Here is a 54,893-nt window from a genome sequence, read left to right on the forward strand (position 1 = left end):
TAAGAATTATATAACGCGGGCCACTATTGATAATTTCGCGCCAAACTCCACGAGTGAATATTCACGCCTTTTCTTTGGACTGATCTATTAAATAGGTGTGATAGCTTCAATGAAATTAAATAAATAAAACGTTCTTATTGCCTTTATTTTATTTCGACGTTAAGAAGGTATATTTAACACATTGTACACATTACATATCGTATCTAGCCCAGTTAAACTAAAGCAGTGAAACGAAAATTAAGTTTTAAGATTGACACGTAATTTCAACGTACTACTACGTGAAAGTCCAAGTAGTTTTTAAATTCCATGTATCCTTATGTCAGAATGGTTTAATCAAACGCTCAGCTGCCTCCATCAACCCCTACTCGCGAAATGGCGGAGTTGACAGAGACAGCCGCCATCTTGGGCCCGCTTCAGATTTTCAAATATTAATATCTAGAGTTCAGATAACCCAATATTCAAACAACTTATATAGTAAACATCAATAGAAGGGTCTCTATTAACAAACTTAAAATTAATTGAAAATATTGAAAAAACAAAAAAGTTAGAAAATACACTTTTTTCAATTCGCATCTCCTAACGACAGGAAGTATTGACGACGAACGAAAGGTCGCGTCCTGGTTAGTATCTATCATGATCTATAATCCCTGAAAGTTTCAAATTGATATCTTTTACCGTTCTTGAGATTAACCGAAGACAAAATGTCATTTTAAAATCAGGAAATGTCCTCTAACTTGGCACCAGAAAGGAATTTTCAAAAAATCGCTCAGATAGATCAAGATCATTTAACAACACATCTTTTCTAAAAATTTCATGTAATTCCATCCAGTAGTCTTCGAGAAATCGCGTGCACAAAATTTGGAAAAAAAATAATAAAAAGAATAATAATAATAATAATAATAATAAGAAACAGTAGAATCACTATAAGGTCTTCCGTGAAGACGGAAGACCTTAAAAAGAAACAATACGAACACTATAAGTCTTCCGTTGTGAACGGAAGACTTAATAAAAAGAAACAATACAAACACTAATATGTTGACGGTGCGACCGTTATGGCGAGCGCAGATGTTTATTTTGTTAGAATTTAGATCGGACTCGTACGTCAAACTGCACGTGACATTTCATGCGTCTAGACTCTGACGTCACATGACGTCGAATGTAAGTTACATTTCGCCAAAGAATCCTGAAGAGTGCTGAAAATAAATGAAGAACGTTTCGTTTGCTATTTATCTTCAATATTTATCCATTAAGTCAGGACATGTTTGCTTTTAGTTGGACTTTTGCTATTCTCACGAGAACGTAGCTTTAACGTAGCTTTGAAAATTAAGTGTTGCATTATGGGTCCAATTTCGGCATCAAAAAATTTCATCGAATGAATGTGCAGATAGTCCGAATTTTCTCTTCGCACAGGCGTTGCTTTAAGAGCTCGCAGTTACGAGCGTCGCTTCGCGACGCTCGCTGCGCTCGCTATAAGTCTTCCGTTGTGAACGGAAGACTTAATAATAATAAGAAACAGAGTAAAAACAATATGTTTCCCAACTTCGTTTGGGGAACATAATAAGAATGCGAGGGATTTCGATCCCGATTTACAAAAATATCAGCACGGTAAACTTTTTCAATTAGTTCATGGGTACATTAAAACTGATTGTTTTCTGTGATATATTCATTTATATCCTGCTTGATGACAGAGGAATACTTGAAATTTAAATGTAACCCCCCACCCCCCTTTCTGAGTTTAATGACTTCATATTATTTATTATGCCTTACAAATATTATTGGGGGTTTTAATAAGACAGGTAAAATGATATTTAATAAGACTGAAAATGATTCATCAGTAAAAGTTTTGATTAAAAGTTTTGTTTGGAGGGGGATAAGGGGAGGGGGGGAGGGTTATAAATCGGACTCAGTTCTGACTGAATAATATAACAGGCATTCTTACAATTCGCTTAAAACGTTTTAAACACCTGTTCCGAAATTATTATTGTTTTAGTATTCAGAAGACTACTCTACTCTTTTCTCATGATCACTTGAAAGGCTTTCTACATTTTGATTTATAAGTCCGTGTAAATACTTACACAGGTAGTTTTATATATGTTTGCATATTCAATACATGTTGACAATAATGTCGGATAAGTATAATCGCTCGTGGATTTTTTTTTTCAGAATCCCCACCTCCTATAGCAGCCGATGACAAATATTTATCCCAAATTCCAAATATGTGTCTTTATTTCGTTTTCGCCTATTCTTATTAGGATCAAAATATTTAAGTTGGTAGTAACACTTTCTGTTTTTTTTTATTTCTCGCAAAATTTCTTTGCTTGGTAGAGAATGTAGCTATTTAAAAATAAAAAATCTTCCTTGTGTCTTTACTTTTCTGACAATTGAATGTGATATACCTATGATTCTCGCAATAAACAAAAAGAATCTAATGGGTTAATTTACAATACAATACAGACAGGTATTTCCTATGAGTAAAGGATATACTAAACGTGTTAAATGTATTGGTTCATGAAAAGTAATTTTAGTCATTTTCCACAGGAATGAATTTTAATACATCAAAATGAGCAAAAACAAAAAACAAAACAAAAATAAAACAAAGAACACGAACTACCTGCAAGCCCCTACCCGGGAAACACTGGTCTTTCATAAGTTGGCCCATGACACCACCCTCCCCCATAAATAGGTATTTCCTTTTCTGAAAATGTTGCAGTGACGTAGCATCGTTTTTGAAAGTGAGGGGGGGGGGGGGGGCAAAGATGAAAAAAAATAACTTACCTGAAAAAAGTTGACAAGCAAAAAACAAAATATTAATGAAATTAAACAACATAAAGGGGGGGGATTGCCCAAACTCGAAAGTCATGTTTCAGGGGTGAAGGGTGGTGTAGAGGCCAACTTCTTTAGTATCATTTTTTAAATACTAGTATATATATACTACATGTAATTTACCTTTAATTTACTGTAACCAAAAGTGAAGGGGGAGAGAGGCAACCGGCCTATCAAAGAACATTTCCAATAGTAAAATTTACTTTTGGAAAAAATCCCCCCTCCCCTGTTGCTACGTGCCTAATTCTACATGTAATTCCTTGTATGTCCCAATATACGCCATACCGTTTCTATAGTACAAAATGAATATATATTTAATGATATGAAGTGGTGGGATTTTATCATACATAAACGTGTATTAATATGTGGTAACTAAAGATGGTGCAAATATCAAAAATAGATGCTAGTTTTTCTACATGAAGTTCATGATCACAAATTAAGAAATTCAATTGTGATTGTCTATGCAATCGGAAATTACGGACTTACCTGGATTTAGGTGTGAAATACATTTACATGTATCTGTGTATATAAAAGACGTACTGTTTACGGATATCACTAATTTTATAGCTTAATTGCAGCACACTCAGATTTTTTTCACAGGGAAAAACAAAACAGCAAATGTGTCCAAACACTTATTTCATTGCTGACAACTTTCGAAGACATAAACTTTGAGAATTCTCAAAAAAATTCTCAACTCAAGTCTTGAGAATTACTCAGCTAAGAATTTTCTTAAATCGGCCGTCATAAAACGATTTGAGACTATTCTCAGCTGAGTAATTCTCAAGAATTGAGTTGAGAATTTTCTCAAGATTTTTTTCTCGCGAGACTGTTTTCGCGGATTTTTTTCGCTGATTGAAGCGGCCCAGAGGAGCTCTTTTTTGTCAAAAGGTAAGAAACAACTTTGGTTACATGTAAATAAATAAATAAATTACGTATATGTAAATAATATGTTTTACGGTGTGACCGTTGGGGCGAGCGCAGTTGAACCATCTAAAACACTTGAGATCGTCAAGCCGCACGAGATATCTCGACTAGTTGTGACGTCATACGACGTCACAAAGCTCGTCGGAGCTTACGGAGACAGCCGAGCGTCTGTTTGAAACTATAGAACTAGTGCAATTTTTGTCGAAAAACATTGCAGAGTTATTTCTTGTTTCTTTGAAAGATTTCTACAAGCTGAAAGTCTGATATATGCTTTACGTTATTATTTATTTATTTATTCGGAAATATTCGCGCAAAGGACATTGGGTAGTGCAGGAATTCTGGGAATGTTGCCCAGAGAAATTTGGCTGACGTATGTACAGATTTCAATCCGAATTTCCTCTGTTCTTACACGTTAGTCTATTGAGCTCGCTTCGCGAGCGTCGCTTCGCGACGCTCGCTGCGCTCGCTTTTAATTGTCGTCTGCTCTATTATATTGATATCAATGGAAGAAAGAAAAGGGAAACGATCACAAAACTGGAGTAGTGGGGAAGAGGTGGCCCTAATAGAGGGCGTCAAACAACGTGCGGACACGTTGTTTGGGCCTTTTAAAGGAAGTGGGGCGAGGGGGAAACAGAAGGAATTACGGGAGAGGGAGTGGCAATGCATTGCCGACGCTCTGAACTCGTAAGAATGATTATAAGCTGTCGCAAATTTCTATCAAGCATTAATGCTGTATTGCATATGTATTTTTATACCTGTAGTGAAATTGTGTATGTAAATGTATTCCCTGTGACCTTTCACCCTGACCTCATAGCCATCCACCCGTGCTGGCCAGCATGCTTCCCTTCGTCAGTCCGGTCCAGTCCTCAAACCAGTCACCACGTGTGTGTGTTACCTGTTCTTTGACTTGTTTGTTGTACTTGTACCGTATTCACCATGTAGAATTTGTTCATTGGTCGTCACCTTAGTTGTATACTTACTTTAAGGTAGGCGACATTCTTACATAGTAAAATATGTTTATATTTTACTACATTGGCGTCGCCGGTAATTCGGTGCGGGGTGTATTGAATTTATGAATTACATGTTTTTATTTACAAAATTCACGTGTGAATTGTCTTTCACTCGTGAGTAAAAACACTCACGTGGAATGTTTTGCATTAAGTCAATGACATTTTAGGAAACTGTTGCTTACAGGCGTTATAATTAACGTTATTTACAAAGTTCCAAAAATTTGACTAATTTGGCATTTTTTCACCCGTGAGTAGCATTTGAACACGTGGTGATATCACGGTCCAATTATTTTGATAGTTTTGTTTTCATTAGTATTTAGTATAATATTTATCGTACAGCGTTTTTTTGTAAACGTTAGTGCGAAAATTTGAATATTTTCATTACTATTTAGCTTACAATATCGTATAGGCGTTTTTCGTAAACGTCAGTACGAAAATTTTTGATATTTTCTTTGTCTTGTGCAAATTGCATTATTTTTCTTCTTAGTTCATTCAATTTCGGCCACTTGTGCCACAACGATTGATTTTCATTCTGAAATTGTTTGTATAATTTACCCTTTTGCACGAGACAAATAGTTTTTTTTTTCTATTGAAAAGTTATTGTCACTCGTGTTGACAATTTTCGAGGAGTGCCGTTTTCTTCTCGACTCGTAATTTAATTTGGATATAGAATATTTATATATTGTTGCTTTTTCTCTCTAAGTTCCTTAAAAAATATTTTGAGGGAAAGTAGAGAGATATAGTGTTTTTGTTAGTTTTATGTATATGTAGTTTCACAGAGCTAGTTCACTCAAACCGGTTTACCTGTTTTAGCTATATATAGATCAAGGCGCACGTGCTCGCTTTGAACAACAGTGAACTGATTTTGTCGAGTTACGTTTTTGCATATTAGCTCTGTGCAACAATAGTGAATATCTTTGCAAAAATATAATCAATTCATATAACGTCATTAAATGATTATATTCTTTGATTAATTATTTTATCAGGTATTTATTTTATTAACATCAGTGCTTACTGCTACCGCCGTCTGCCATCGAGCGTTTACATTAACGTTGTAAGAGTCAGTGCGTTAATTTATTAAGCAAGTTAATTTACAGATTAAGTAATTAATTAAGAGATAGACAACGGGATTAATATTTTGGACCAATACAGAATTATCAAATAAAAACAAAGATAAAGGAAACACTATTTTACTGCCGATATACAGATAGAAAGAAAAGGATAGACAGAAAAGAGAAACGTCTAACTAAATCACCAGAAACTTTAGTGTTGAATTAAATTGGCTTAAATACAATTATTTATTGTGTCAAAGTAACGTTTAATTCAACAATAAGCTACCATAAAGATAGAAAACAACATCTTATCAAGATAGACAGAAGAAGATAGAGAGAAAAGATAGAGACAGTAAAGTAAAATTATCTGGACTATATCGATGAATTAAACCGGCATTATAAGTTACGTTTAATTCAGATCACGGCGATTACACGGATCTTGTTGCGAATTGGTAACATTAGTGTGTAACATTTTCACCGGCGGTTTCGTTTACCGTGAGATGGAAATAGCGTATAACGTACAGTAATAAATATACACACATTCTCCGACTGTTTCAGTAGTATCAAATGGCGTGATTATTTCCGTAACTTTGAACTACTGAAAGTAACAAGATGAATCCAGCTATGACACCTTGTACAGCACCTCCTGGATACTATGGTGGACCATACCTGCCATCTTTCAATTCATACGGGTATCCAACTCCTTGTGTACCAGTCCCTGGGAGCTATCCAGTACCATTTCCTGGATACGGTGGACCATTACCACAACCATTCTTTGGACCACCACAGCCGTATCTCAGCATACCATATGCTTATGGCCCATATCCTGTAATGTTTCCACCTGGATACATGGTACCTCAACAGCAATGCATGTATGGAGGACCACCAATGCCACCACCGTTGGCACACTCACAGGATGGGGTAGCTGTACAATGCCCTGCTATGTCAATGTCAACCAATGAAATTCCCAACACCCAGGACCAGGAACTATCAAATGATCCTTCACCATTGAAACCTACAGATGCCAGCAACTTTGAATCTGTCCTACCTGCAGCAGTATATCATCATCATCAGCCAACAATTTCTGCAGCAATACACCAGCAGCAGCAGCAGCAGCAGATACCCACAGTTACCTGCAAAAGTCCACCGGGTTTTCCACAAATACGGAGTGGTGATGTATCACCTGCTAGTATTCAGTGGAATACCATGGTGTCAAATGGTGATCTCCAAGTTCCTGGAATTCCAAACACAGACATACAGGACAAAGATGATTCTGAGACAGATGGCAGTGAGTCTGAGTTATGGCTACAGAGTAGTGAGTATTCAACTGCTAGTTGCCAAACAACTCCAGACACTAATAATACATCTGATTGCCAACAGCAAACCCTGGACTTGACTGCAGATACACAGCCTCATAGGAGTGATGCTTTGCCTGAGCATAGCAATGGCAAAGTTGTGAATGCTCAGACAATCGACAATTTACAGGAGTCCTCCTACCAAGAGCTGGTTACAGAACATGAGGAAACAGCAACCTCTTCACTACTGGATCCACAACAGAAGAAAATTAGTGAAGCGCTGAATGCTGATTCCACACTGTCTGTAACAGCATCAGCTGTGTATGTTACAACAACCACAACTGAAAGTGACAGTACAGGTGGCCCAACCAGGTTTACTTGGAGTGCTGCCGACAAGGACCCTAATCCCACATACAGAGAGTACCGGTACCTTGTTTGTGTACTCCACTTTGTAGACCATGGGCTGGGCATTCCATCTGGGCTGCCACTAGAGAACAAGTGCTGGGTTGTGCCATGGCCCATCACATTGACTTAGATCATTTGCTTAAATAAACCTGAAATGCTTATACCCAGTGTTTATCGAGTTATATACCATAATTCTACTATACTTAGTGTGTTGGTTTTGATATAAGTAAATTAGAAATATTGAGTGTTAGTTAAGATTTATATCAAATAAGTGTAGTAATCTAATCATTTAGTACATGTACTCTAGTGCTTAGTATTAAATCAGTAGACTGTATTGTTAATAACATTAGTTTTATTGCAGTCTAACCTTATTCAACTCTAATATATTCAAGCTATTAACATTTAAACAAGAACTGGTAGTTAACTCTCAACTGGAAGTAGTTGGTAGTTGACTAACTTACTTATAGTATTTTAGTTCTTATATTTTGATATTTATTATCAGTTTAGATTTCTATAAGTGAATCATTATACTTAGCTTACTAATATTACCAACATAAGTGATTAATATTATAACTATAACTTGCAGCACTGTTTAGTTATTATTTAGCGGAATTACTTATAGACTTGCCTACACAATTATAGTACATGTACTTTAGTAATTTGTGTACAATAGTCAATACACCAGTATAGCTAATTATATATGCACAAACTACATTAGATAAGTTCTAGTATTCCTACATTAATAATAAGAACAGTTAGACCTATATTACTACTTCTCTTATTTTAAAATAAAAGGGAGGGGAAATAGTGTAAGTGTAGTTTGTAGATGTAAAAATAGTGTAGAATTTAGAGTATTGATCTCCATAAGTTACATTTATTTATCAATCTTAAGTCCAAGATGGTGAAGAGAGAACTATCGCTTATGCTAATTTAACCCTGTCATCTAAACAACGATGCTACTGCATAATTATAGTAAGGAACTTCTTGGCAGTAATAGTCTTTTTCGTAACTTCTTTCGATGCTGGGAAGATGCTTTGCCATATGTACGCCAGCTAGCTCGTTGGACAGAAATATAACATGACTGTACACAGGGATGGCATACCAATACAGACGCATCATCTAGGATAGACGTAGCTTGTCCCTTTTACAGGTCAAACTTCAACATTGAAGATTTGACTTGTGGTGGAATACACTACTGGTGCTGTGTCCTAGATGATGTAGTTCCTCTCACTGTTCCATGGAGATCTGATCTGGGTGAAGCATATTCAGGCAATATATAAGTCGTAATTATGCAATGATCTACTCTGTTGCATGTCCTTCATCCAGTTCCTAAGAATTTCCAAGAATAACCAAACAAGGACTGGTGTAATCGTGCAACATATATATGCTTTCCGTCAGATACCCGGCTGACCATTCTCAGTGACGGTATTGGGCAGGATTGCTTTATGTAAATAACCTTATGCTTTCCGAATATATACTTGGCTGACCTTTCTCAGTGACGGTATTGGGCGGATTGCGTTACATAGTTGGTATATAGTTATTTGTTGTACATTTTCCGTATCATACCCGGCTAACTAATTTTGGAAAGTGACGGTACTGATGCGGAATATGTTTTGTAAATACGTTTAATAATAATATTTCATAGCTTATCCTATCTTTAGTCGACAATTAAGGATACATACCTTCTTCAGTTAATTTAGTTATCAGGATAGTTAGTAAGAAAATATACAGTTTACTTAGTTTAGGTTAGGCTTAAGTTAGTTACTTAGTATAAGTTTTAAAGTACAGTATTAGGCATTGACATATTTAAGGTGACGGACATACATAAAAATATAATCATATTAAGTTAATTAGCAGTAATATACATTGCAGCAGTTTAGTTAATTATCTGATTGTTGTAAAGTTCTAACATATATTACTGCACTCTTGCACAATTTAATTAGGTAAATCAGTTGTATACACGGTTAAGTTATATGCTGGTACAACTGATCCCACTAGACTAAAACCATATGTCATAAAACCATTCAGTTACAGGACTCTCATGGAAGTAGGTCAGTGTTAGGTCATAGGTAAGTTATATTCCTTTTGGCTATATTGAGTGTTAAAACATAGGAAATGTATATAAACGTACAACATGGAATGCGTATGGCTAAACATGATCATTTGATCCAATGTGGAAGTTATATGCGGATTATCATAATTCGTATATCAACATACTACATATATTCAATCTTGCCACATAAAAACATGTTTATCCTGCAGAACTAAGGTGCTGGATGTAATTCCGTCCAAGTTCATGTGGATACATGAATTAGTTAATACGTTTTCCATGCCATATAAGAAAATACTTATATATTTCTGGTTTACATTCCTCTGATTTAATTACAGTAATTGTCCCTAGCTTTATTAAATAAAACGGGGAGGAATGTAGTGAAATTGTGTATGTAAATGTATTCCCTGTGACCTTTCACCCTGACCTCATAGCCATCCACCCGTGCTGGCCAGCATGCTTCCCTTCGTCAGTCCGGTCCAGTCCTCAAACCAGTCACCACGTGTGTGTGTTACCTGTTCTTTGACTTGTTTGTTGTACTTGTACCGTATTCACCATGTAGAATTTGTTCATTGGTCGTCACCTTAGTTGTATACTTACTTTAAGGTAGGCGACATTCTTACATAGTAAAATATGTTTATATTTTACTACATACCTTGGGTTTTTTAAAATCTATTTTTGGAACAATATTAAACAAAAACACGTTCAGATTCTGTCTGAATTCACAGTTGATAAAAAAAATCCATGTAGGCCTAGTTCTGGAAAAAATATTTAATTTTACGAATCAATGGTGAGAACTCATTACATTGGAAGCTTTTTCTCCTTAATTGTGTCTTTTTTCAAAATGTACAGATGTGTGTGACAGATTGAAGTATAACGTTAGGCCTATATAAATGTGAGGGAGAAAACAACATTGGAACCATTAATTGGTGATTTTTACCAAAAATTAAGTATTCATGAAAAAACTTTGAAGTACTACTAATTGGCAAAATGATATATGCTCAGAAAAGAAAGCCTCCCATACGGAAAAAAAGGGCAAACAAACTACTATAACAAACTACTAACAAACCACTATGGTTTGAAAGTAGTTAAATAGTATAGCAAATCACATGCAAATGAGCTAACAAACTATACTCTAACAAACTACTATCAAACCACACTTAACAAACTACTATCAAACCACTCTAACAAACTACTATCAAACCACTCTAACAAACTACTATCAAACCACTCTTAACAAACTACTATCAAACCACTCTAACAAACTACTATCAAACCACTCTAACAAACTACTAACAAATCACTGGGAACAAATCCATCACCAAAACACTGTAGATTTGAATTTTCCTTTACAAATCCACAAGTCTTAATTGAAAACACCTAAAACAATCACATTTTGAAATATTCAACAAGTCTTGTTTCAGGGTATTTAAATTCCAGGTTTCACAAGTTTAGCCAATGCAAGTGCAACATCCAACATGTTTCCTTTTGTTTAGGAGATGCAATTCCAAGTCAATGTCCATGTACTTATCACATATTCTCTTTCATGCTGTGTACATCTTCATAGTATTTTTCACCAAAAAATGTTCTTCAAGCTGATGATCGCCATTTAAATATTTCCCTGCTTCCTCCAGCATGGAAAAAGCTGCAATTTTTCCTTGTTTCTAACCTCATCGCAACTTTGAAAGACATCTTTATTGTCTTATTTTCAAGTATACTTCCCATAACCCAATGCATAACTGATCTAAACTAGGATAGAAATTATAGGTCAATCTGAAAATGAATAAAAACCCAAAGCTAGTAAAAAGCATATGCATCCACATTCACAGAAGGTTGATTACTTCATGACATGCATTAAATACCTCTTCTGTATCCAGATCCATCTTTAAATAATGTTAATTGCTGCTTTTTCCAGTCAGGGATCATATAGAATGATACTATAACAATTTGAATGTCCCTTCACCAGTTCCTTTGTTTCTGACCTGCTTGGTGGTTTGAAAATTGGCGCAAATAGCTATAACACCGGATGTAAAGAGATAAGCTGTTCTTGGAAACTTCAACAATTCTAGATAATTCAACCCTAAAGACATCTGTAAAGTAATTTCCCATGTGGTTAGATGCAAATGCTTTACTAATAAAACACTGTTGCAAGATACCAAGTCTAACAAACTATAAAGAAATCACAATCACCAGAAATGAAAGACTAACAAACCACTGCAGCTATTTTTAGAAAAAGTGGTTTGTTAGTGGTTCATTAAATGCTATACTATCAATCTACTTTAACAAACCACAAAAGTATAGTTTGTTGGTAGTTTGTTGATGGTTTGATAGTAGTTTGTTAAAAATCTTTTCCGTTTGGGAGCTGCCCCCTTGTCTTACACTACATATATATGTTAGACTTAATTAATTGCCACTGTTCAGTTTTTTTTCATCACCCTTTATTTTAAATATATATATAAATACATTTTTCACCACATGCAGCATTAATCAGAAATTTTAAATGAAAATAATTTAAACATATGGAAGTAAACCATAATAGCTTGCATTCATTTTACTTAATTTTTCATTATTATGTTCCCCAAACGGAGTTTGGGAACATATTGTTTTTACTCGGTTTCTTATTAAGGTCTTCCGTTTCCAACGGAAGACCTTTCTGTTATTCTTAGGTTTCTTTTCCACAGTTTTTTTCTTTTTTTTCTTACCGATTTTGTGCACGCGAGTTCTCGGAAACGGCTCGCTCGATTTTCATGAAACTTTCAGGGCTGATGGAACATTTGAAAATCTAGAAATAATTTTTTTTGTTTTGATGACGTCACTTCCGGTTCCGAGATTTTTGCATTTTAGTGAATTTTAGAGGGTTAGTTTGTTCGCGGGTTTTCTCAAAAACGGCTTAAGATAGAAACTTGAGATTTTCAGTGATAATAGAGCAATAAATGTAGTTGTGCGGAACGTATTTCATATTCACTGAAATTGATGTGTACGGAAGCTTGTTATGGCCAAAAAATAGTCCTATCGCGAATTTCAAAAATTTTGACACCTTTTCAACGATAACGTTTTACCTAGAAATATTTTGTTAAAACATGTAGAACAAAAGAAGTGTAGAATTTAAAGATCTTTCAAATGATATCTCAAAAAAGGGCTGGCCCCTAAATTTAAGGGCCTGGAAGGGCCAAAAGCTTTCCCTTCATATCTCAAAAAGTAATGAGAATTTGTAATACGTCAAAGAAGCAAAGTTGTTCAAAATTTCAAGCTTAATCTACTGAAGTCGTCAAAATACGTCCAATGTCGTCACTTCCGGCCAAACCGGAAGTAGTCGAAAAACACGTATTTTTGACGTTCTTGACAAGTTTTTGGGTAAATTATGACTCTGGGATCTTAAAAATTAATTTTCCGTCCGTCGTCGTTACTTCGGTCAAACCGGAAGTAGTAAAAATAACTTATTTTTGCATTAATTAACTTAGCTTTAGAGGATTCAAAGCATTTTTGGGTGTTAATTCTCATTTTTGTTAAAAATGAAAGCTACTTCCGGTAAAACAGGACGGAAGACCTACTCGTTGCTTTGCAACGAGCTTTGCTCTAGTTATTATTATTATTATTCTTTTTTTTCTTCTTTGTTCTCCGGTACTTTTTTGTCCGCGAGTGTTCTCAGAAACTGTTCACCCAACTAAGTTAAAACCTTTTTAGGGTTAATAGGTGTGTAGTGTAGGTGTGCGGAACGAAGGTCATTTTGCGCGCATTCGCATGCACGTGCGTGCGCGTGAAGTGAGTGAATTGACTGATATACTTAATATGGCCATAACATTTACATTTTTTGATGAAATGCTTTGAAACTCAATATATAAGGATATATTAATAGTGTTAATAATATGACACTGTCAAATAAGCACGAACTCACGCGCATGCACGTGCGCCTTGCTCTGATTGCCTGAAACAAAAATCTCAATTTCTCTTTTGTTTTTAGACGAAATGCTTTGAAATTTTAAACGTTGTCATGAATTAAGACATCCTACGATATAGTAAGGAAAAAATTATATGAAATCACGCGCATGCAGGTGCGCTGCAATCTGATTGGCTGAAACTTTAAATGGCTATATCTCCTTTGTTTTTTGACGAAATGCTTTGGAATTTAAAACATAGTCTTGCATTTGGATATCCTGCAATATGATATACAAAAAATTTCAACAAATCACGTGCATGCACGTGTGCTGCAACCCGATTGGCTGAAACTTTAAATGGCTATATCTCGTTTGTTTTTTGACGAAATGCTTTGAAATTTAAAAAATATTCATGCATTGGGATATCCTACAATATGATTTAGAAAAAAATCATGAAATCACGTGCATGCACGTGTGCTGCAATCTGATTGGCCGAAACTTGAAATGGCTATAATTCCCTTGGTTTTCAACCAAACAGGATGGGATTTAGAATATAGATAGATATAAGGGCCTCCTACAAGAAGGTATGGTCATCATGCACGTGCACGCACGTGCGTGCATTTGGAACGAGTGAAATTAAAAATACACTTGAATGAGTGATTTTAAATACTTTTGGACTAAATGGTTTAATATATAGTATATTTAAATATATAGAAAATTGTAGACAAGGTGATATGATCATTGCGCACGTGCATTCACATGCGCACGCCTGCAATGTTCAAATTTGAATATAATTGGAATCCCTCTGGGAAAACGTTTTTAAAGGCAAAAATGCACAGATGTTCTCTAAATGGAATATGGCACCAAAAGGGAGTTGGGGAGCGTTTGGGGAACATCTGTAACGGTTCCCGTTACAATTAGCACTAGTTTTATATGTTTTCATTTACATGCACTTTTTGTGCTTTAACTTGATAGCCTGGAGTGGATGAATGTCTAGTTCATAGGAAGTTAATTATTAAAAATATAAAAATACTGCATACCACTGCATACATGTAAATTATTAAAAAAAGCTAGTTCATAGGAAGTTAATTATTAAAAATATAAAAATACTGCATACCACTGCATACATGTAGTTCTTCTTCTTTTTTTTCATAGGAAGTTAATTATTTAAAAAAGCTAGTTCATAGGAAGTTAATTATTAAATATATAAAAATACTGCATACCACTGCATACATGTAGTTCTTCTTCTTTTTTTTAGACAATTTGATAGCAAGAGAAGGGATACACAAGGGGTGAAGAAGTATTACAACATCAAATCAAGAAGTAAGAATTTCATAATAAATACATATATAGTGACTTTTAATTCTGTGTATTGACACTGGTAAATATATTTAAATGTTTTGAATTCTGAAAATTATTCAGAGAAATATTTTTGTTTACATTTTTTAAAAAATTTATTTTGTTAATTTTCTATGATTCAGTTTTATCGGGTAAACTTGATGAAAATTAGTACAATACTGGAGTAAGGTTTCAATAATGAAAAAAAAAGAATGTGAAAGATAAGTTAGTCTACAGTGAGTTTTATGCACAATGATTTCTTAGGAAAGAAAATATGACTAAGTTAAGTTTCATGCCTGCCAGAGCCTCGTATTCACAGATACTGGCCTATATCTACAATGAAAACCAACAAACATACAGATGTTGTTTTTTTTATTAAACAGGCAAAGAGAAATTAGATGGAATGAAGAGACCCAAAACTGGTGGAGGTCCACCACCCCCACCATTTACTCCTGGAGAGGAGACATTTCTTCAGCTCTCTATTGGTGAACCACATTTGGAAGGCCTGGAGGGAGGGATAGACACAGATGGTAAGAAAAAAAAATTAGCATTGAATCATTATTTTTGCAAGATATATTAAATTACTATAGTCTCATAACTACAACGATGTGTGTGCAAACAAATTGAAGAACACACATTAGCTTTTACTTTGACCCATTTCACACACAGGGAAACCTAAAAAACAAATTCATTTATTATTGAATGTATAGTATTATAAGTACTACAGTGGAGTCTCATTTATCCAGATGCTTTGGTTCCTAGTCCATTTGTCTGGATATGTGAAGCATCCGGATTCCTGAATCACCAGGTAAACAGGACAAAATAACATTTAAAAATTCTGTCCTGATGAAAATTGTCTGGATACTGAAGCATCCGGATATATGGTGTTCGGATATCTGAAGGTCAACTGTATATTCAACTGTTTACTTTAATTGCCAAAGCTTTAGCTTTGGACACTCATTATAAGGATTGATGCCCTATAAGATTTTTAATTTGTTTGTTTCTTCAATTATGGCAAGTTTTTTTTTTTTAATCAGGAATTTTGTTTTCCAGCTCCAACAACCAGTTCCATCACAGTCCAACTCCCTGAAAATCCCAATAAGGAAAATGTGGAAAGAAATGCACAAGGTATTGATTTGTCCTTAATAACGCAAATTATAATACATGTATATGGAGTGTAAAATTAGGACAAAAAAATTATTTTACTAGACAATGCAAAATGATGTTGATTATTTGTTCAGTGTCTGTTTATTTTTGAAATTCCTCATTATTAATGAAAAGAAAAAAAATTGATTAACAAAATCCTCGTATAAAGTTCAAGATAAATTAAAAATTCTAAAAATAAAAGAACTTTTGAGACACATTTGATGAATAATTTGCAGATTTAGATTCTTTGTTTAACACCCAAACAAGGCAAGAAGCTGGCACATCATCTGTTAGCCACAATAGAAAAGAAAAGAAAGGTTTGTTTGCAAAATGTAGCCCTTCTCTCTCTCTCTTTTACAGTTTAATCCTGATCTTAACAAGACTGTAAACATGAGTACCGGTAGACAATACATACTATTTAATGAATATCAGACTTCTGGTTTTCACATATCAAGCTTAAGGCATTTCCACCATCACAATTTTAATGGTTAAAAGTAAGAAAAATGGGTTTATTTCCCAACAATATAGTTTAATTAACAAATAATAGCAAAAGAAATCATAGGTTGCCATATTTTTTAAAGATAGAAACCCAAAACAAATAGAAGTAGATTTCAGTATAAAAAAATCGAGCCAGACATCTTACATTTTAATTACTTTATAAATAATTTTGAATTGTGAATGTAAGGAAACTATTTTACATTAGAAGTACAATAAAGTAGTTACTGAAGAGAAAGATAGATGAAAGGAGTTATTGCCCTTTAAATTTTTTTTAAATATTGAAAAATTGATTGAATAAAAAACATGTATTCATTTTTTTTAACCGAACAATAATTTTCATTATACATCTATTGAAAACTATTCTCCTAAAAAAAAAAGATGTTTTTTTTCTACTGGGCATGATTTGAAATAATAACATTTTTAGCTAAACCTCTGACATCACACAAGGATGTAAATACATTAAATTGTGCAAATTCAAGTTAGCTTAGATCTTAATTTAACAAGGCCAAACAATGTGAATTATGTGAGTATTGTGGCTCATAGGGCTATTATATCCTAAAAACCTTTGAAAACATGTTGTATAATTCATTCATGAAAAATTAAGTTAATAAAATTAAATACATGAACGTTTCCTCTGACTTGGCTTTATTGTTTACTTCTCTGGATAATCTCGATTAAACTAGGGACATTTATTAATCTAAAGTTTGCATTATTATTTCTTTCAAAAAAATCCCTGTGTAATCGCTGCCCTCTTCAACACTCCATCATTGCGGACTTGTCCTGGTTCCATGATATGCTGCTGGATGCAGGCGGCAACATTAATGTTTGTCAAATTCTGCTGCACACAAATGTCCCCCCTGTCAATTCCCAGATTATGCAATATCACACAAGCTGTAATGAACTGTACTGCTTGGTCTGGGGATACCCTGAACCCGGTTTGGAGAGCTTGGAATCGCCTCTTCATGATGCCAAAGGTTTGCTCTATCAAGACACGGGTCTGACATAGGCTGGCATTATACCTCTCCTCAGATCGTGTCGCTGGTGCTAAGTAGGGCGTCATCAGATATCTTGTGAGGGGGTATCCAGAATCGCCGAGCAGAATCCCATCATGTAACCCTGAAAAGAGTATTAAAAGAGGCTATATAAATGCATGCTTAAGTCAAGCTAGAACATATGATTAATGGCTTTAATGCAATCCAGGAGAAGGATACATATATATACATATATGGAGAACATTCTACATTTACATTATATAATTTTAATAATTAGTACCATTTTCAAACTGTTGACAAAGATGCGAGTTTCTCCAAATTCTGGAATCATGACATGATCCAGGCCACCGGGCACAAAGTCAGGTCACCTTGAAAGTGGGATCACATACCATCTGAAAAAATAAATATGTTTATTATTAAAAAATATTATATTTTAATAATTATTTATAATTTTCATTTATCAGAGTTATATAACTATTAAGTATGGTCAAACCAACTTTTGTAACGTAAAAAATAATACATGTTTTGATAACAATAATATATATAATAATAATATATTTACTTAAAAAAAATCAGTATTAACAGACTATATGATATTTTTTTTAAATAATTTAATTTATTTACCTGAACATTGAGGCTATGGAATCCCTTCCTGTTTACATAGTCAGGTTCATTTACTGATGGGGCTTGAATTCTTATCTGGGTCCCGTCAATGCAGCCCACAACTTTGGGAAAACCTGTCCATGAAATATAAGACTTAGTATAATTGACTTTTAAAAAAGATATATAATTATATGGGGGCATTGAAAGAATGAAGGTAATATGCTTCACTTGTATGACTATAATACTGGGGGGAAAACCCAAAACATGTGTACTTTTTAACAACAGGCCGGGCACCTTAAATTCATTTAAAACTCTATAGGTATTCTAAAAATATTTATTTAAATTTTTTTTTCTTTTTTTTTTTTCTTGAATTATTTTCTGGCAAACAAAATTCAACAGTCATTTAAGTTTCTTTTTAAAAACACAGTAGTAATAAAAACATGAAGAGGATAAAATGCTGGAAATATGAAAAAAGTATTTTATATTATAAATAAATAAATAAATAAACAGTATATACACTGTTATCCTTCTTAAATGTGTTTCATGAGTTTTATGTTGTTTTTTTTTTTTTTTGTTTTGTTTTTTTTTTTTTGCACTAAGTATTGTCAATATACTATAGCTAATATTTCAAAACATTTTTATTGACAATATAACAAACAGAACAACTTTGCTTTGAAACTTTATGTTGGAACTTGGATCCACCACCTATTTACCCAATTGCACTAAATACAGTTGTGGCCCTTAGCGGAATTCTTCATAACTTCCGTACATGTCGGTGGGACTAAAGCATGCAGTTTGTTGCAAGGGATTTTTCATGAATTTACACAAATGTAAGATTTCTTTCCAGTGCATTTATTGAAATGATTGTTTGTTTTGAACAATCTTTCAGTCATGTTTATGTGGAGTATTTAAAAACTTGCACATATCTCGCTAAAAATATGCACTGACTATTTTGTTTACAAATGATTATAGGGCTTACCAGCAACTCTTCTGAAGCCTTCCTTGACTTTGGTAGCGAGTTCACCTGAAGGGAATTTAATCAGATTCATGAAAACTGTGATGATGGCCCTCGCTACTGCTTTCACAACCCTCCCAGTCGTGCATTCCGATACGTCCAGACTGTCCCCAATAAGTCTTAAGTGGGCTCCTGTGGCAACAAAACGTAGGAATAGCAGCACCTGGATCAACGGAGGAATAGGACGGTTCCTGGCAGTGTCTTTTTGAAGGTGATCATGGACGCCATTCACAATAAACAGGATGCTGGCTGGGGAAAAACGATATCTCTGGAAAATCTCTCCTTCCTCCAAAGACTCTAAGGGGTTACTGAGATCCCGAAATACCCTTGGGTGCCTCAAAACAGCTCGATTCAGCCTCCTACGACGTCGACGGAAGATAATGGCAGCCATTTTCAATGCTTGAGAATGGACTTAAGTTTGCTTTGTAGTAAACTCAAATATTTGAGAATAAAATAGATTTTGAGAATTTTTATTTTACTCAACTTTTTTATGACGGCCGTTGAGTCTGAGAATTTAGGATTTGAGAAAATTCTCAGACTTGAGAACATTCTCAGACTTAAGTATGGTTTATGACGGCGGACCCTGCTTTCCTTCGTGACAAAGAATCACGTGGGTTCTGTCTCATCCGTTTGACTCTCTACTGTTACATGTAATCTCTAAAAAATCCCAGGATGAAGGGTAGGGGAGTCAGCTTGATCACAAATCAGAAGCTGCTGAGTGTCGATGATCAATGTCAGATAAATTTCAAAATTCCCTATCATGCGCATCATTGCAAGTCTTTTTTTTTTTTTACCAAATAACCACTGGCTTCTAAATATATATTTCTGTAAACATGTAATTTATGACATCGGCGTCCGAAGCAAATTAAAAGGGGGAGGGTAGGGGTTGCTAAGTGTAAGAAGAAAAATTTAGGTCCCCCCCCCCCCCCCCCCCCCCCCCCCCCCCCCCCAAAAAAAAACTGACAAGCAAGATTGATGATTGATTGTATACTGTTTAACGTCCCTCTCCAGAATATTTCACTGATATGGAGACTTCACCATTGCCGGTGAAGGGCTGCAAATTTAGGCCTATGCTCGGCACTTACGGCCTTTGAGCAGGGAGGGATCTTTATCGTGCCACACCTGTTTATTGTAAAAAGTCGGAATTACCTGTACATTTCACTAGAAAAAAATGTATAATAGCTTTTAAATGAAAATGGTAAATGTTTATTATGATTTTCAGTCGGATTGTGTAATATTATATTATTTTAAAAGTAGTTCCCCATACTTATTTCCATCTGTGAGGTTCCGATACATACATTCGTTCATTCATTCATTCATTGAATCTAAATTTCCTCCATTTGGAGATTTGAGATGTAAAACAGCAATTAAAACATATATACGTAAACATGAAGAAAATGCAGTATATAAGTTAAGCAGTAAAGTGTGAATTCACAAGGTAGGCCTAATTATAATAGGACCTTTCTGTTGAAATAAAAAAAGTATTTTCTACGTATTTCTACTTAATTCTTCTTCTAAACACTTGAGAAAAGAAATTTTTTTAAAATAGTTTGGTTGAACAAATCTTAAACATTATAAACTATGTAAAGAAATAATTCAACAAATGCCAACTTTCATGCAAGCATTTGTCATGTTGTAAATTTTGAATTTACCGGGTGGCAGTAAATACAAAATTTACAACATGACTTGTCATGTTGTAAATTTTGTATTTACTGCCACCCGGTAAATTCAAAATTTACAACATGACACATTTTCAAAAAATCGTTTATTTTGATTGACGTTTGAAAATCAATATTTATATTCGTATTATGTGTCAAAAATACATTTTAGAAGTACATGCTGTATATAATATGATTTATAAATTTCCAACGAACAAATGACAAAAGTTAAAATATCATCTTGTGCAATTTCTACAATTAGGTCAACTGTTTAAAGAGTTTTGTTACACGGAAGCTGAGATTTTTTGAATGACAAAGAATCGATTTTAATTCTTATCGTATCTTTTGATTGAACTTTCACAAAAATTACAAATACATGTTCAAACACGTTCACACATTCATGTATTTTACAAAATAACATTAAAAAGTCTGAAGAAAAAAAAGATGACTGAATTTTAATTTCATACCTTTAAAATTGTTTTTATAAAAATCTATACGAAAATAAGATGTGTTTGTGAAACACTGATGCTCCCGTATGAAAAAAAAAATAGCGAAGATTAAACTTTTCTTAAATGCAACATCATAGGAAATACAGCTCTGAAATCATGCCAGGGTAAAATATTTTCATCAGTTTGGAAATCTTGGTATCCAATGAGGGGTCTTTTCACAAGGATTACATATATATATATAGTATGAGATCACTAGCCCTATAAGTTATGCCAGGTTAAAGTTTTTCCATAAGTACGAAAATCTCCCAGGTCAAGGTCAAAAGGTCAAGGTAATTAGTATCAAATGAAAGGTCTTGCCACAAAATACGTAAGCAAAGTATGGAAGTCCTAAACGTTCAGAAGTTATGGCCAAGGTTTAAAAAATTAATAAGTAGACCAAACCCCAAGGTCAAGGTCACAGGGTCAAAGTCTTGCTATCAAATGAAAGGCCTTGTCACGAGCATTAAATATGTAAAGTATGAAAGCACTCCCTCTAACCCTCTAAAAGTTCTTGTGAAGATTTTTTAAAGTAGGTAAAGCTCCAAGGTCAAGGTCAAAGGGTCAAAGTTATGGATATTAAATAAAGGGCCTTCTTACATGGATTACATATGTGAATTATGAAAGCCCTATCCCTTACTGTTCAAAGGTTATAACCAAGATTAAAGTTTTCAATAAGTAAGGAAATCTGCAAGGTCAAAGTCAAAAGGTCAATATTGTTGGTATCCAATGAAAAGTCTTGCAACAAGAATTACGTTAATAAAGTATGGAAGCCCAAGTCCTAAATGTTCAGAAGTTATGGCCAAGGTTAAAAAAATTAATAAAATAATAATTAATAAGTAGGTCAAACTCCAAGATCAAGGTCAAAGGGTCAAAGTTCGTGGTATCCTATAAACGTTCTTCTCACAAGTATTACATATGTGACGTATAAAAGCCCTATCCCTCACCGTTCAATAGTTATGGCCGAGGTTAAAGTTTTTTCTTAAGTACGAAAATCTCCAAGGTCAAAGTCAAAAGGTCAAGGTTGGTGGTATTCAATGAAAAGTCTTTCCACAAAAAATACATATGTGAAGTATAAATGCCCTGGCATCTACTGTTTATATGAAATGGCTAAAGTAAAAGTTTGAAAATTTTTTTTAAAAGTTGGTCAAAATCCAAGGTCAAGGTCAATAGGTCCAATTTGGTGGTACCCAAAGAAAGGTCTTGTCGAAAGGAATAAACATGTGAAATATGAAAGCCATAGCTCCACTCAAGCAAAAGTTATGAGCAAGGTTAAAGTTTTTGCGGACAAACAGACAAATAGAGAGAGAGAGAGACGGAGAGACAGTTGGTCAGCTAGACAGACGGACACGACAAAACTATATACCCCCGAAACTTTGTTTACGGCGGCATAAAAATCTAACATATCTAATGTTTTGCTGAGCGGAGTAAAAATGATGTTGGACTGCTGAGTTAGATGTTGGATCAGTCGATGAGATGTTAGACCGCTTACGTCACAGAATGGGCGAAGCTTAATATTTTCATTTTTGTTCTTTGGTGTCAAAAGTGACGGACCTGGGGTTAAATCACGGAAGAGAGTACAAAACATGTATGTCCCCCGAAAAATAAAATGAAAGGTATGACAAAACGACAGTTGGGATCTTGGGTCTGACAAAACGTATTTTGCCCTATAACTTAGTCAATAAATGTATTTCAAAAACCTATTATAAAAATATACCAATATCTGTTGTATATGATATTCTAGATTATATCAGAATTATCAATAAGACTGAACTATATTATTCTAGATTATACTCAGAATTATCAATAAGACCGAACTAAAATGTTGGACAAATGAAAATTCTTAAATAAATAAATAAATGTATTTAAAAAATATGACTGTCATCTATAAACACTGGAAGTCTCTTTGTCTTTAAGTTTAAGTTCTTATAGCTTCTACTATTCTTTTCAAAAGATATGTATATAGTATACATAAGAAGGATATGGGGATAACGAACAGTATTCAATCTCAAAGTCCATAAAACAATACAAAATAAGAGCAGAGGAAACACGGACCCCCGAAACATCAGAAGTGGGATCAGGTGCCATGGAGGAGTGAACATCCCCTGCTGACCGGTCACACCCGCCGTGTGCTTCTTGTCATGACCAGGAAATAACGGGAAAAATCAGTGTATAAATAATGGACCAACAATTGGTATGAAAAACGTTGTCAGCATTTGACTCAATGATAAATTGTAATTGCTGACAAGGTCATTGTATTGACCATAGAACTTACGAAATGATGACTTTAAACGAGACTGTTGATATTCTTGTTTCATCAACTTGCTTGTCAATAATTTACCTCAATCGTTTTAGAAATTGTTCATACATAGAGCATGCTCTTGTGTATCGAATCAACTGAGATATATATACTCCGTATGCAGGCGATGAAGGTATATTGCTGCATAAGTAAGGGAAATTGACGATAGAAAAGTTAAAATCATCACGTTTATCATATAGCTTGGTTGTTAGATAACCATTAGTGTCTTTTTCGAGTAAAATATCCAAGTATGAAACAGAAGTGTTGGACTCTGTGGTATTTAAAGTTAACCGCTGAAAGTGTAGTTATAGTTATTTTCAGTTTGATATTTCAACACACTTGAAAATCCAACCTGATTTCCATCTGTGATATTTAAAAACCCTAACCCTACAGTTGAAACGGAAGACCTTAATAACTAAAGCAAAGCTAGTTGCGTATCAACGAGTAGGGCTTCCGTCCTGTTTGACCGGAAGTACCTTTCCTTTAAAAAAAAAGAGAAATGACGTCCAAAAATGGTTTAAGTCCTCCACATCTATGTTAATTATTGCAAAGATAAGCTTTTTTTTTGCTACTTTCTGTCTGAACGGAAAAGACGACGACGGACTGAAAATTAAATTAATAGTGACAGATGTTACCCAAAAACTTGTTAAAAACGGCAAAAATACGCATTTTCTGAATACTTCCAGTTTGACCGGATTTGATGTCACCATACGTTTTTGAATAGATCGAGCTTGACATTTTGAAACAACTTTGCTTGTTTAATGTATTACAAATTCTCTATACTTTTTGAGATATTAAGGCAAATTTTTCGGCCCCTCTAGGCCCTTAATTTTAGGAGCCAGCCCCTCACGTTGATATTTTTTGAAAGAACGTGTCATCTTTACAACTTTTGTTCTATATGTCTTTTCAAAATATTAAGAAGTAAAAAGATATTGAAGAAAAAATGCTATAAAATTAGGTCAAACAGGACGGAAAACCTTTTGTTGCTTTTTTACGAGCTTTGCTCTAGTTATTCTTTTTTTTTCTTACCGATTTTGTGCGAGCGATTTCTCGAAAACGGCTTGATGGATTTTAGTAAAACTTTCAGGACTTATGTAACATTACTTGAACTTGATTAATTTTTGTTTTGTTTTGATGACATCACTTCCTGTCCGGACATATTGACAATTTTATGATTTTTGAAGAGTCAGGTTGTCTGCGAACGTTCTAAAAAATGGCTCTAGATAGAAACGTGAAAATTTCAGGTATGACAGTCCTAAGTCTGTACGAATGCAAAGATTATTTCATTTTTATCGGAAGTGCCGCGTCGGCGCTGGCTATGTCCCGAAAATTGTCCTATCGCGAATTTCAAAATTTCTAACACCTTTTCTACGATATCTTTTTACCAGGAAATATTTCGTTAAAATATTTGGAACAAAAGAAGTGTAGAATTCCAAGATCTTCCCAGTATCTCTTACAAAGGGCTGACCACTAAAATAAGGGATCTAGAGGGGCCAGAAGGTTTTTCCTGATATCTTGAAAATTAAGTATTGAAAATTTGAAATACACCAAAGAAGAAAAGTTGTTCAAAATGTCAAGCTTAATCTACTGGGGTTGTCGAAAAACGATTTTATTGATGTTTCTCATAAACTGTACTATTAAATTGTAAAAATTTAAGCTAACTTGATCTCGCTGTACTGAAAGATATGACGTCATAAACTAGTTTGACACGCAGATTCTCTGCACTTGAGATGCAGATAAGGCTAGATCTAGTATTGAAATTTGTAAATGTGAATATAAAAAAAATAAATAAGCGTGATTTGAGTAAAATCGACTTATATTTTTGAATGTATTACTCAATATTTCACAGTCTTTTTAAATTGATAACGAATACATGTAGGTCTCATTTAACACCACAGTAAGGCACTTTTATATACAAACGTACTTCAATCACAGGCATAACCCTCCGAAAATCTCATTCGTTCAACTATATCCGCTTTACTATTAATTGTTTTATTTTCTTCACATGTAGCAATTGTCCCTAGTATTTTGAAAAAAGTGATAGGAGCAAGTTGTGCGCTGTTCATTTTTTTTCTCAAATTATATATTATTTCAATGCGTATACTGTAAATGCATAAAGTATATCAAAAGAATTTTATTTTATTTCCAAGCATGCAGAAGTTGCTCCCAGCGCTCCTCTGGTTAAAAAATTTGTCTTAAAGAAAACGCAATCAATTCCTTGGTGAAAAACTATCCGTATATTGATGAACGTTTTCGATCTTATAATCCGTTAATAGTTACTGTGACGGAACTTGGTTGAGACCCAATACATACACAGACATTAATAATATTCCTATTATATTAAAACTCATGCTTAAAAAAGAGAGAAAAACATTATATTGATTTTCTTGGAATATTTTAAGACATGTTTCCTATGGGCGTCCTTAACGTAGCCATGCATGTATGTTGTAAATTACAGTACCACTCATTGACATCTACACACTATAGTTCTGATAGGCTATGTTGTAAATTACAGTACCACACATTGAGACCTACACACTATAGTTCTGATGGACTATGTTGTAAAATACAGTACCACTCATTGAGACCTACACACTATAGTTCTGATGGACTATGTTGTAAAATACAGTACCACACACTGAGATATACACACTATAGTTCTGATGGGCTATGTTGTAAATTACAGTACAACACATTGACATCTACACACCATAGTTCTCGTGAACTATGTTGTAAATTACAGTACCACACATTAAGATCTACACACTATAGTTCTGATGGACTATGTTGTAAATTACAGTACCACTCATTGACACCTACACACTATACAACGTAATAGTGATGGACTATCTTTTAAATTACAGTACCACACATTGAGACCTACACACTATAGTTCTGATGGACTATCTTGTAAATTACAGTACCACCCATTGAGACCTACACATTATAGTTCTGATGGACTATGTTGTAAATTACAGTACCACGCATTGAGACCTACACACTGTAGTTCTGATGGACTATGTTGTAAATTACAGTACCACGCATTGAGACCTACACACTGTAGTTCTGATGGACTATGTTGTAAATTACAGTACCACACATTGAGACCTACACACTATAGTTCTGATGGACTATGTTGTAAATTACAGTACCACTCATTGAGACCTACACATTATAGTTCTGATGGACTATGTTGTAAATTACAGTACCACCCACTGAGACCTACACATTATAGTTCTGATGGACTATGTTGTAAATTACAGTACCACGCATTGAGACCTACACACTATAGTTCTGATGGACTATGTTGTAAATTACAGTACCACTCATTGAGACCTACACACTATAGTTCAGATGTACTATGTTGTAAATTACAGTACCACACATTGAGACCTACACACTGTAGTTCTGATGGACTATGTTGTAAATTACAGTACCACACATTGAGACCTACACACTGTAGTTCTGATGGACTATCTTGTAAATTACAGTACCACACATTGAGACCTACACACTATAGTTCTGATGGACTATGTTGTAAATTACAGTACCACCCATTGAGACCTACACATTATAGTTCTGATGGACTATGTTGTAAATTACAGTACCACTCATTGAGACCTACACACTATATAGTTCTGATGGACTATGTTGTAAATTACAGTACCACGCATTGAGACCTACACACTGTAGTTCTGATGGACTATGTTGTAAATTACAGTACCACGCATTGAGACCTACACACTGTAGTTCTGATGGACTATGTTGTAAATTACAGTACCACGCATTGAGACCTACACACTGTAGTTCTGATGGACTATGTTGTAAATTACAGTACCACACATTGAGACCTACACACTATAGTTCTGATGGACTATGTTGTAAATTACAGTACCACTCATTGAGACCTACACATTATAGTTCTGATGGACTATGTTGTAAATTACAGTACCACCCACTGAGACCTACACATTATAGTTCTGATGGACTATGTTGTAAATTACAGTACCACGCATTGAGACCTACACACTATAGTTCTGATGGACTATGTTGTAAATTACAGTACCACTCATTGAGACCTACACATTATAGTTCTGATGGACTATGTTGTAAATTACAGTACCACACATTGAGACCTACACACTGTAGTTCTGATGGACTATGTTGTAAATTACAGTACCACACATTGAGACCTACACACTGTAGTTCTGATGGACTATCTTGTAAATTACAGTACCACACATTGAGACCTACACACTATAGTTCTGATGGACTATGTTGTAAATTACAGTACCACCCATTGAGACCTACACATTATAGTTCTGATGGACTATGTTGTAAATTACAGTACCACTCATTGAGACCTACACACTATATAGTTCTGATGGACTATGTTGTAAATTACAGTACCACGCATTGAGACCTACACACTGTAGTTCTGATGGACTATGTTGTAAATTACAGTACCACTCATTGAGACCTACAAATTATAGTTCTGATGGACTATGTTGTAAATTACAGTACCACGCATTGAGACCTACACACTGTAGTTCTGATGGACTATGTTGTAAATTACAGTACCACACATTGAGACCTACACACTATAGTTCTGATGGACTATCTTGTAAATTACAGTACCACTCATTGAGACCTACACATTATAGTTCTGATGGACTATGTTGTAAATTACAGTACCACGCATTGAGACCTACACACTGTAGTTCTGATGGACTATGTTGTAAATCACAGTACCACTCATTGAGACGTACACACGCCCTAATTCAATGGGAGATAATTGGGAATTAATGAAAATTTGGTGGCATGTTTTAAAAATCTTCTTCTCAAGAACCACTGTGCCAGGAAAGGTGAATCTTATGGGGAAACATCCTCAGGTAGTGCAAATTCAAGTTTGTTCAAATCATGACCCCCGGGGGTAGGGCGGGGCCACAATGGCCGACCAAAGTTTTACGTAGAAATATATAGGAAAATTCTTTAAAAATCTTCTTCTCAAGATTAACAAAGCCATGATTGATCATATTTATATGGAAGCATCCTCGGGTAGTGTAGATTCAAATTTGTTCAAAACATGACCCCTGGGGGTAGGGCACAGGCCAAAATGGCCAACCAAAGTTTTACAATTAGAAATATATAGGAAAATTCTTTAAAAATCTTCTTCTCAAGAATAACAAAGCCATAATTGATCATATTTATATGGAAAGATCATCAGGTAGTGTACGTAGGTTCAAGTTTGTTCAAATCATTACCCCCCGGGAGTAGGGCGGGGCAACAATGGCAGACCAAAGTTTTACATTTAGGAAAATATAGGAAAACTCAAGAATAGCAAAGCCATAATTGATCATATTTATATGGAAGCATACTCAGCTAGTGTAGATTCAAGTTTGTTCAATTCATGACCCCCGAGGATAGGGCGGGGCCACAATAGCCGATCAAAGTTTTACATAGACATGTATAGGGAAATTCTTTAAAAATCATCTTCTCAAGAAAAGCAAAGCCATGATTGGTCATGGGACTACTTTTGGATTTAAACTTTTCAATAATTTTTTATAATAATAATCTTTATTGCATATTACACCCATTTGGGTCATGATCAAGCAATACATCAGAAAAAAACAAAACAAAACAAAAGAGAACAATGAATTATATACACAATATCCATATATATAGAAATTTATTCCCCAAATGTTACAGATGTGGACCTTCTATTTCTCAGTTCTAATGATTGTTTTGTAAAAGTGAAAACAGTCGGTATAACTTCAAGTTCTGGACTTATGCCTACCAGTTTCTATCATTAAGCAGTGGTCACTTGTTCGAAATTTAGTTAACATTTGTCTATTCTTAAAACTATTTTCAACCGCGCGTAAGGGATACTCTTCCATCCCTAATGTAGATTTTCCGCAACTTCCATGGAATTCCAAAGCATATTCCATGGAATTCCATGGAATTTTTGTTCCGCGGAATTCTTTAGAATTCTCCGGAGTATTGGGACGGAACTTTTTTCGGAATGATTTGGAATTTTGAATCTAGCCTGGAAAAGAGCGGAACAATGCCAGAATGGAAATTTGCGGAGGAAATCCGTGGAATTCCAGGATGTTTGTAAATCTAAGGAATTCCATGGAAATCCATGGAATTCCAGGATTCCAAATTCCAAATACATGTACAAAGAAAACTGAAATAATTAGTGCCAAATAATTACAAAAAAAAATCGATAACATCACAATGTTTCATAGATCAAATCTATATTTTCAAAATAAAAAATTGTTTCTTTTACAATGTTTTTTGAGACAAATATTGCATATGATATAACTCTCAGATGTACAATATAAGCACACTTTCATAAAATATTCTCACGGAAAGTATTTTACATTAAAGGTTATTTACAGAGAAAATATGATTACCGGAGAATCAGTCACCTTGGTTAAATTAATGATAATCATGTTATGATATACATGAATTTAGTAAACTCCAGTCTGCATTTTCTAAAATAAGAAGTAAGTTTTAATAAATGAAATTGGCTATGGAATTGGAATAGTCATTGAGACCTCAACAAAGTATACATTTACAATGAACTGCCAGTGGCTTATCATGCTTATGTACTGGTACAAAGTTATTGACTAGAGTGACAAACACATGTATTACATGCAAAAAATATGTACTACACAAATATATTGATACAATGATCCCATAAAATCAACAGATGATATTTCCCCCCAACGTACGTGCCAAAGATCCCAATTAATGAAGATCCAAAACTTCTGACGTGTTTGCTAGAGAATCATGCACTTCCTCACTGATATTCTATGAAATTAGTAAATGGTTATGTTAAAAGGTTGACAGTTAATTGGTGTCACGAACAGATTCACTTTCAGTACGAAGGCTCAGAAAGTTCGATGTTGATCATTCCAACAGACACTTCAAACTTTCGATCCTTACACGATTTCTGAAAGAAAAAGATGACCATTAAGATGCATCATTATTGATATCCATATAAATATATGACAAACAATAAACAAAAGCTATACAAAACAATTGATTTTTTTTTTTCCCTGGCAAATCAGTTTACTATGTAATATGAATTAATTCACTATCTTGCAATTTTTTGTTCAAATTAGGATTAATTCTGATGAATGTATAAATGTGAAAAGTTTATAGATGACAGACAACATCAGGCACTGATCAAAAAACTCACTTAGGCCTTAAAATGGTTCAGGTAAGTTAAAACAAAAAGGTTTGAGCTCAAGCTCAATGCCTGACTAACACTGAAAAAGATAATTTCAATTCATGTGATTTTATTGATTTAGAAAATAATTCAGAAATCTTACCTTTATGTTTTTCTTTTAAATTCATACACCTCTTGTCCTTGTGAGCACCCGGATTCCTGTAAAATGCATGTATACTTCATATTAGATGATTGCTATTTGATCTAAAGTAATTAGGCATGTCTGTGCAGTTTTCATGTTTACATTACCTGTCAGAATGCAGTGTTATTAATTATTTGAATAAGGAATTTAAGCGTGTTAAGAAAATAAACCTTTAAATTTTGTTTTCTTGGCAAAGTTGCAATAATTTTTTTAATAGCAAGCGCAGCGAGCGTCGTGTTGCGAGCTCAATATACTATAACGTGTATGAACGGAGGAAATTGGGGTTGAGTCTTCACGTCGTTCCAAGAAATTTTTATCTCGTAGCGTGAAAGAATTCCAAACTCCCAATAATCCTTTGCGGTGAAGAGTCAACAGGACTTTTTATTTGACGTCATACTTTCGTCACTTAAACGGCTCAGGTATTTCGGATTTTGTAGGAAACTTCCGAAAATTCAGAATCTCTATCCCAATGCCTGGGAAGTGGGAATTGACTTGTTATTCTGTTCAATTGAGGATAGGTAGTGCAAGTAAAATCTGTATAAAGGATTTTGAAAGTAAATAACTGTGCTCGCCCCCAACGGTCACACCGTAGAACACATTATTATGCTAATAGACATGGATTAATAAAATCAGAGTTAGTTAACTTGGTTTGAGCGATAATTTGAGCTCGTTCTCACCATATTCACAAGCCTAGAGACTGACTGGCTAAGCATCTACATCCACCAAGTTATCAAACGCCAGCGCTGAGGGGATCATCTCAGGCACATTTTTATGCAGCAACAGCTATAAAATAATTAAAATAAGAGCTGAAAATGATCATGAACATGCCTTAAAATATATATAATTAATTACATTGTACATCATACTCTGTAAATGTTATCTTGACTTGCACAAAGGAACGTATAGGTAAAATTCTTTACATAAGTTCGATCCCAAACGAGGACATTCGGGTTAAAATCCATGATCTTAATGAGATTTTTAGAGTTTTTAAATAATTATTACAAAATTGAAATAGTGCACTAACGATTCACCGTCAGGCAGTTTATGTGTGACTGTGTGGTGCCCAGACTATAAATGAACAGGTAGCAGAAGCGTTCTTCATTCAAGGACACATAAAATACTGTACAATATTGTACCTACCGGGTCTTAAAATGTCTTCATCCTCTTCCATCTAAAGCTAATCAAGATTCCCCTGTTCTAGACACTCTCTTTCCAACTTTCCTTCTGTGCAACATCAACATGGCATTCGATATTTTTGAATTTCGGCTTGTTGTTTAAATTAATTGTTCATCGAGCCCGACTTCGATCCCGATGTTATTGTACTATTGGTCGACAGTTAAAAAAATTCTAAGTAATTTTCCACAGTTTTCCAGAGCAGAAAATGGCTAAGTTTCCCATTTTATCATTTTTTCCAAAGAATTCCACTACTTTCCAAAGCAAAAAATGTCTAAGTCCATTTATTTTTTCAAATTCCAAAATATTCCAAAAACTTCCAGACACACTTTTCGACTTTGGTATGGAAACGAATGGAATTCCATGGAATTCCAAAACTTTTCCAAACCCTTTGGATAATCTACATTAGGGATATCGAGATAGTGTTTTATTTTACTGTACAACTGTAAATTTAGATACTTTTTCCATAGATTTTTCTTTATAATTATCTAGTACAATTTTCTTCAACTTCTTTTTAATAATAAAACAATTTCTACTTTTCCTAGCCACAGTGCTCAGGTGAGCGATGTGGCCCATGGGCCTCTACTTCTGCCAGGTGATGCCCACAATCAACTAGCTGATTATTATGGCATGTATGGCATATTAGGGCTTCTTGTTTCTTTCTTTTATTTTTTTTTCTTGCTCAGTTGACAATAACAGATCGCGATCGATTTATGGGTTGGATTTCTTTTTACTGGGTTGGACCCTCCTGGATCAAAATTTCTGGATCTGCGCCTGTAAACTTCATTTTTTCGGGGGTGGCTGTTACTAATATTTTTGCAAACCCCAACCCATGCTTCCAGCCACTTTTCATCAAATTTATACGTTATATAATCAGTCCAGTCCAATACGAAAAATCGTAATATTATTAAAATTTGTAATATAAGCAATTTCTAACTCTTCTAAGAGTTACTTCCCTTTTTTCTGATACAACCTGCTTGTTATGTTTCATGAGAGATTACACGTCTCTGGTTTCATCAAATCATCGTGGATATGCATGCACTTTCTTTGTTTTGATGCATTTGATCCAAGAGCATGCAGAGTCAGAGCCTAGTGAAAGTTGTACAAGTTATATCCCGTAACATCTCGTTGTTGGAGATGAGGGTCTGATTTTTAGGGTAGACTTCGGGAAAAATATAGGGAATTCGGGGATTATAGAACACTATGACAAGTTTTAGGATACTTTGAAGTTTTATGGAAAATTGTTCCCATCCTTGGGGAAATTCTTATATAAGAATAATAATACAAAATTTTCACTCACCCATTACTATTGTTACTTTCTTCTTGCATTTTCATACTTTTCGATAGACGTCACTGACCAAAATGACCACGTGATACTAGTACCATTGGGGCATAATGTATTTCTGACGTCATACTTTCCTTAACATCATTCAGTTTCTTTCAATGCTTAATTTTGTCTTACATTACGAAAACTCGTAATATAGTCTCTCACAACATGCTATATTACGAGTTTTCGTAATTTAACTATATTACGAAAAATAGTAATATAAGAATAATATTACGATATTCTGTAATATTACGATTTTTCGTATTGGATTGGACTGATAATGTACGGACTTGAACATCATCCAATTATTTTAAAACACAGGCCTTTAGATCGCTTTGGAAAAAAAATAGGTGTTAAAAAATACTTTTATATTATAGGCCTATATAAATGTAACCGGTTCTTGGTTTGATAAAACAACAAGATGGTTCTCTCGGGTGTGGATCCAATTTATTTTGGTATAGGTTCAGATCAGATAAGATCAGATAAGATTCAACCCCATTTATGGAATAAGGTGAATTCCTAACTCCTAGCTAAACCAATCTGACTTCACTTCAAATATATCTGACCTAATTAACAATACGTAAAATTATAACAAACTCTCGAATCCTTTATTTAGGATGCAAGAATAGATTAAAATAGTTAACTTGCTTTTTTATAGATCTTTACCAATCTTTATATACATTCCTTACACACACTCACACTTTATTTAGCAAGTTTAGATTAAAATGAATTAAAATGAATTATTTAGATTTCTCATTCATTAAGAAATTATTTAGATACTTATTTAGTAGTTTAATTATTTATTAAATTACTTACAGGAATAAGGGTGGTGTCTCCAACACTATGAAATCTTATTTATCACTACATACAGGTTTACACCCTTCAGAAACCAGTTCTCATAATAAGGGAAATCATTATAGTAATTCCCGCCAATTCTACCTTAGAACCAATCAACCACACTGACCAATAGAAATCAATGTAACACTCAATAATGGAATAACCCATTTACAACATTACCTGGTAGTCTACCTGGAATGCAACACTTAACTAAATAGGGGTGTTTAGGTTTATAACAGACACTGAACAAGACAACATAGAGTGTTAGTAAATCGCATTGCACAGCGCTGAATGAATGAGTGAATGACTGAATGAATAAAATAAAGAATGAGAATAATGTGTACAATTTAAAATACATATCCTAAAAATATAAAAAGTACAACTACCACAAACTTCCCCCGCTTGAGAAATGACGTCCCTGTCATTTAATTAATCTCAGCGTAACATCATAATCTGCTATATACAGTAAAGTCATAAAAACATAGTTGTACTAAAGTTTGGTAATCAGGTCCATCAGACCTCTCAATAAGATCAACCGTTCCTCTGGAACATCAGTATCCTCCAACATTTGTCTAAGGATATCTACTTTACTCTTACTCCTGTCATCAGTACTTACTTGGTAAACTTGATACTCCTTTAACCGTTTTGGTGGTCTTTTCTCTCTCCTTGATCTCCTTAATACTCTCTCTGTATTCTCACTGGGCTCAGAGCCATTACCCTCCTCCACTTGGGGTTCAGGGTCTTCCCGGGCTACACTCTCTGGCTCAGACCTCTGCTCCTCTACTCTCTCAGCTTCTTCAGCTGCTTCAGCTTCTTCAGCTCCCTCAGTAGTGATAACATGTGGGTCATCAGCTGGAGCTTTTCTAGCTGGTGGTACCGGTACCTTAAAATAATAGTCAACTTCCGAGTCACTGGAACTTTCTTCTACTACATGCTCTTCTCTAGCTTGATCTGTTTCTACTCTTGGTGTGTTTTGTGGCTTCTTTTTCCTGGGTTTTGGTTTTGGTCTATTGGTAATCTTTTGCTGCTCATCTGGATCGATACATCCAATTGGCAGTAATAGATTCCTATGAAGAGTCTTAGTTCTTCCAATGCCATCTTCCCTCTTCACCACAAAGACTGGAATATCAGGATTTGGCTGGTTGTGAATTAAATAGGGCTCTTCTTCCCATCTGTCCGCTATCTTGTGTTTTCCATCGAAAGTCAAAACTTTCACTAAAACTCTGTCGCCAACCTGTAAATTTGCACCCCGTACCTTTAAATCATAGTACTTACCTTGTTTCCTCCTAGCTTTCTCTGCTGAATCCATAGCCAACTTGTATGCTGTACTCATTCTGGCTCTTAAATCAGCTACATACTTTGTTAATGACTTGCCTTCACTGTTGTTCAGCCCAAAAGCTAAGTCTACTGGCAATCGGGGCTCTCTTCCAAACATCAGGAAATGTGGGGACTGTCCAGTACTTTCATGCCTGGTGCTATTGTATGCCTGTACTAATGGTGACAAATACATCTTCCAGTTGGATTTCTGGGATGGCTGTAGTGTACCAAGCATATCTAAGAGTGTACGATTAAATCGTTCACACATTCCGTTCCCCATGGGATGGTACGGTGTTGTTCGGGACTTCTTCATTCCTGTGATCTGACACAGTTCCTTAATGATATTTCCGTCAAAGTTTGCTCCTTGGTCGCTGTGTACCCTGGTTGGAAATCCATACTTGGTGATGAAGTTTTGGTACAAGGCCTCGGCTGTTGTTTTCGCTGTCTGGTTTTTGGTTGGTATAGCCTGGGCAAACCTTGTAAAGTGGTCTGTTATGATTAGGATGTGATGAAAACCTCCTTTGGATGGCTCTAATGTGAGGAAGTCCATACAGACCAATTCCAGTGGATACGATGTCCAGATTGGAATAAGAGGTGCTCGCTGGTTGGTAGGAACCTTTCTTCTAAGACATCTGTGACATCTCTTAATCCATAAGTCGATATCTTGATTCTGCCCATTCCAGTAAAAACGGTCTTTGACAAGGGAAATAAGCCGATCTCTACCTGGATGACCAAAGTCGTTGTGTAGACTCTTAAGGATGGCTGGAATCAAGTCGACGGGTACAACAAGCTGTTTCCTGGTGATCCCATCTATTTCTACTTTCCTCTTCAGTACTCCATCTTCTATAATAAAAGAATTAAAGTTTCTAATTAACGCTAAAGAATGATGAGTAGGTGGTAATTCATCCATTCTTGGCTTCCTTCCTGATCTTACATGTTGTATCCAATTCCTCAGTATAGGGTCTTTGTGTTGAGATGTCTCCCAGTTGATTGCCTGAAACTGAAAATTACCTGTAGGAGAATTAATCTGATTTAAAATACCTGCATCCAAAGAAAAATTCTCTACATATGGAACCTGGACTTCTATGGAATGACATAAGGCTTTGAAAGAATCTGAAGAAATAGAAGAATTTTGAATTTCAGAATTAGTAAGTCGGGAGAGTCCATCTGCATCCGAGTTGTTTCTGCCTGGTCTATACTGGATCTCTAGGTCAAAGTTTGCTAAGGCGGCTAACCATCTGTGCCCTGTAGAATCTAATTTAGCAGAAGTTAGAATGTAAGTGAGTGGATTGTTATCTGTTAGTACTTTTGTCTTACTACCTAACAAATAATCCTTGAACTTGTCACACACCGCCCATTTTAAAGCTAAAAATTCTAATTTGTGGGCAGGGTAATTCTTCTCTGCCTTGGTAAGCCCTCTGCTTGCATAACTGATTACTCTCTTCTGTCCATTCTGTTCTTGATAAAGTACTGCCCCTAGTCCGTGATGGCTCGCATCAGTGTGGAGTTCAAAGGGGGTGTTGTAATCAGCATAGCCTAGGATCGGGGGTGATATCAATGCTTCTTTCAGATGGTCAAAAGCGTCTTGTTCTTCTGTGCCCCATCTCCACTTCCTCTTGGTTGAACATTTCTTAACCGTTTTCTTGGTCTCTGTTGGGTTTGGCATTAACTGGCATAATGGCTTAGCGATCTTACTGAAGTTCTTAATAAATTTACGATAATAGCCAACAAATCCTAAGAACTTCCTAACTTCTTCTGGTGTTGTTGGGGTTGGCCAGTTGATAACTTTACTTGTTTTCTCTGGGTCTGTCTCGATGCCGTTGTTAGATACGATATGTCCTACATACTTTACTTGTTTCTGGAAGAATGTACATTTTTTCTGTGATAATTTCAGCCCTGCATCTCTAAGTTTATCAAAAACTTGTTGTAGTCGATTCAGATGTTCTTCGAATGTCCTAGAGAAAATGATGATGTCGTCTAGAAATATAAAGCAGATGTTCAGGTGCAAATCACCGAGACAGTCTTCCATTAGGCGTTGGTACGTTGCCGGGCTGTTTGATAATCCAAATGGCATTCGGTTGTATTCATAAAAACCTAGTGGGCCTACCGTAAATGCTGTTCTCTCTTTTTGACTTTCCTCGATTTCTATTTGGTGGTAACCCGATTTAGCGTCCAATACAGTAAAGTAAGAATTTCCCGATAAGCTGTCTAAAATATCTTCTATTCGGGGAAGGGCGTATGCATCTTTCTTTGTTTTGTTGTTAAGCTGTCTATAGTCTAAGCTGTCTATAGTCTCCTCAACTCTCCGTTCTTCTTTCTAACTAGTACAACGTTGCTGGAGAAGGGTGATTTGGATCGTCGTATCACTCCTGCTTCCATAAGTTGCTGTAGATGGTCCCTAACTTCTTTATACATGTTTGGTGGAATACGTCTGTGTCGTTGCTTGAATGGCATTTCATCTGTTAATTCTATCTTGTGTTTCACTGTTGTAACATGCCCAATATCTGTATCTCCCTTCGAGAACATGTCCTTGTTTCTGTTGATCATTTCTTGTGCTTCTAAGTATTGGTCTCTGCTTAAGTTGTCTTCAGCAATATTGAATGCTTCTTTCTCTAATGTACTCTCAGGTGTTGATTGCTCTGATAATTCTTGAATAGTTACTGGCTGAATTTCAGCTATAATAGAATTTGGCTGAATCCTGACTGTTCTTGTTGTCACATTGCTGACTGCTACTGTAACTGGTTCTCGCGTCTGATAATCAAAGTCTATAATCTTTGGAATTATATCCAAGTCCTTTGGTATGGCTGATCTCTGAGTGGCCTGTATAAGAGCAACTGTCTGATGGTAGGGAACTATCTTATCAGTAAATCCCTCAATGGTCACTTCACAGTTTGGTGGGATAGTTACTGGCTCCCTCTCAGCAGATTTGATGACTCCTATCCTGTAGCCATTTTTGAGTAACTCTTTTTCTCGGACTGTCAAACATCTGAATGTTGAGTACCAAGTAGTGTGAAGATCTGTTTTCTGTAGGAACCGCTCACCATGAGTCTCCTTACAACTATCCATAATCATGTTTAGGATATTGGTCCCTAAGAGAACTGGAACGTTCCTATGGTAATTGGTATCATCTACGAGAAGAAAACATCCAGAATGCTCTGTGTTATTTTCCAATCCTGGTGATGATATCTGTAAATCTACGACTCCTTTGTACGGTAAATGACTTCCATCTGCACACTGGAGTTGAAATGTTTCTTGGATACTCTGAATATCGACATCTTGTAAATATTCATCATAAAAGGACTGGCAAATTGTTGAAACTGTTGATCCAGTGTCCAACAAAGCATGTGTTTTAATACCATTTACAGTCAGCTCAACTTCTGTCGGATCTCCAATAATTCCTCTTTTGTGACGCTGAGTATTACTCTGGCCTACCGTCCGCGTCTCGAAGCAGGCCTGGTATAGTTTAAACGTCGGTGGTCCAGTTTGACTCTACATCCATAACTTAAATGTCCTAACTGACCACATCTGTAGCACACTATATCTCCTTCATCCTTGTTTCTATTCTGTGGGTCTACAGGTACTTGTTCAGACTCTGAATCATTACTATTGACTCCGTATCTGTCAATGTTTCTTTCTTCGTAATATCCTCTTCCTCTTGACGCAAATCCTGAATACTGACCTCTTCCTCTAGATGCAAAGCCTGAATACTGACCTCTTCCTCTAGATGGAAAGCCTGAATACTGACCTCCTCCTCTAGATACATATCCTTGACCATATTGCCTTGTCACAGAAGGCTGCATCTGATATTTACTTCTAACGTCATTTATATCATCCTTCATTTGGTTCATCTTTGTGTCCATCTTCTGAATCATGGCTTTCAGCTCATCCATTTGTGTGTTACTTGCAGTTGTTTGTTGTATTGTAGCTTTCTTTCCCTCTTTTCTTCTCAACTTATCCTGTTCGACTTTCCTTATCGCCTTTCTAAGCTCGTTAAAATCTGTACATTGTTTAAAAATATGCCCTGTAATGTCTTTCAAGTTTTCTGTGAGCCCATTCCAAAACATGTTTCTTAACATCTGGTCTGTTTTTGTTGGTGAAATTTCTCCATTCTGTATCACTTTGTTCAATAAGTCTTCCAGACGACAACTCCATTCAGAAACATCCTCATTTTCCTTTTGTGTTGCACTATAAAACTGGGAAAGTAGATTTTCATCATCATCCACAGTACCATATACACTATCAAATCTGTGTAGAATATCTACAATGTGTGCATCTGTTCCCAGCCTCATCAGAACTCGTGCTGCACCGCCTCTCAGTGAGCGTCTTATACTCTGTAGTAGAGTTGAGTCCTTCACATCATCTTTCCTCAAACATTCTACCTCGTAGCGCCACAGGTCGTAGGTAGTGTCACCCTTCTTATCACCTGAAAACACTGGTAGTTTAGGTGGATTGTTAATAATGTGGTGCTTTTCACTTGTTTCCTCGAATTGAGAGTGCGAATATTCTCCTTGAGACATCTTTGGTGTCGTCCAATGGGCATAGCTCACCATCCATGCTTTGAGATCCTTTGCAGTTTTAGCTTTGGGTTTTACACCTAGCTCTTTGAACGCATTTGCTATTTCCTTCAGTTCCTCATCCGTCATAGTATCCTGACCTTCCGGGTTTAACATGATTACACTGCGAGTTTATAACCTAAATAGTATATGCTAATCTATTCTAAGAAAAAAAATATTTCTAACTTAAATAAGAAACTAATAAACTGAATCTATTCCTGTTGTTGATCAAGAGTAACTATCAAACTCTAATGTATCCTAAATTTCTAGCTACACTATCTAATATCCAATAATTAATTGCTATAATCTAATTAATCTCTACATCTAATTAATCTCTAAAGTTTACCTGCAAAAGAATTTGAAGAATAAATTAAATAAATACTATCAAAATCTACTAAACAAAGTTACTATGTAATCTGAAAAAAATATTATCAAAATAGCAATGAAATAGAAGTTCCTGAAATGCAAATTTCAATAAATAATTTCAGTAATTAATTATTTTATCAATGAACAAATAAAAGAAATTTCAGCAAAATTCTAAGTGAAATTCAAAAAAAAAATCTACTAATTAACTAAGACTAATTAACTAATTAAGTAACTAATTAAGTGACTTATTAACTCTAAGTAACTAAGACTAAACCTCTAAGTAAGACTAAGAACCTAAATGAATTAAACTAACATTAAGTTTAAGAAACCGACACGCTAAATACAAGAAACCGACACGTACTATTGTTATTATAAAGAAACCGACACGAAAATAGCTGAAATTGAAGAAAAAAAAAAATTTAAAGTCAGAAATTAAATTATGAACTGAAATATCAAGCAAAATGTTTGCAACAGCAAAAATATGAATATGAACTGCGAGATTACAAACTCTGGGGAAATAAATAAACAAATGACAGATATCAATGACCACAGACAAACTTCTCTCAGTGTTTCTTACCTAAGGTCCATCACTTGAAGTGTCTCTGCTAATATAATTCTACTGCACTAAATATTGCTGAAGTTTTGCACTTGGCAGAAAAAAAAATATACTGCTTTAAACCATCATGATTAAAACATGATTCTATGTATGTAATTTCCTACTTAATACTGATGATGAGTGACTGATGAATGAACGCAGCAAGCAAGCGCAAGTTTAGTAAACACACAAGACAAGACAAAAATATTTCAATGTTGTTGACTGAGGAAAATTACTTTGGTATTTGACCTACATTTTTATAAAAACTGCAAAGTTTGGATTTGAATCTAGTTTAATGCAACAAATAATCAAATGTCAACCTTTGACTAAGAACTAGACGAACAAACCTTCAAATAATACCACTGCAGTGAGGAATCAATGAATGAAATACTCTTTTCTTTCAAGACAACGTGGTTTTGTTTACACCGGATATGGCTAAGGAATGTCAAGGGCAGATAATAAAATGTAGTTTAAGGCGAAAGTTTAATTCCGGATAAAATTGGAAATTTTAAACGTAAAGATTTAGAGTAATATTTACACTTTCTCAACCCGCTCTCAACTTTCTTTCAAATAATAAACAACCACAAAAAATAATTATGACCAAGACACACAAATAATATACACAAATGCAAAATAAACAGCTAAAGAAAAATGACCTTGTTAGTCTAAATATAGAATCAGCTGATGTCAGTCACGTTAGTGGGTGTCACTGCAGTTTCACGCACGAAAGTTTGAGCTCATAAAATATCAAATACAAACAGTCTTACCAGCTGGCGATTTCGTGATCCATGATCATTCTGTAATCATACGGACTGTACGTACATTTAAACACAACACAGGCGTCACAGTTCACATCACCTATGGAACGAATACACAGAACACGTGCACAATACACACAAACACAACCACCTGTCCGCCGCACTCCAGGAATGTAACTTCCGGGAATAGTGAGTAGTAGTCGGTAGTAGTCATCGGCCACCAATCGGTTGTCTAATGCTGTTGGGCGCCATTTTTTGTAACCGGTTCTTGGTTTGATAAAACAACAAGATGGTTCTCTCGGGTGTGGATCCAATTTATTTTGGTATAGGTTCAGATCAGATAAGATCAGATAAGATTCAACCCCATTTATGGAATAAGGTGAATTCCTAACTCCTAGCTAAACCAATCTGACTTCACTTCAAATATATCTGACCTAATTAACAATACGTAAAATTATAACAAACTCTCGAATCCTTTATTTAGGATGCAAGAATAGATTAAAATAGTTAACTTGCTTTTTTATAGATCTTTACCAATCTTTATATACATTCCTTACACACACTCACACTTTATTTAGCAAGTTTAGATTTAAAATGAATTAAAATGAATTATTTAGATTTCTCATTCATTAAGAAACTATTTAGATACTTATTTAGTAGTTTAATATTTTATTAAATTACTTACAGGAATAAGGGTGGTGTCTCCAACACTATGAAATCTTATTTATCACTACATACAGGTTTACACCCTTCAGAAACCAGTTCTCATAATAAGGGAAATCATTATAGTAATTCCCGCCAATTCTACCTTAGAACCAATCAACTACACTGACCAATAGAAATCAATGTAACACTCAATAATGGAATAACCCATTTACAACATTACCTGGTAGTCTACCTGGAATGCAACACTTAACTAAATAGGGGTGTTTAGGTTTATAACAGACACTGAACAAGACAACATAGAGTGTTAGTAAATCGCATTGCACAGCGCTGAATGAATGAGTGAATGACTGAATGAATAAAATAAAGAATGAGAATAATGTGTACAATTTAAAATACATATCCTAAAAATATAAAAAGTACAACTACCACATAAAATCAATTTAAAATATAGTGCATGTTACGTAAGCATCGGGATCGAAATACAAAATGTACTCTGCTCTCGAAACCAGTCAGGCGTGAATGAAAAGCCATGCAGAAGATCGAGCCTACAAAGTCAATGTAGAAACGATCGGGTATATAAACCTACAAATTTATGGTAGATGGTAGAAAGCAATATCTTATCGGCTACATGAATGTAGTAATTGGTAATCAAGATTTTTTCTTTCGTTTTCATTTGTTTATGATAGACTACAACTTAGGGACAAGGAAGTATAATTATATAAAATGAGTTTGACATTGATTATGGAATTCCATATAAATTAGTTCTGGACAAGAAAGTTTAATTTTTTTATAAAATGAATTTTCACCATGGTCATTTTTTTTTATTATTATTTTCCTTTGATTTTAAAGAAATATTGATTTGACCATAATAGCGAGCGCAGCTCGTAACTGCGAGCTCTAACGACAACGCCTGGGCGGAGAGAAAATTCGGACTACTGCACATTCATTCTTTAGAATTTTTTGCTGCAGTAATTTTGACCCACAATGCATCACTTAGTAAAGTTGCGTTCTCGCGAGAATGACGGCAAATGTTCAACAAAAAGTTTACTCGCCTTGATTACATGTAAATGGATACGTATTGAAGATAAATAGTAAACGTAACTTTTTTCATTAACTTTCAGCACTGTTCAGTTTTTTCTTAGTATTTCTAACTTACATACGACATCATGTGACGTCAGAGTCTAGACGCACCAAATGTCACGTGCGGTTTGACGAGCCCGGTCTAAATTAAAACAATAGAAGAGTTTGCGCTTACTCTAATGGTCGTACCGTCAACATAATAATTTAACCGCTTTGGTAAGGTACTTTTAAACGTTTTAGCACACCTGAGCTGAAAGCTATGGACCCTTTTCCTATGACATATTTTCCCTAGGAGTTAATCCCCTTAGCCTCCATCTTGTCGGGCAAACTTGAGAATTTACCTCTTTGAGCAACCAATTTTAAATATGCATGCAAGAAATATATGGGTGAAAATATTTACAATCTTAAAGTTATGAATTAATAGAGGCTTTGACAAATGTATATGCATAAGAAAAATAGTGTTATCTTTACCTCAGTAACCAGTACATGTATCAAATTGAACTTGACAGGGTTTTTTTCTATAGTCTTAAAAACAAGGGCCTGGGCCTTTCCATTTGGGAAAAATAGCGACATTTCGTTGAAATTGGGAAAGATTTCATATTTAACATTTTTCTATATGACTTCAAATAAGAGAGTTTTTTTCCCATTTGCAAGGTATTTCTTTGACTTATTTTAAATTCAGTCAATTATTTTTTGGAGAATGCCTTTTAGATTTTTATCTAGAACAACATTTTTAATATACATATTACTGAATTAGGACATTTTTAACCAATTTGTATGTTTCAATTCTCTTTTGGGAATTTTCTTTAATAAAATTGGGAAAAACACATACTTTTTACCATTGGGAATGGGGCCTTATACAAGCCCCCTTATGACCCCTAAAAAACCCTGAAATTTGGTTGAATAATGAGGGGATAAGGATATGCTGCCCTACAATATGGCGGCTAGGGGGAATAACTCCTAGATAAAATATGTCATAGGAAAAGGGTCTATTCTGCTCACCCGTTGACCGCCCTCTGTCCATCTGTTTTTCAACTTTTCACATTTTCAACTTCATTTCAAGAGCCAATTGGCCAAATTCAACTTAACTTGGTAGATATATACCATCCCTGAGTGAAGGGGATTTTAAATATGTTCAAAAAGAAGGACCAAGCCTCGTTATAAGAGGAGATAATCAATAAAAGGCAAAAATATGGTGAGGTGATATAAAAAATCTTCTCAGGAACCAGTTGACCAGAAAAGCTGAAAAATATATGGCAGCAATCTGGGGTAGTACAGATTTTAAATTAAAAAAAAAATTGACCCCCAAGGTTAGGCAGGGATTTATCAGTACCTTCTCAGGGGCCGAAAGTCGGCCCCATTCCCAATTGAATATGAGTTCAATTTTTCCCAATTTGGCAGGATTTTTTCCCAATTACAGAACAATGCTTTTTTAAAATTATCCTTGGAAAAACACAAAGTTAATTTGTCAGATTGTCTGTAATTTTCTTCAGTATAGCTCATTTAGCTAAGCAACAGTTGTAACACATGTTTTAAAAACATCGCCAACTTTTAATCCGAATTTCCTCAGTTTTTTTCTGAAGTAGTGATATTATGTATTTCTATAGGTTTATTAACTCATTTCACTTGCTCAATTGATCTACGAGTGAATGGTAAGAACAGCAGGCACTATTTCAGAAAGAAAAATGCATTTTCAGTGCATATTTTAGAAAATATGAATTATTATAAATTATTTTGTGGGGGGGGGGTTATTATATTTCCCCAGGGACTTAAGTTCCCTGATCTCCCATTACCTAAATTGGAATCTCATACAGAAATAAACTATCCTAAGGTGTATAAGATGAATACTCATTGAATTCAAATTTACATTTATTAGTATATTTTTCATAATTGACCTCGTATGATGAAGTTGAATCATATTTAATTGTTTGTTAATTGGTAGCCCAAATTACAGCTGTAAATAAATTGAACCTGAGTAGTGAATACAGCAAAAACATTCATTTTTCCCAATTTCATCAAAAAGCCGATAACTTTTTCCGAATTTCCAAAAAATGGCGTTTCCCAAAATAAGCTGATAAATCCCTGTTAGGGTTGGGCCAAAATAGGTGTTATCAGCATGAAATCAAGGGATGGACAGCATGGCCAAAGTGACATAGGTAAGCGTTGTAGCTTATGGGCCTTTTGTTAAAACTTAAGAATGGGAGGGGGGTCTTTGTTGGAAAATCGTTTGATTAGTACAATTTATTTTTCCAACTTAATTAAATCAGTCTTTCATTAAAATTCACTTTGTGCGGACAATGTAATTTTTTTCAGCAATATCGTGGTTATGACTGTATTTGATGTTAACCATAAAAAAAAACTATAGGTACTGTGAGCAATGAGCTCACGAAAATATACCCCTGCCTTAAAGCTTCTGTATGAATATAATGTTTTTCTATGGGAAACCCCAAATACATGTATGTATCGGATCAAAAAGAAAAAATTGGAAGTGCACAATGACATCGTCTTAAGCCACGGTTCAGAGTCCGCATATAGCTCTCTCTTACCCATGGCTGCTTGATCACAAAAATGTCATACTCTTGAATATTTACGCCTCCCTATTGTGACGTCATATTCAGTCAGTGGCAAGTTTTGTTTCCATCGCAATTGAAATCAACAACTGACGTCAACAGTATACAAGAAATTTTTCCTATACTGCGATTGGATATTGAAAGGTCGCGGTAAAGTTCATCATCCGACTATGCTTCACTCGCATTGGTCAATATTTTAATGAGCTACGAAGAATTCTGTACTCGTTCAACCACGGCCAGAATGGGAGAGGATCGTACATTTTGGCCGTGGTTTGCGACGATGGCACAATGACAATATGTAATGAAAATTCTGTGAATGTTTAATCAAATTTCATTAAGTGGTATGAGTGGAGTTGCAGATAAGAGATGGGTACCCCAAAGCGTAACAGATGGACGGACAGAGGGATGGACATACCGTACTATATACCAGACAGTTTTTTAAGGGGTATAATGAAGGAAATTGATACGAGTAGCCTTTGTACTTGAATACAAGTAGCCTGGAAAAATAACAGATTTGAACTAGTTATAAGCAATGAAATAAAATTTATGTATGTAATTTTTTTGCCATGGTGATATTTACATCATAGCATCAACAAATCTTTAGGGAGTGTTGATTTAAGAGAGTAATTTTCGAATAATGCCTCAGGGGTAGGGTGGGGCCACAATGAATAAACAAAGTTTTGCATACTGCATTAGTAGGTAAATAAAGCAAAAATCTTTAAAAGTCTTCTTCTGAAGAATTGCAAAGCTATGATAGGTCTTATTTATATGGAAGCATCCTCAGGTAGTGTTCAAATCATGACCCCTGGGGATAGGACGGGGCCACACACACTTGTTTCAGAAATAAATTTTTAACCCGTCATATGATAGCACAAGGTTGGCCCCTATCTAATTCCAAATTACATGGAGTACCCCCCTCCCCAGAAATCCACTCATCTACACTTGTATGGAATGAAAAACAAGGGAAATCTCTATACACCCTTGATTGGAACATAACAATTTTCTTTCCTATGTCCACCCAACATATTTTGTAAACCTACCAGTACAATTACCTGTGTTTCAACCTATCGATCGGATTTATTAGGTGCAGCATGACGTCATGTTATTTGTTTTTTTATCATCGAGAAACTATGAATTGTGATGTCAACTCTGTTCTTTAACCCCTGCTGAAGTCGGTGTATGTAAATTTACACCCGGATCGCTAACCAATCAAATCTTGTATTACATAATAATTCCAATCTTCATTTAATTTATTTATTATTCCTTGGTTTTGATTTGACGAGAACACGTTTAAGAAAAAGTTTACACATCGATAAATTTTTCAATCAGAACTACTTTCTTGAACAAGCTTCTAGGCTATCATATAAACAATGAAAGCAGTTAGTTACATGTATACCCCCGGCAAACGAAGTTAGGGGGAGGGGTATATAGGAATCACCTTGTCCGTCTGTCTAGCTGTCTGTCCGTCTGTAAACTTTTCACATTTTCGACTTCTTCTCAAGAACCACTAGCTAGGCCAATTTTGACCAAACTTGATACAAAGCATCCTTGGGTAAAGGGGAATTTAAATTTTTTGAAATAAAGGACCAAGTCCCCTCACAAGGGGAGATAATCAAGAAAAGACTAAATTAGGGTGGGGTCATTAAAAAATCTTCTTCTCAAGAACCACTGGGCCATCCTGGGGCAGTGTAGTTTCTAAATTGTACAAATCATGACCCCCAGGAGTAGGACGGGCCACAATGGGGAATCAAAGTTTTATATAGAAATATATAGGAAAAATATTTGAAAATCTTCTTCTCAAGAAACCACTGGGCCAGAAAAGCTGAAATTTATGTCGAAGCATATCCTGGGGCAGTGTAGTTTCTAAATTGTTCTAATCATGACCCCTGGGGGTAGGGTGGGGCCACAATGGGGAATCAATTTTTACATAGAAATATATAGGAAAAATCTTTGAAAATCTTCTTCTCAAGAACCACTGGCCAGAAAAGCTGAAACTTATGTGCACATGGAAGCATCCTGGGGTAGTGTAGATTTCAATATGTCTAAATTATGATCAGTGGGGTAGGGTAGGGTTGCATTATGAATTACAAGGGGGAAAGAACAGAATGGTCAAAGCTTCTCAGGTGAGCGATGTGGCCCATGGGCCTCTTGTTTAGTTTGTGAGTAAAATGTCAAGAGTTTACACATTGATAAATTTTTCAGAAAGAATGTTTAATCCTATAATACAAGCTAGATAAGAAGTAAAGGTTAATGTTTCAAATTTATTTTGACAGATTCCCAAGGATGTGCCTGAGCCATTGTTAAGAGGACGCCGAAATCACCACCATGCAGGTTTTATATTTCATTCACTTTGGCACTGCTATATATGGTCAAACACTGCAGCATTGATCAAATTTATTGACATATTGATAAGGGAAATAACTCCATTGTCTATCTTTTCCAAGTAGAAAATTGAGTTATTCCCCTTTTCATACATGCTAAAAATACAGTTTTTGAAGCTCAAGTGAACTGTTCTGATCACATTTTTATGCCCCCGTAAGCGAAGTTTCGGGGGTATATAGTTTTTGTCATGTTCTTCCGTCTATCTAGCTGACTCTCTGTCTGTCAGTCTGTCTCTCTGTCTGCTTGTTTGTCTGCAACTTTAACCTTGCCCATAACTTTTGATTTAGTGGAGCCATGACTTTCATATTTCACATGTGTATTCCTTGTGACAAGACCTTTCTTTGGGTACCACCAGATTTGACCTTTTGACCTTGACCTTGGAGTTTGACCCACTTTTACATGAAAATTTTAAACTTTTACTTTGGCCAAATCTTTTGAACAGTAGATACCAGGCCATTTATACTTCACATACCCTAAAATCTTGAAAATAAGACGGATTTAATAATAAGCCGGTTTTGAAAATAAGCCACCTATTTCTTGCATTAATAATTACTCGAAAATAAGCCTGTTTTGAAAATAAGCCGGTCATGACAATGCCTAAATTGAACACAGTATCAGTTTAATTATTTTATTATAAATATTCCATGACATGACATTAAATTATGATTCGATTCAAAATTCAAAATAAAATGTTTACAACCATAATAAAAGCATAAAAACTCAATCAAAGTCCAATATTTTGATTAAAAATTATTGTTTTAGTTAGAATACCATGCGTAGCCTTAAAACCATAAAAATTCAAAGTCCACTATTTTGATAAAAACATTGTTTTAGTAAGAATACTATGCGCAGAATATTATGTCTAAAACTATAAAATACAGGCTGTAGTGAAACTGTCACACTCTGAATTTTAGCTCAGCTAGTGGAATGTCCTCATCTGAATCACTTTCACAGTTTTTGTTCAAAATAAAACAGCCAACTTCAGTGTCTTCAGGCCCCTCTTTCTCTGGCTCAAACGTATAGTTCTCTATGCCCTGGAAGTGAATAAGATGATCCTCGCTGCCATCTGTTTTGTTCGAAATACCACAGCTTTTAAAGCACTTGACCACCGCGTCAGTTTGCTCCTTGCAGGTTTCTGACCAGGCTTCCCCTACCCATTTAGTCATAAGGATTCGCCTACAATTTAAATAAATTACATTCAAATCATTAACTAAATGTGTTTTTGAATTGTTACGATACCGGTATCTACATACTTAAGGTAAAATGCACAGCCTTAAAACAGGTGTGAAAAACTATTCAATGTAAAAACAACACAGAGCTAACGTTTAATTAATAACCTTTCTGAAGCTGTGAAAGTGCCCTCAAGCCATTGTTTTCTGTTTGCGTGCACATGCTTGTCCGTTATTTCCTCAATCTTTTTCTTCAATGGAGCGTGGAACACTCTATCAAGGGGTTGAAGTTCGCTTGTACATCCGCCTGGAATTAGCGCTAACATTGTGCCGATCTCTCGGAACTTTGATTTTACTGTTTCCGTATTTTTCGCTCTGTGTACATCGGCGACTAACATTGTTGGTTTGTACTGGTTTGCTAGAGGTTTCCACATATTATTAATCCAAAACAACATAATTTGCTCGTCACACCATGCATTTTGTTGAAATTGAACCACAACGCGACTATCGTACTTCACTTTTTCACTGAACGGAATTCGCTGGCCTGTTCCCCTGAATATAACGAGCGGCTTTATGCGTTTGACACCATCCGAGAAAATACAACATTGTAATGTAGCCTGTCTGTAATCAAGTCCGGATTTTTTTGTTCTGCACCATACTTTAGTAGCACCAGTTGTTTCATACGTTTTCCCCTTATTTAGATCAAACGGGAGTGGAGATTGATCCATGTTGGCAACTAAATTAAAGCGACCATTAGGGTCGGTGCAGTCTCTGCTTGCATTTTTTCGGATAAATTTATGGAAACTGTTGAAGGCTTCAATTTTAGCGTCTGGTGGATTTTGAGCTCCACTGGTTGGTGCTCGATACGATATATTGTGCCGTTTTTAGCTCACCTGAGCCGAAGGCTCAAGTGAGCTTTTCTGATCAAAATTTGTCCGTCGTCTGTCGTTGTCGTCGTTGTCGTCGTTGTCGTTGTCGTTGTTGTCGTAAACTTTTCACATTTTCATCTTCTTCTCAAGAACCACTGGGCCGATTTCAACCAAACTTGGCACAAAGTATTCTTGGGTGAAGGGGATTCAAGTTTGTTCAAATGAAGGGCCACGCCCTTTTCCAAGGGGAGATAATCATAAATTAGTTAAAAATTAACGGCATTTTAAAAAAAATCTTCTTCTCCAGAACCGATGGGCTAAGAAAGATGAAACTCATGTGAAAGCATCCTCAGGTAGTGTAGATTCAAGTTTGTTCAAATCATGACCCCCGGGGCAAGGGTGGGGCCAAAATTGCCGAACCTAGTTTTACATAGGAATATATAAGAATTTTTTTTAAAAATCTTCTTCTCAAGAACCACTAGCACAGGAAAAATGAAACTCATGTGGAAGCATCCTCAGGTAGTGTAGATTCAAGTTTGTTCAAATCATGACCCCCGGGGGTAGGGTTGGGCCAAAATGGCTGACCCAAATTTTACATAGGAATATATAAGAAAAATATTTTAAAATCTTCTCCAGAACCACTGGGCCAGGAAAGATGAAACTCATGTGGAAGCATCCTCAGGTAGTGTATATTCAAGTTTGTTCAAATCATGACCCCCGGGGCAAGGATGGGGCCAAAATGGCCCACCCAAATTTTGCATAGGAATATATAGGAAAAATCTTTAAAAATCTTCTTCTCCAGAACCACTGGGCCAGGAAAGATGAAACTCATGTGGAATCATCCTCAGGTAGTGTAGATTCAAGTTTGTTCAAATCATGACCCCCGGGGCAAGGGTGGGGCCAAAATGGCCGACCCAAGTTTTACATAGGAATATATAGGAAATATCTTTAAAAATCCTTCTGAAGATCCACTGGGCCAGGAAAGATGAAACTCATGTGGAATCATCCTCAGGTAGTGTAGATTCAAGTTTGTTCAAATCATGACCCCCGTGGTTAGGGTGGGGCAAAATGGCCGACCCAAGTTTTACATAAGGATTTATAGGGAAACCTTTTAAAATCTTCTTTTCAAGTACTTCAAAGCTATGATTTTTGATATTTATATGGAATCATCCTCAGGTAGTGTAGATTCTAGTTTGTTCAAAAGGCCTGGAGGGGGGGAGTAAATTCAAGCCCGATTTGCTCAGGTGAGCGCTGTGGCCCCTGGGCCTCTTGTTTGAAATTGTTAAACCAGCCGCTACTGCATTTGAAGTCAGAATCTGCAAGTTCAGCTGCACGGGATTTGAACCACCATGATTTGGCCTTAAGTCCGTCCTCCCGAATTTCTTTGAATTCACGATGTAGTTGTCTTTCCATTTCAGGATAAAGCGATTTCCGTCCCGAGCCGTGCGATTTCGAACCTTTTGGAGTTTCTTGTAGTTTTATTTCGGACTTAATCCATCGCCGCACATTGCTTTCATCAATTCCAAAAAACTTAGCGGTTTCGATGATACGGTTTTTTGTATTCCCAAGTGACAGTTCTTTATAATGTTCTACAACCCGAAGTTTGAATTCTCGGTTATAACTTTTCCTAGGAGTCGGAGTGCGACTACCACTCTCCATTGTTAAAAGCTCACTGTTTTAAAAAATGAAAAACGGGCGCCCAATATATTAGGCCTTTGAACACTTTTCATTTAATTGTTTACCTGAGTTTACCTGGATAATCTATTTTTAGAACGAATAGGTTGATTTCAATCTATCGATTACAATTTATTGTATTGATAATAAGCCTTGATTATGCTCTCACCGCTTACCAGATTTTTGTACTGATAATAAGCCGCGATTTGAAAATAAGACGGTTTTGAAAATAAGCCCCCACTTTCTTACCAAAACTTAAAATAAGCCGCGGCTTATTTTCAAGATTTTAGGGTATGTAATCTTTGTTGAAAGACCTTTCATTGGATACCAACATCCTTGACCCTTTGACATTGACCTTGTAGATTTCTGTTCTTGTGAAAAAACTTTAACCTTGGCCATGACTTTTGAACAGTAAGGTATAGGGCTTTCATACTTCATACATTTAATCCTTGTGAAAAGACCCTTCATTGGATACCAAGAACTTTGACCCTTTGACCTTGACCTTTGAGATTGACCTACTTTAAATAAGTAAACCTTGACCATAACTTTTAAAGGGTTAGGGCTAGTGCTTTTATACTTTACATATTTTATCCTTGTGACAACACCTTTCATTTCATAACAAAAACCTTGACCCTTTGACCTTGACTGTGAAGTTTGACCTACTTTTTTAAAAACTTGAACCTTGGCCATAACTTCTGAACTTTTAGGGCTAGGGCTTTCGTGCTCTACATAAGTATTCTTTGTGGCAAGACCTTTCATTTGATACCAAATTACATTGACCTTTTGACCTTGACCTTGGAAAAAAAACTTTAACATTGGCTTACTTTCAAATTTCACAATTGTTTTCCAGTGAGAATACTCTACTTATTGTACCAATTAATTAAATTTGCATTTAAGAAAAGTTTAATGTTTGATATGTTAAATTGCCGTACAGGGGCATCAGTGTTTCACAAACACATCTTGTTTAATTTAAGAAAATATAATTTATTTTCACATAATTAAATGAAAGAAAGTAGAAATATGTTTTTGTAAGAATGATAAATATTTATGTCCCTTGTTTTCTTTTTTTCACTGACTAGGACAAAGAAGCAAGATGAAAAGAAACAAACTTGTGGTTACCAGATACCAGAAATTGATGTGGTAAACATTTCTCTGTTACTTTATATAACTGTTAAAAAAAACTTTAGGTCATGCTTTAAAGGTACTTGGACACAGATTTGAAGTTAATTTTTTCTCTATAATATTACAACTTATATATTTTAAGAGCATTTCACACAAAAATTGATTAAAAATCTTATTTAATTTAAAAGTTATTACAATTTTAAAGTTTTTGGCGTGTTTGATTGACACATTCCTGCACTTTCACAAAGTTTAACTTTATTCTTAATCCTTTGGAAAAGTGGCAATCTTGTTGTGTATTAATGAAAAATATTAATACTTTAATCTAGAAAATTCAGAGTAGACATGTTCGAAAGCAAAACAAACACACAATATATTGTCAGTCTGTGCAGTTGTGGTGAGCAGACTTTGGGGATTAAACCCGGTGAATTGTAAACATCAAACAATAACAGGCTCTTGCCTTGTTTACAAAAAATGTGTACATAACACGAGTGTGCTAGATTTGCAAAACTTTGTACATAACGGAATGACGATACTTTTGAAGGAGTTTAGCTTTCTAATATTTCTACTCTGAAAAAAAATTATATTTCTGGATTTAAGTTTTAGTATTTCTCATTGATACACAACAAGATTGCCACTTTTCCTAAGGATTAAGAAAAAGGTAAAATGTGTGAAAATGCAAGAATCAAACCTGCCAAAAAATTTAAAGTTTTGAGAACTTTTAAATGAAACAAGATTTTTAATTAATTTTTGTGTGAAATGCTATAAAAATATATAATTTGTGATATTATACAGAAAAAATTAACTTCAAAGCTGTGTCCAAGTACCTTTAATACAGAGTGTATCATATTCTCTTTTCATTAAGAACATCAAGATTGAATGCTTCACAACCTTGTAAAATATATATTTAAAAAAAAAAAAAATCGGTGTTTATAATGGTAATTTTTTTGTAAATGATAAAATTGACTCACTAAAGGTAAATACAATGTCCATGATGTCTAGTGATTTTATTTTGTTACCTAAAAAGTTCTCCAGCATTTCACAATTTATAATTATGTGTTTTAATTAATAAATACTGCTTTGTTAAACAGGTTTGATTGAGAACACTTGGAGGCTGTTATAATTTGAGACAAAGCATTGAGTACTTAGTGTAAAGGTATAATGTTTATCTGGGTATTAATTCTTTTCTTCATGTTCTTTTCTATAAGTTTATAAAACCAAGGCATGAGTATATTTGAGTATTAGGGCTGGGTATTGACCCGAGATTTCGTATTGCGATATATTGCGATATTTTTAACTGTATTGCAATATGTATTGCAATATTTTCAACGTAATAAAAATGGTGTTTTCTTACTATATTTACTTTAATTTACATGCAGAATGTACATAACTATATGATACATTGTAAGTAACCAACACGGGGAAAAAATCCTGTTGATTTCATTTAAGTTATCCTCAGAAATGTTCCCACAAACAACTTCTGTCTTACTGTTTGGCTTAATAACAAACTTTCATTAGTCCATTTCTATATTTAATGACAAAATTCCTTAATCTAAGCATATTGCCAATATATCGATATTTCAAAATCGTA

General features: G+C 35.0%; 1 protein-coding gene, 3 long non-coding RNA genes and 1 pseudogene across 4 annotated transcripts; 3 read left to right on the forward strand and 2 right to left on the reverse strand.

Annotated features, from left to right (window-relative positions):
• Positions 1–4,244: 4,244 nt before the first annotated feature.
• LOC134251933 (uncharacterized) lies at positions 4,245–16,403 on the forward strand. Its single transcript, XM_062734352.1, has 6 exons — positions 4,245–4,431; positions 14,693–14,757; positions 15,156–15,302; positions 15,826–15,900; positions 16,155–16,235; positions 16,351–16,403. The coding sequence occupies exons 1-6, from the start codon at positions 4,250–4,252 to the stop codon at positions 16,401–16,403; spliced, it is 603 nt and encodes a 200-aa protein (XP_062590336.1). The 5' UTR covers positions 4,245–4,249.
• Positions 16,404–16,922: 519 nt separating this feature from the next.
• Positions 16,923–19,118, reverse strand: LOC134251935 (putative nuclease HARBI1; annotated as a pseudogene).
• LOC134251936 (uncharacterized) lies at positions 18,365–19,499 on the forward strand. The gene is made up of 2 exons (XR_009988851.1): positions 18,365–18,841; positions 18,984–19,499. It is a non-coding gene; the product is annotated as an uncharacterized LOC134251936 (long non-coding RNA).
• An 11,331-nt stretch (positions 19,500–30,830) lies between these two features.
• Positions 30,831–32,373, reverse strand: LOC134251934 (uncharacterized). Its single transcript, XR_009988850.1, has 3 exons — positions 31,988–32,373; positions 31,525–31,630; positions 30,831–30,864 (listed from the first exon to the last, which is right to left on the reverse strand). It is a non-coding gene; the product is annotated as an uncharacterized LOC134251934 (long non-coding RNA).
• A 15,989-nt stretch (positions 32,374–48,362) lies between these two features.
• LOC134251931 (uncharacterized) lies at positions 48,363–54,431 on the forward strand. The gene is made up of 3 exons (XR_009988849.1): positions 48,363–48,420; positions 53,263–53,323; positions 54,394–54,431. It is a non-coding gene; the product is annotated as an uncharacterized LOC134251931 (long non-coding RNA).
• The last annotated feature ends 462 nt before the right edge of the window (positions 54,432–54,893 follow it).

Source organism: Saccostrea cucullata, unplaced genomic scaffold (assembly GCF_032062105.1).
Source record: "Saccostrea cucullata isolate Sc308-1 unplaced genomic scaffold, CSIRO_AGI_Scuc_v1 ctg3371, whole genome shotgun sequence".
NCBI lineage: Eukaryota > Metazoa > Mollusca > Bivalvia > Ostreida > Ostreidae > Saccostrea > Saccostrea cuccullata.

What these genes read in the sequence shown, in the direction of transcription:
- LOC134251933 (XM_062734352.1), top strand. Translation starts at nt 4,250, where the DNA reads ATGGAAGAAAGAAAAGGGAAACGATCACAAAACTGGAGTAGTGGGGAA. An exon ending in TTACAACATCAAATCAAGAA is followed by an intron (nt 14,758 to 15,155) that starts GTAAGAATTTCA and finishes TTTATTAAACAG; the next exon opens with GCAAAGAGAAATTAGATGGA. An exon ending in TGTGGAAAGAAATGCACAAG is followed by an intron (nt 15,901 to 16,154) that starts GTATTGATTTGT and finishes AATAATTTGCAG; the next exon opens with ATTTAGATTCTTTGTTTAAC.